This window comes from Somniosus microcephalus, chromosome 34, assembly GCF_052327205.1.
Source record: "Somniosus microcephalus isolate GS21.2 chromosome 34, FLI_Smic_1.0, whole genome shotgun sequence".
Classification (NCBI taxonomy): domain Eukaryota; kingdom Metazoa; phylum Chordata; class Chondrichthyes; order Squaliformes; family Somniosidae; genus Somniosus; species Somniosus microcephalus.
The window spans coordinates 28,428,076-28,499,808 of NC_141020.1; the positions used below are offsets into that span (position 1 = coordinate 28,428,076).

Below are 71,733 nucleotides of genomic sequence, written 5' to 3' on the forward strand. Positions count from 1 at the left end.
TATTGGGTCAAAAGATCAGGATAATGAAACAGTCTGGGTGGAGGTAAGGAATAATAAGGGGAAAAAAACACTAGTGGGCGTAGTCTATAGGCCTCCGAACAGTGGCAACTCTGTTGGACGGAATATCAATCAGGAAATAGTTGAGGCTTGTAATAAGGGAACATCTATAATTATGGGGGATTTTAACTATCATATTAATTGGACAAATCAAATTGGGCAGGGCTGCCTTGAGGATGAGTTCATTGAGTGTATTAGGGATGGGTTTCTTGAGCAGTATGTAACTGAACCGACCAGGGGGCAAGCAACCTTAGATCTGGTCCTGTGTAACGAGACAGGATTAATTAAAAATGTCCTAGTAAAGGATCCCCTTGGAATGAGTGACCATAACATGGTTGAATTCCATATTCAATTAGAGCGCGAGAAGGTTGGATCTCAAACAAGCGTGCTAAGCTTGAATAAAGGAGACTATGAAGGTATGAGAGCGGAATTGAGTATAGTGGATTGGGAAAATAGATTAAAGGGTAAGACGATACATGATCAGTGGTGTACATTTAAGGAGTTATTTTACAACTTCAAAAAAAAATATATTCCACTGAGAAGAAAAGGGTGTAAAAGAAAAGACAGCCATCCGTGGCTAAGTAAAGAAATTAAGGATAGTATTCGACTAAAAACAAGGGCATATAAGGTAGCCAAATCTAGTGGGAGGATAGAGGATTGGGAAAGCTTTAAAAGACAGCAAAAAAGAACAAAAAGATTGATTAAGAAAGGGAAGATAGGTTATGAAAGTAAATTAGCAAAAAATATAAAAACAGATAGTAAGAGTTTTTATAGTTATATAAAAAGAAAAAGGGTGGCTAAAGTAAATGTTGGTACCTTAGAGGATGAGACCAGGAAATTAATGGTGGGAAATATGGAGATGGCAAAAACACTGAATGAATATTTTATATTAGTCTTTACAGTAGAAGACACTAAGAATATCCCAACACTGGACAAACAGGGGGCTAAAGGGGGGGAGGAGCTAAACGCGATCAAAATCACTAAGGAAGTGGTACTCGGTAAAATAATAGGACTCAAGGCGGATAAATCACCTGGATCTGATGGCTTACATCCTAGGGTCTTGAAGGAAGTGACGGTAGGGATTGTGGATGCATTGGTAATAATTTTCCAAAACTCCCTGGACTCGGCAAAGGTCCCGGCAGACTGGAAAACTGCTAATGTAACACCCTTATTTAAAAAGGGCAGTAGACAGAAGGCTGGAAATTATAGACCAGTTAGCCTAACATCTGTGGTAGGTAAAATTTTGGAGTCCATTATTAAGGAGACAGTAACAGGACATTTGGATAATCATAATTTAATAGGACAAAGTCAACATGCTTTTATGAAGGGGAAGTCATGTTTGACAAATTTGCTGGAGTTCTTTGAGGAAGTAACATATAGGGTGGATAAAGGGGAACCAGTGGACGTAGTGTATTTAGACTTCCAAAAGGCATTTGACAAGGTGCCACACAAAAGATGATTGCTTAAGATAAAAAATCATGGGATTGGGGGTAATATTCTGGAATGGATAGAGGATTGGCTATCTAACAGAAGGCAGAGAGTTGGGATAAATGGTTCATTCTCAGACTGGCAATCAGTAACTAGTGGTGTTCCGCAGGGGTCAGTGCTGGGTCCCCAACTCTTTACAATCTATATTAACGATTTGGAGGAGGGGACCGAGTGTAACATATCAAAGTTTGCAGATGATACTAAGATGGGAGGGAAAGTAGTGAGTGAGGAGGACATAAAAATCCTGCAAGGGGACATAGACAGGCTAAGTAAGTGGGCAGAGATTTGGCAGATGGAATACAATACTGGAAAGTGTGAGGTTATGCACTTTGGCAGGAAAAATCATAGAGCAAGTTATTATCTTAATGGCAAGAAACTGGAAAGTACTGAAGTACAAAGGGATCTGGGGGTCCTGGTGCACGAAACTCAAAAGGTTAGTATGCAGGTGCAGCAAGTGATTAAGAAGGCCAATGGAATGTTGGCTTTCATTGCTAGGGGGATAGAATATAAAAATAGGGAGGTATTGCTTCAGTTGTACAAGGTATTGGTGAGACCGCACCTGGAATACTGCGTACAGTTTTGGTGTCCACACTTAAGAAAGAACATACTTGCTCTCGAGTCAGTACAAAGAAGGTTCACTCGGTTAATCCCGGGGATGAGGGGATGGACATATGAGGAGAGGTTGAGTAGATTGGGACTCTACTCATTGGAGTTCAGAAGAATGAGAGGCGATCTTATTGCAACATATAAGATTGTGAAGGGGTTGGATCGGGTGGATGCGGGGAGGATGTTCCCGATGATGGGTGAAACTAGAACTAGGGGGCATAGTCTTAGAATAAGGGGCTGCTCTTTCAAAACTGAGATGAGGAGGAACTACTTCACTCAGAGGGTGGTAGGTCCATGGAATATGCTGCCCCAAAAAGCTGTAGAAGCTACATCATTACATAAATTTAAAACAGAAATAGACAGTTTCCTAGAAGTAAAGGGAATTAAGGGTTACGGGGAGCGGGCAGGAATTTGGACATGAGTCTAGGTTCGGATCGGTCATGGCCCTGTGGGTAGCGGAGCGGGCCCAAGGGCCGTGTAGCCTGATCCTGCTCCTATTTTGTGTGTCTAATTCTGTTAGAGTCAGGAGATGGTTCTGTGATAGTGGATTGGCGGTTAGGATCAGATCAGCCATGATCTTATTGAATGGCGGAGCAGGCTCGAGGGGCCGATTGGCCTACTCCTGCTCCTATTTCTTATGTTCTTATGTAAAGTTAAGGCATATGGGATTGGGGGCAAGGTATTGACTTGGATAGAGAACTGGTTGGCAGACAGAAAGCAAAGAGTTGGAATAAACGGGTCTTTTTCCGAGTGGCAGGCAATGACTAGTGGGGTACCGCAGGGATCGGTCCTTGGACCCCAGCTATTCACAATATATATTAATGATCTAGACGAGGGAACTAGATGTAATATCTCCAAGTTTGCAGACGACATGAAGCTGGGTGGGCGTGTGTGCTGTGAGGAGGATGCCGAGAAACTCCAGTACGATTTGGACAGGTTGGGTGATTGGGCAGAAACATGGCAAATGCACTATAATGTGGATAAATGTGAGGTTATCCACTTTGGTGGCAAAAACAGGAAGGCAGATTATTATTTGAATGGCAATAGATTGGGAGAAGGGGAAGTGCAAAGAGACCTGGGTGTTCTTGTGCACCAGTCGCTGAAGGTAAGCATGCAGCTGCTCAGGCGGTTAAGAAGGCAAATGGTATGTTGGCCTTCGTAGCAAGAGGGTTCGAGTACAGGAACAAGGATGTCTTGCTACAGTTGTACAGGGCCTTGGTGAGACTGCACCTTGAGTATTGTGTGTAGTTTTGGTCGCCTTATCTGAGGAAGGACGTTCTTGCCATGGAAGGAGTGCAGCGAAGATTCACCAGGCTGATCCCTGGGATGGCAGGAATGATGTATGAGGAGAGATTGTGTCGATTGGGCTTATACTCACTGGAGTTTAGAAGATTGAGAGGGGATCTCATCGAAACCTATAAAATTCTGTCAGGCCTGGACAGACTAGATGCAGGAAGGATGTTTCTGATGGCGGGGGAGTCCAGAACCAGGGGTCATAGTCTAAGGATAAGGGGTAAGCCATTTAGGACTGAAATGAGGAGGAATTTCTTCACCCAGAGAGTGGTGAACCTGTGGAATTCTCTGCCACAGAGGGCGGTGGAGGCCAGGTCATTAAATATGTTCAAGACGGAGTTGGATATGTTTCTTAAGGCTAACGGGATCAAGGGCTATGGGGAGAAGGCAGGGACAGGGTACTGAATTTGGATGATCAGCCATGATCTCATTGAATGGCGGGGCGGGCTCGAAGGGCCGAATGGCCCACTCCTGCTCCTATCTTCTATGTTTCTATGTACCCCTCCAATACACAGATCGCTGTCTGTGGTTTTAATGGACTCATGGCCTCAGGGAATGGTTTTCAAGCTTCCTTCCAGGTTTGAAAGGTTTTTGATCTCATTTCGATCTTCCAGACGATTAACTTAACGAGTTCATCTTGACCAGAACGATGAGTCGTCAGCCTTGTTAATCAAGACTTGGGAGTGGGCCTCTCGGGCCATTGTTCATTTCCATACCAGTGAGTCATCTCCAGATTGAGTGGTTTTTCACTGCTTCCCCCCTCCCAAGCAGCCTGTCCAGTTTTTAATAGGGGTTAAAAATCCATGGAGTCTGTGCCGACTCCTACAATGGCCTTGTCCCTCCCTATCTCTGTAACCTCCTCCAGTCCTATACCCTTCTGAGATTTCTGCCCGCCTCTAATTCTGGCCTCTTGAGCATCCCTGATTTTAATCGCTCCACCATCGGTGGCCGTGCCTTCTGTTGCCAAAGCCCTAAGCTCTGGAATTCCCTGCCTAAACCTCTCCGTCTCGCTACCTCTCTTTCTTCCTTGAAGACTCTCCTTAATACCTACCTCTTTGACCAAGCTTTTGGTCACCTGCTCTAATATCTCCTTATGTGGCTCGGCGTCAAATTTTTTGTCTTGTAACGCTCCTGTGCAGCGCCTTGGGACGTTTTACTACATTAAAGGTGCTAAATATAAATACAAGTTGTTGTTGTAAAGCTCATGGACTTGAAGGCTAATTATTGACCTGGTTAGGAGATTGGTCAGGCGGGAGAAGGCAGAGAGTAGGGATAATTGGTACGTACTCAAATTGGAAGGAAGTGACTGGTGGTGTCCCACAAGGTTCTGTGCTGGGGCCTCAACTATTCATGATATTTATTAATGACTTAGATAACACAATAGCGAGCTATATATCCAAGTGTGCCGATAACACAAAGATCAGTGGCATAGTAAGCAGTGTACACTGGAGCATAAAATTACAAAGAGACATTGACAGATTAAGTGAGGGAAAAACTGTGGCAGATGGATTTCAACGTAAGGAAGCGTGAGGTCATCCATTTTTTGATCAAGAAAAGATCGATCCAAGTATTGTATAAATGGTGAAAAGCTGGGAACAGGTGAGGTCCAAAGAGATTTAGTGGTCCATATACACAGGTCACACTAAGTGGTCAGATACAAAAAATAATCAAACAGGCTAATGGAATGCCTTTATAACTAGAGGGCTAGAATATAAAGGGAGGTTTTGCTACAGCTGTACAAAGCCCTGGTTTGACCACATCTGGATACTGTGCACAGCTCTGGGCACCGCACCTTAGAGAGGATATATTGGCCTTGGAAGGAGTGCAGCGAAGATTCACCAGAATGATACCGGGGCTACAAGGGTTAGATTATGAGGAGAGATTACAGAAACTAGGCTTGTATTCCCTGGAATATAGAAGGGTAAGGGATGATTTGATTGAGATTTTTAGGATTTTAAAAGGAATAGAAACATAGAAACATAGAAGATAGGAACAGGAGTAGGCCATTCGGCCCTTCGAGCCTGCTCTGCCATTCAATGCGATCATGGCTGATCATCCAAATTCAGTACCCTGTCCCTGCCTTCTCCCCATATCCCTTGATCCCTTTAGCCTCAAGAAATATATCCAACTCTTTCTTGAATATATTTAATGAACTGGCCTCCACCGCCCTCTGTGGCAGAGAATTCCACAGGTTCACCACTCTCTGGGTGAAGAAGTTCCTCCTCATTTCAGTCCTAAATGGCTTACCCCTTATCCTTAGACTATGACCCCTGGTTCTGGACCCCCCGGCCATCCGAAACATCCTTCCTGCATCTAGTCTGTCCAGACCTGACAGAATTTTATAGGTTTCGATGAGATCCCCTCTCAATCTTCTAAACTCCAGTGAGTATAAGCCCAATCGACACAATCTCTCCTCATACGTCATTCCTGCCATCCCAGGTATCAGCCTGGTGAATCTTCGCTGCACTCCCTCCATGGCAAGAACGTCCTTCCTCAGGTAAGGTGACCAAAACTGCACACAATACTCAAGGTGCGGTCTCACCAAGGCCCTGTACAACTGTAGCAAGACATCCTTGTTCCTGTACTCGAACCCTCTTGCTACGAAGGCCAACATACCATTTGCCTTCTTAACCGCCTGCTGCACCTGCATGCTTACCTTCAGCGACTGGTGCACAATAACACCCAGGTCTCTTTGCACTTCTCCTTCTCCCAAGCTATTGCCATTCAAATAATAATCTGCCTTCCTGTTTTTGCCACCAAAGTGGATAACCTCACATTTATCCACATTATAGTGCATTTGCCATGTTTCTGCCCAATCACCCAACCTGTCCAAATCGTATTGGAGTTTCTCGACATCCTCCTCACAGCTTACCCTCCCGCCCAGCTTTGTGTCGTCTGCAAATTTGGAGATATTACATCCAATTCCCTCGTCCAGATCATTAATATATATGTTGTGAACAGCTGGGGTCCTAGGACCGATCCTTGCGGTACCCCACTAGTCACTGCCTGCCACTCGGAAAACGGAAAGAGCCTGGACTGTAATACAGACCAATCGTGCTTGGTGCAAATATGTTACAGCAGACTTAGCACACATGGACCATTTTGCACAAGTCCGCCCTCTCGCCTCTGTGCTAGAAGGTCGTGGGTTCAAACCAACACTCCAAAGACTTGAGCACTCCAGTGCAGTACTGAGGGAGTGCTGCACTGTCGGAGGCGCCGTCTTTTGGATGCAATGTCAAATTGACAGGGTAGATAGAGAGAAACTTTTTCCGCTCATGGGGGAGTCTAGGACAAGGGGACATCACCTTAAAATCTGAGCCAGGCCGTTCAGGAGAAAAGTTAGGAAACATTACTTCACACAAAGGGTGGTAGAAGTGTGGACCCCTCTCCCACAAAAAGCAGCAGACACCAACTCAATTAATAATTTTCAATCTGAGATTGGTAGATTTTTGCTAGCCATGGGTACTAAGGGATACGGAGCCAAGGCAGGTGGATGGAGTTAGGATACAGATCAGGCACGACCTCATGGAATGATGGAACAGGCTCGAGGGGATGAATGGCCTCCTCTTGTTCCTCTGTGTCCCACTCAGGACAAATTTCAGTTCACAGGAGAATCAATCTACCTGTGGAAAGTGCCAAGAGCACAAGTTATAAAGAAAGAACTTGCATGGGGAACTGATAGGGTGGATAGAGAGAAATTGTTTCCGCTGGTTGGGGATTCTAGGACTAGGGGGCATCGTCTAAAAATTAGAGCTAGACCTTTCAGGAGTGAAGTTAGGAAACACTTCGACACACAAAGGGTGGGAGAAGTTTGGAACTTTCTTCTGCAATTGATGCTGGATCAATTGTTAATTTAATTCGGAGACTGATAGCTTTCTGTTAACCAAAGCTATTTAGGGCTATGGGGCAAAGGCGGGCATATGGAGTTAGGTCACAGATCAGCCATGACCTCACTGAATGGCGGAACAGGCTCGAGGGGCTGAATGGCCTCCTCCTGTTCCTATGTTGCTATTTATATCACGTCTTTCAGATCCTCAGGACGTCCCAAAGCGCTCCACAGCCAATGAAGTACTTTTGAAGTGGAGTCACTGTTGTAATGTGGGAAACGCAGCAGCCAATTTGTGCACAGCAAGCTCCCATAAACAGCAATGAGATAATTGACCTATAATCTATTTTAGTGATGTTGGTTGAATGATAAATATTGGCCAGGACACTGGGGGAGTGTATAGATAACTGTAGCTGGAGTAAAGACAGCTGCTTTACGGTAGCTGTAGTAAAGACAGCTGCTTGATGGCAGTCGTATAAATAGGAAGCCATCTTGGCCATGTGGCAGTACTGCACGAGCTGGCACTGACTCAAGACCTAATAAAGAGTACTCAACGATATCTACTCGTAAGCCTCTTAATACTAAGATATAAGATAATATTACATGGTACCAGGATTTATAGAACGCACGATACGGGCATACCACAACAATGGAAGGGATAAAACCACCGACTAGCCTGCAACTTGAAGGAAATCTGGATGAAAATTGGCGCGAATTCAAACAACGCTTTCTTCTCTACCTCACAGCGATCGACGCCACGACTAGCTCTGGAACACGTAAGGTAGCTTTGTTGCTAACAGTGGCTGGCTCGCAGGCAATCGAGCTGTATAATACATTTACGTTTGCAGCTGAAGGTGACAAAAATGATCTGGACAAGGTGATAGATTTGTTCGATAAATACTGCACACCTAAAAAGAATGAAACGTTCGAGAGATTTGTTTTTCGCTCCCGCGTGCAAAAGCAAGGAGAATCCTTTGATGTTTTTCTGATGGACTTGAAAACAAAAGCACAAACATGTAACTTTGGAGACTTGAAGGAATCGATGATACGCGATCAGGTCGTTTTCGGAATACTTGACAAGAAGGTGAGGGAGAGAATGCTTAGGGACAATGACTTAACTTTGGATGCTGCAGTAAAAATATGTTATGCTAGTGAACTCTCAGCCATGCACACGCAAACATTCGATGGGAGAACTACAGCAACGGGCGTGAGAGCGCTGGGACTGGACAGCCTACCAGTGGATGTAGTACACAGAAGGGACACAAGAGGGTGCACAGAGTTCAAGACTATGACGCTATACAATTGCAGATGGTGCGGCAATAGACACGTGGCAAGACAATGTCCGGCTTATGGGAAGAACTGCGCAAAATGTAAAGGCAGGAATCACTTTGCTAAAATGTGCTTTTGGGAAGAGAAAACCGAAGGTAAAAAGACAGTGCATGCTATTGAGACTGAAGACATGGAATCGGAGACTTTGTATGTTGGAATGGTGCAAAATGACTTAAAACAGGGTAAAGATATGGAAAAGGAAGTACATTCCGTAGGACTAAAGACTGAAGTTTGGATAGCCTCCTTGCTGGTAAATGGCACCATTGTTCCCTTCAAGCTAGATACAGGTGCTAAGGCAAACCTCATAAGCTGGAGTGATGCACGGAATCTCAAAGTGAGACCAAAAATACTGAACAAGACAGTGGCTTTGAAGGTGTACAATGGACAAAGTATTGAAACAAAAGGAACGTGTAGGCTGAATGTTAAGGTAAAAAATCGCATTCACCCATTGACGTTTGTTATAGTGCCTGAAGGGCATGAGTCACTTTTGGGGGATAAGGCATGTGTGGATTTGGGCTTGGTAAAATGAGTCTATACTATTAATGAACTGAACTGTGTGCAGAGTGCCCCCCAAGACAGTACAAATATAAAGCATGATGCTATAACACACAAGTACGCAGATGTATTTCAGGGTTTCGGAGCACTGCCCTTTACATACTCCATCAAACTGAGAGATTTTTTTTTTTTTTTTTTTAATTCATTGATAGGATGTGGGCGTCGCTGCCTGGCTAGGCCTGCATTTAGTGCCCATCCCTAATTGCCCTTGAGAAGATGGTGGTGAGCTGCCTTCTTGAACCGCTGCAGTCCATATGGTGTAGGTACACCCACAATGCTGTTAGGAAGGGAGTTCCAGGATTTTGGCCCAGCGACAGTGAAGGAACGGCGATACAGGTCCAAGTCAGGATGGTGTATGGCTTGGAGGGGAACTTGTAGGTGGTGATGTTCCCATGCGTCTGCTGCCCTTGTCCTTCTAAGTGGTAGAGGTCGCGGATTTGGAAGGTGCTGTTGAAGGAGCTTTGGCGAGTTGCTGCAGTGCACCTTGTAGATGGTACACACTGCAGCCACAGTGCGCCGGTGGTGGAGGGAGTGAATGTTGAAGGTGGTGGATGGAGTGCCAATCAAGCGGGCTGCTTTATCCTGAATGGTGTCGAGCTTCTTGAGTGTTGTTGGAGCTGCACTCATCCAGGCAAGTGGAGAGTATTCCATCACACTCCTGACTTGTGCCTTGTAGATGGTGGAAAGGCTTTGGGGAGTCAGGAGGTGAGACACTCGCCGCAGAATTCCCAGCCTCTGGCCTGCTCTTGTAGCCACAGTATTTATATGGCTGGTCCAGTTCAGTTTCTGATCAATGGTAACCCCCAGGATGTTGATAGTGGGGGATTCAGCGATGGTAATGCCATTGAATGTCAAGGGGAGATGGTTAGAGTCTCGCTTGTTGGAGATGGTCATTGCCTGGCACTTGTGTGGTGCGAATGTTACTTGCCACTTGTCAGCCCAAGTCTGAATGTTGTCCAGGTCTTGCTACATATGGACACGGACTGCGTCAGTATCTGACGAGTCTCGAATGACGCACAGCCTGTGATTCACGCACCCAGGAGAGTTCCGGTGGCCCTCCATGAGAAACTGCGGAAAGAGCTAGACCGCATGGAGAGACTAGGTGTCATAAAGAAGACTGAGGAACCGACTGACTGGATAAATTCCATGGTTTGCGTCAATTCAAAAAAGACTGATAAATTGCGTGTCTGCATGGATCCCAAGGACCTTAACGCTAATATAAAAAGAGAGCACTATCAAATCCCTAAGAGAGAGGAAATAGTCAGCGAAATGACAGGAGCAAAATTCCTTTCCAAGATGGACGCCTCGCATGGATTCTGGCAGCTGAAACTTGATGAAGAGAGTATTAAGCTGTGCACCTTTAACACCCCGTTTGGTCGACACTCTTACCAGCACCTGCCCTTCGGCATTAGCTCCGCCCCAGAAATCTTCCACAGAGCAATGGAGCAAATCGTCGAGGGCCTGGATGGTGTGCGGGTGTACATGGGTGATCTGGTAGTATGGGGCTCCACTCAGGGAGAGCACGACACCAGACTGGAAAAAGCACTTCAGAGGATGCGACAGTATGGACTCAAACTAAATAAAGACAAATGTCAGTTCAGCGTCAATGAAATCACATTCCTCGGGGACAAGATTTCTGCAGAAGGGATTCAGCCAGACAAGTCAAAGGTAAAGGCCATACATGACATGGAAAAACCAAAGGACAAGAAAGGGGTTCAGCGGGCCCTTGGCATGGTTAATTACCTAGGGAAATTCATTCCAAATCTGGCAGTGAAAACCGCTCACTTGAGAAAACTGCTGCACCAAGAGACAGAGTTCCAATGGGGACATGAACATGAGAATGAATGGAAGGGGCTGCTACACATTCTAGCAAGTGAACCCCTACTGAAGTTCTTCTGCCCTGAAAAGAGGACAAAAGTGTCCACAGATGCCTCTAAGGATGGATTAGGGGCTGTCCTTCTGCAGGAAGATGAAGGAGAATGGCGACCAGTGGCGTATGCGTCACGCTCCATGACGGCTACAGAGTGCCAGTACACGCAGATCGAGAAGGAGTGCCTTGGCTTGGCATTTGGGTGTGAAATATGTCATACCTACATCTCACAGAAATCACAGAAACCCCACAGTGCAGATAGAGGCCATTTCGGCCCATTGAGCCTGTACCGACACATATCTCACCCTATCCCCGTAACCCCACGTATTTAATCCCCCTAACACTAAGGGTCAATTTAACATAGCCAATCAACCTAATCTATGGACTTCCCAAGGTTATCCTAGAAACTGACCATAAGCCACTGCTAGGGATCGCAAAAAAGAGTCTGTGTGACATGTCATCACGGATACAGCGCCTAATGATGAGACTACAATGTTATGATTTTGAGCTCACATATGTGCCAGGGACACAAATGTTCATAGCAGATACACTATCCAGGGCTGCGCCTCGTGCCACACAAAACAGTGAAACAGAAGAGGATGTGGCCCTTCATGTGGATATGGTCTATGCAGCATTGCCCGCCTCACAGGAACAACTATCAAAGATAGCCACAGAGACATCAAAGGACTCTGTTCTGAGGAAAGTGATGAGAAATCTTCAAGAGGGTTGGAAGAAAGGGTCATGTAAACAATATCATCATATTCAGTCTGAGCTTTCTGTGGTCAATGGAATACTGCTTAAGTGTGACAGGATTGTAGTGCCCATCTCTATGCGACGAGAAATGCTTCACAGGATACATGAAGGGCACCTGGGTGTGGAAAAGTCAAAAAGGAGAGCACGTGAGGCACTCTACTGGCCAAACATGAACTCTGATATTGACCAGATGATCAGTGAGTGTGCTACATGTCAGGAGTATCACTACAAGCAAACAAAAGAGCCCCTCATTACCACAGAGCTCCCATCACAACCTTGGGAAAAGGTAGGAACTGATATTTTTCACTACGAAGGAAAATACTATTTGTTAGTTATTGATTATTACTCTAATTATCCTGAGATTGCTCTCCTACCCAGCACCACGTCAAGAGCTGTGATAACTCACCTGAAGTCAATCTTTTCCAGGCAGGGCATCCCTCTAACTCTGGTCTCTGATAATGGCTCTCCCTGTGCCAGTCATGAGTTTCAGTCGTTTGCTACAGAGTATGAGTTTAAGCATGTAACCTCCAGCCCGCTCTACCCTCAAGCCAATGGAAAAGCGGAGAAGGGGGTACAGATTGTGAAAAGACTATTAAAGAAAGCAGCGCACAGCAACACTGACCCATATCTGGCCATGATGTCGTACAGGGCGGCCCCGCTGGAAAGTGGCAAGTCTCCAGCTGAGCTCTTACTGGGTCGCAAAATCCGTACTCGACTTCCCAGGCATGTCACACCTGATCACAGAGATGAGGTATGGGCAGACAAGGCCCAGAAACTTCAGCGGAAACAAAAAATGCTCCATGACCGCACAGCCACTGCACTAGTGCCTCTACAGGAGAAGGATGTAGTTCGCATTGAAGGGCCTGGGTCATGGAATCAAAGAGCCACCGTTCTACAACAGGTCGCCCCCAGGTCATACAATGTCATGACAGAAAATGGCAATGTGTATCGCAGAAACAGGAGGCACCTACTGAAAACCACCGAGACCTATCAGCCGCAGGAGGACAGAGAGGATGAGCTGATGATGGAAATCCGACAGAGTAACGAGGAGACGAGGGCAATGCCACAAAGTGATGAAGTACACAGGGGTGACAATGAGACAAGGGATCCGTGTGGTACAGACATGAACTTAATGGACACAACTGGGTTGGCCCAGCAAATACCCGCTCAGCTACGCAGGTCACAGCGCACCAGGAAGCCTGTCGTTAGACTCGACCTGTAGACAAGGGAAAGACTGTAAACAGCTAATGGACTTCTGGGTGTGGGTAGTGTTTATATGTACTGGCAGTTATTGCAAGGTATAGTTACACTGACAGTTTTTACATGTTGTTAATAGTAATTAATAGTAGTTACACTGACAGTTTTTATATGTTATTAATATGTGTTCTATGTGTTATGTTATGTTATGGTGTTTACTGTTTATGTCATCGTTGAGGGGGAAAGATGTACAGATAATTGTAGCTGTAGTAAAGACAGCTGCTTGACGGCAGTCGTATAAATAGGAAGCCATCTTGGCCATGCGGCAGTACTGCACGAGCTGGCACTGACTCAAGACCTAATAAAGAGTACTCAACGATATCTACTCGTAAGCCTCTTCATACTAAGATATAAGATAACATTACAGGGAGAACTCCCCTGCTCTTCTTCAAATAATGGGATCTTTTACATCTGCCTGAGAGGACAGACAGCGCCTCAGTTTAATGTGTCATCTGAAAGATGGCACCTCTGACAAGACAGCACTCCCTCAGTACTGCACTGGAGTGTTGGAAAGAGCCTGGACTGTAATACAGACCAATCACGCTTGTGCAAATATGTTACGGTGTGGCAGAACCACTGAATGACTCTGGCTAACTGTATATAATTCTCTTTAACGATGTTCTAACACCAGCCTAAACTTGTACCATTGTGTTAGACATTACTGTGTTTTGTATATAGAGTTTGCATGTACGGAGCGTGGCCCCTTTAAGAGCACGGGAAAACGCGGGCAAACGCGATGACGTCATGTCGCAAACCACGGGGCTGTCCAGCCAGCCCTCGTGGCATCTCCGTTGAGTAAAGACCTGTTTAACCGTTCTCTCGTGTCGATCTCAGTTATTCGTTGGAATTCGTTAATTCCTACATTGGTGACCCCGTTTTTGTGAACGTTTTCACAAAAGAAGAGCACAGCATGGAAGCGAACGCCATTTCGCTAAAGCTACCGCAGTTCTGGGAGCAGCAAGCGCCCTCGTGGTTTATTCAGGTCGAGGCCCAGTTCGCCCTGAGGAGCATCGATGCGGATCAGACCAAATACCTTTATGTGGTCTCCGCACTCGACAGCTCTACCGCCTCTCGGATCGTCAGCCTCCTCGAAAACCCCCCAACGGAGCGCAAGTATGAATCCCTCAAAGTGCGGTTACTGCAGGTTTTCAGGCTCACAAAATCGGAGCGCGCACGTCGATTACTCGCTATGCCCGGGCTCGGGGACTCCAAGCCTTCAGAGTTGATGAGCCAAATGCTCACACTCCTGGGCTCAGAACGGGAATGTTTCCTATTCCGCGAGATTTTCCTCAGCCAACTACCTGAACAGGTACAAGCCGCTCTGGCCAGATCCGAAGTTGAAGACGGCGCAACACTCGCTGCGGAGGCTGACAAAATTTTCGCTGTAACTCGGCAGTACTGCGCCGCCACGAGGCACCCATCCCCCGCAGACGCCACCCCAGCTCGTCAGCCTGCTGGGCTGTGTTTCTACCACGCGCAGTTCAGCGCGAAGGTGAAGCATTGCCGCCCTCCCTGCAGTTTTCCCCCCCAAAAATACATACGACAACTGACACTGCGACGACCGAGGAACGGGTCTAACGGGCACCCCGCGGCCGCGATGGCGATCGGCAACGCGGGAAAGTTGCTGTTCATCACCGATACTCTCTCCGGTCGTCATTTTCTGTGCGACACCGGAGCGCAGCATTTTACCCGCGTCCGCCCTCGATGTGCAGACGGGGAACCACGGCCCCATCCTTGAAGCGGCCAATGGCGGGACAATTCGGACCTTCGGCAGACGGCGAGTGGAGGTGTGCTTCGGGGGGCAATGTTTTCACTGGGAGTTTGTTACGGCCAAAGTTTCCCAGCCCCTCCTCGGTGCGGATTTCCTGTGCGCCAACAGCCTCCTGGTCGACGTTAGGAACCGGCGGCTGATCAACGCAGCAACTTTTCATTCTCTTCCGTGTTACCGCAGTAACACTACGTCACGCACCATCTCCTGTGCGTTCCCGACTCCTGATGAGTTCGCTCGCCTGCTCGGTGAATTCCCCGACCTGACAAGACCCACTTTCTCCTCCACAGCCACGAAACATGGTGTGGAACACCACATCACCACCAATGGCCCCCCGGTCTACACGCGGGCCCGGCGCCTGGAACCTGGCAAGCCGGCGGTCGCAAAGGCGGAGTTCGCAACCATGGAACGGTTAGGGATTATTCGCCGGTCGAATAGTCCCTGGTCTTCACCCCTCCATATCGTCCCAAAGCCTGGCGGTGGATGGCGGCCACGCGGCGACTATCGACACCTTAACAACGCCACCACTCCTGATCGGTACCCGATCCCCCACATTCAGGATTTCTCTGCCCATTTGGCAGGGAACACCGTGTTCTCAAAAGTCGACCTCGTCCGGGGCTACCACCAGGTCCCAGTTCATCCACAAGACGTCCAGAAGACCGCAGTCATCACCCCATTCGGCCTCTTCGAGTTTTTACGCATGACGTTTGGTTTAAAGAACGCCGCCTAGGCTTTCCAACGCCTGATGGACTCCGTGCTGCGGGACCTCAAGTTCCTCTTCGTCTACCTGGACGATACTCTAATTGCCAGTCCTACTAAGGAAGAACATACCTGTCACCTACGCACCCTTTTTCGGCGCCTCAGCCAACATGGCCTGATTATCAACCCAGCCAAGTGTCAGTTTGGCCTGCACCAAATTGACTTCCTGGGGCATCGCATCACCTCAGAGGGAGTGGTTCCTTTACCTTCGAAGGTAGAGGCGGTGACATCCTTTCCACGCCTGCAGAACATAAAGGCCTTGCAAGAATTCCTAGGCATGGTAAACTTTTACCACCGTTTCGTGCTTAAGGCGGCACTACTCATGCAGCCCCTGTACGAGGCCCTCAAGGGCAAGACTGGCAAGAACCCGGTAGACTGGACGGATGACATGGCCCAAGCGTTCGCCGACACCAAAAGCGCCTTAGCCAACGCGACTATGCTGGCGCACCCGCTGCCAGGAGCCACCATCGCCCTCACCACCGACGCGTCGGACTATGCAGTCGGTGCCGTGCAACAACAGTGGGTGAACCGTTGGCATTCTTCAGCCATCAACTATGGCAGAACGAGAGAGCATACAGCACGTTCGACCGGTAGTTGCTCGCCCTTTTTCTGGCCATCCGCCATTTTCGGTTCCTACTGGAAGGACGTCCTTTCACTGCCTTTGTGGACCATAAGCCGCTAACCTTTGCAATGGCCAAGACCGCCGAACCGTGGTCAGCGCGACAGCAGCGTCAACTGATCTACATATCCGAATTCACCACGGATATACAGCACGTGGCCGGTAAGGACAACCTGGTGGCAGACTGCCTCTCCCGCGCGCTCATCAATACGGTTCATTTGGGCATCGACTACGCCCTCATGGCTGCGGACCAAGCCTCAGACCCGGAAGTCCAAGCTTACAGAACGGCCATCACTGGCCTCCAGTTGGCCGACGTCAAGTTCCATTCGGCAGGTACCACGCTGTTGTGTGACGTCTCCGTACAGGATCCTCGCCCTGTCGTGCTGGTCGTTTGGCGCCACAAAGTGTTCGACGCCATACATGGGTTGTCACACCCAGGAATGAAGGCCTCTCAGAAACTGATGTCAGCGAAATTTGTATGGCATGGCATGCATAAGGATGTCCGCGACTGGGCCAACACCTGCGTGGTCTGCCAGAGGGCCAAGGTCCAGCGCCACATCAGAGCTCCGTTGGCCACCTTCACAGTTCCGGAGCGACGTTTTGACCATGTCAATGTGGACCTGGTAGGACCACTCCCACCCTCCCACGGTTTTTCACACATCCTGACCATGGTTGACCGCACCACCAGATGGCCGGAGGCGGTCCCCCTGTCCTCCACTACTTCGGCGGACGTGGCCAGGGCGTTCATTTCCTCCTGGATCGCCCATTTCGGAGTGCCCGCAGATATTTCGTCAGACAAGGGACCGCAGTTTTCCTCCGAACTCTGGAATGCGGCGGCCCAGGGGCTCGGTGTCAAATTACACCGCACCACAGCCTACCACCCACAGGCGAATGGCCTCTGCGAACGCTTCCACCTGTCAATGAAGGCCGCCCTGAGAGCCAGCCTCCAGGACGCTGGATGGGCAGACAAGCTGCCGTGGGTCCTGTTGGGCCTTCGCACGGCCCCCAAAGAAGACCTTCACTCTTCATCAGCGGAGCTGGTGTATGGTTAGCCGCTGCGAGTCCCAGGGGACTTCCTACCGACATCAACGGAGCCATGGTCCGCGTCTGCCCAGCTTGCTAGTCACCAAGAGGCGGCCAGATGTTTTGCACCGGTGCCCACTTCGCACCACGGACTGCAGAGGTCACACGTTCCCACGGAGCTTCACAAGGCTGAATACGTTTTTATTCGCCATGACGCACATAGGGATCCGCTCAAGGCCCCATATGCCGGTCCCTTCCGCGTGTTGGAAGCCGGGGACAAAACCTTCAAGGTAGATGTCGGTGGTAAACCGGACCATGTTTCGGTCGACCGCTTAAAGCCAGCGCATCTAGACCTCGACCGCCCCGTCGAGACAGCACAACCACCGAGACGGGGTCGGCCACCCATCGTCGTTACAGCAGACCAAGTGCGACCGCCCGCCAGACCGCCAGCCGCCCAGCAGCCTCCGCCTCGAGAGTACAGGAGTCGTTCTGACCGGCTCGTCAGACCCCCTCACCGTTTGACTTTGTCTGTTAAAGCGAATTCTGGGGGGGGCGCATGTGGCAGAACCACTGAATGACTCTGGCTAACTGTATATAATTCTCTTTAACGATGTTCTAACACCAGCCTAAACTTGTACCATTGTGTTAGACATTACTGTGTTTTGTATATAGAGTTTGCATGTATGGGGCGTGGCCTCTTTAAGAGCGCGGGAAAACGCAGGCAAACGCGATGACTTCACGTCGCAAACCACGGGACTGTCCAGTCAGTCCTCGTGGCATCTCCGTTGTGTAAAGACCTGTTTAACCGTTCTCTCGTGTCGATCTCCGTTATTCGTCGGAATTCGTTAACTCCTACAACGGCAGACTTAGCACACATGGACTCTGTGCTAGAAGGTCATGGGTTCAAGCCACAATCCAAAGACTTGAGCACTCCAGTGCAGTACTGAGGGAGTGCTGCACTGTCGGAGGCGCCGTCTTTTGGATGCAATGTCAAACTGAGACCTCGTCAGCCCTGTCAGGTTGATGCAAAATATCCCATGGCACTATTCTAAGAGGGGCAGTGGAGTTCTTTTGGCATCCTTACCAATATTTATCCCTCAACCTACATTACTACAACAGACATTTATCTAATTGCTGTTTGTGGGATCTTGCTGTGTGCACACTGCCACCATTACAACAATGACTGTACTTCCAGAATACTTAATTAGCTCTATAAAGTGCTATATAAATGCAAATTATTTATTTTCTTTCATTAGCCCAAGCAAATTAGAGCTTGTGATGCAGGGCCATTCCACTGTGTCTCCCTTGTTGTCCCCTGACAACTGAGACACTGTCCCTTTAAATGACAATAACATTAAATGGAGATACTTAAGCTGTGTAACTATCAGCTGCAGCAAATGATGAGCTGGAGTAAAAACCCAGGTCATTTCCCTACAGCCCCTAGTGCTGAGACAGGGCCTAGTCTGCTTCCAGCCGCCTTGTGGGAGTGTGGTCGTGCCATGGCGGGAATGGTGAGTTTCTGCACAATCCGGTTGAAATCCCTGCCATCCGAGAGGGCAGCTCACCGGGAGCCAGCTTGTCCTGTTCACTGCAGCCCCTGCTGTGGTTATTTGTGGATTTTGATGTGTCTTTCTACCTGTATTTACCCCTGTGAAGTTTGGCATTTTGGGTGTGTTGGTGGCTGCCATGGTTTCTGGGGCCTGGTTCCTGCCAACAGCCTGAGTTTGGAACCCAGCTCCAGTTGGCTTGGAGTTACATGCACAGAATTACTATTTTTGTATTTAAATTTATGCTGCTCTGGACTGGATTTGTTACTGTGGCATCACCAGTGGTATTTTATTTATTTTAATTTTATTTTAATTTATTTATTTTAAGTGTGGTTGGACCAGCTGGGACAGGCTAATGTACCAGAGGATGGGCTGAATGGCCTTTGCCTATCTTGTCTTGTGCTAAGAGGTTTATTATTGTTTCTCTTCCCCTGCCCCACCCCCTTCCCTGGCTGGCTTAGTGTTTGTACCTCTCCAGGCCCCCATGTGGAGGGAGGTGGAAGTCAGGTTGCCAACCCTTCAGGATTGCCCTGGAGTCTCCAGGAATTAAAGATTCATCTGCCGGACACCGCTGCAAGCAACACAGAAAACTCAGCGGGGGCATTAAACAAAACTATGTTTTCATTTTCTTTGAGCACTTTTATTAGTAGTTATTGGAGATTTGGGGGGGGTGGAATTGGCTGTTTGACTTGAGTATCAGCCAATCGAGTAACCAAGTCTGTTCACTTTTTTTTGTTTCTGGGATGTGGGCCTTGTTGGCGAGGCCAGCATTTATTGCCCATCCCTTGTTTCCCTCAAAGGTGGTGGTGGTGAGCCGCCGCCTTGAACCGCTGTGAAGGTGCTCCCACAGTGCTGTTGGGGAGGGAGTTCCAGGATTTTGACCCAGTGACGATGAAGGATCAGTGATATATTTCCAAGTCAGGATGGTGTATGACTTTGAGGGGAACTTGGAGGTGGTGTTCCCATGCGCCTGCTGCCATTGTCCTTCTAAGGTGGTAGAAGTCGCAGGTTTGGGAGGTGCTGCCAAAGAAGCCTTGGCGAGTTGCTGCAGTGGTGGAGCGAGTGAATGTTTAAGGTGGTGGATGGGGTGCCAATCAAGTGGGCTGCTTTGTCTTGGATGGTGTCGAGCTTCTTGAGTGTTGGAGCTGCACTCATCCAGGCAAGTGGAGAGTATGCTTGTGTGCTGCATGAGGATGGACATGTTGGGTGACCAATGATGGGAGTGTGGGGGCAGTTGGAGACAAGAGACCATGTGAGGAAATCTCCAGGAATATGTCCAATCAGAGTTGCCAACCATTGGGGCTTAACTTTCTCTATATACCTCTCTATAAATGATTTGATTCTGTGTAATGGCTTCTTGTCTTTCAGACTCTGTATACTCCCCCTGGTTTCTGGAGGTCCTACCCAATTCTGATTGCTGCTGAATACAGCGATGTGCCGCTCAGAGTCGTGTCCAAGGGTCCAGAGTTCTGCCCAGAGACTGGTCGTGCAACTCCCTACTTCCTGAACCGATTCCCCCAGGGAAAGGTCAGTGGGCTATTGTTACATGTGCTGAAAGTCTCCAGGAAGCCATCTTGAGGTGGACCTTCCTTAAAGAAAGGGTTTCCCATTTTACCTTTTTTTGTAAACTTGAGGTTATCCGAAACTCGGCTGCCCATGTCCTAACTCGCACCAAGTCCCGTTCACCCATCACCCCTGTGCTTACTGACCTACATTGGCTCCCGGTTGAGCAGCACCTCATTCTTAAAATTCTCATCCTTGTTTTCAAATCCGTCCAGGGCCTCGCCCCCCCCCCTCCCTATCTCTGTAACCTCCTCCAGCCCTGCAACCCTCCAATTCTGGCCTCTTGCGCATCCCCTGGTATTAATCGCTCCACCATTGGTGGCCACGCCTTCAGCTGCCAAGGCCCTAAGCTCTGGAATTCCAGATGTAAAAGATCCCATGGCACTATTTTGAAGAAGAGCAGGAGAGTTATCCTTGATGTCGTGGTCTATATTTATCACTGGCATAGACCTGTTGGGCCGAATGGCCTGTTTCTGTGCTGTAAATACTATGTATCTGGGAGTCCAGATCACTCAAGAACTTCCTGACATCAATTCTAAATTTGCCTTCCATTACTTTAATCCCATGTCCACCTAATGATAGAAGTGGGGAGGTAGCTTTTACAATGCTAATTTCCCAAGGCAATACTGCCTCCGAGGGGCCTGGTGGAAGTAGGAAGGTGATGCTTAGCAAATTAAAAATAGATTCATATGGATAAATTGTACAATACTAAATGGTGCAAACTGTGTGTCTTCACCTTGGCTTCTCCCATCCCACTGTTTGTCCTTTCTCAATGTAGAATGCAAGACCGTCCAGAAAGGAGACTTGGCTGAGATGGGAAATACTCCTTGGTGAACTGTAGGCCCAAGCTGTGGCCTGTGTTATGGCATGACCTCGTGCTGTCTCCTAGGGTGGTGGGAGCGCTGGCGTGTGATAGTTGAGGGCTCCCAATCCTGATTTGATGGGGGAAACAGGGAGTGGGGTAATTGGATACTGGGTGGTTCGCTAGCCTGACCACTGCAGTTTCAGCTCATGTGTGAATTGTCAATAGGGTGAGGTTACCTGGTACTTGTGGAGCTCCATCAAACCTGGAGGTGGCAAATTGGAAGGGTTATTGGAGTAATTGACATGGTTCTATATTTTTTTAACTCCTTGGGACTTGCTAATCGAGGCTGCCAATCGTGGACCTGGCTACAGGTGACAGTGGCTTTGCTAAAGTTTAGATGAACCAGTGCTCCTCTGCTCCTGGCCTCTTGGTGTGACTGCTGAGATGCCCAGTCAGAGGTAAGCGCAGGTGGGTTTTGGGGACATTCCCAGTCACTGCACACCCCCAGGCTGCGGTGTGGTCGTGGCACGTTAGTACTGCTCTCTGTGACTAGCTGGCTATCTCAATTTGAGTGGAAGGGAATCCTTGTATAACAAACTTTATTGACTGCTGAACATGCCCCAGTTCGACTGTCTGTGGAAACGATCTGTGCAGCTGAGTTATACCATAGAGCACATATACCGGAAACGCTGTTTACGGAGGTCACGGTCCATCATCAAAGACCCTACCCACCCCAGCCACAGTCTGTTCGCCCTCCTGCCATCTGGGAGACGCTACAGATGCATTCGCACCCGAACGACCAGATTTAGGAACAGCTTCTTTCCCAGGGCTGTCATCCTACTGAACTCCACAAATAAACTCTAAAGCCTGCACATCTGCCAATGCACTTTATTATGTTTGTTTATGTTAATGTATTACAAGCCAAATGTATGTTGAACGTTTAAATGTCTTAATCTAAATGTACACTCTCGGGAGCCGCAAGCCTACATTTCGTTGTACTGCACTTGTGCACTAACAATGACAATAAAGTTTATTATTATTATCTGGGACATGGCTTGGTTGAGCGCTACCTTCCCTGCCATCAGATGTCAGTGTGCTGTGACTGGGCTGGAAGAGCAGCCCGATCAGCCAGCCACGGGCTAATGGACCTGACGTTGGGTGCTGGCGGAAGGAGTGACTGAACCAGCGAAGCCCCTTTTGAGGATCTCTCTGCCAGTCAGTGTGGTGGGGCTGCCTCCCTTGCTCTTGGTGTCGGCCGGTAGCTTTATAGTATAAAAGTAGTCATGGACCTAGTTTAATGTGGATGTAACTGTCTAAACCTGTCTGTTGCCCCTGTAGGTGCCAGTGTTGGTGGCAAGCAGTGGCTTCTGTGTGCAGGAGAGTAATGCGGCTGCTTATTATGGTGAGTGAGCCTCCTTGTCTCTGTCTCTTCCCCTTCTCCCTGCTCTGACCTCCCACTGCTCCATTTTACATCAAGTCTACACAAACGAAACTGGCCATTCAGCCTGTGTTTGTGCTCCACACGAGCCTCCTCCCACACCCCTTTCATCCCACCCCATCAACATAACCCTCGATTCCTTTCTCCCTCCTGTGTTTATCCAGCTTCCCATTGAATGCATCTATGCTATTCCCCTTAACTACTCCCTGTGGGAAAGTTCCACTCTCTCTGGGCGAAGAAGTTTCTCCTAAACTCCCTATTGGATTTATTAGTGACTATCTTTTTTTAATTTATGGCACTTAGTTTTGGACTCTCATATTAAATAGAATTGCTTACAATTTACAACACAGGTCATTTGGCCCAACCAGTCTGCTGGTGTTTACACTTCACACGAGTCTCCCCCCCCCCCCCCCCCACACCCCCCATTCCATCTGCCTCGTCTCAGTCTTTCAGCCTCTCTTTTTTTCTCTCATGTACTCCTAGTTTCCTTTCGAAAGCACCTAAGCTATTCACCTCAACCACTTCTTGACAAAGGGTTTCGACCTGAAACATTGACTCTGTTTCTCTCTCCATGGATGTTGCCTGGCCTGCTGAGTTTTTCCAGCATTTTCTGTTAATTTTCCTCAACCACTTCCTGTGATAGCGAGTTCCACATTGAGTCAATTTCTCCTTTTCCCGATTGGGTTTATTAGTAACTATCTTGTATTTATGGCCCTTAGTTTTGGAGTCTCCCACAAGTGGAAACATTCTCTCCGCATCTACCCTGTCCAGACCATTCATAATTATCAGGTCCCCTCTAAGGGAAAAAAAAAATGCCCCCAACCTGTTCAATCTTTCCCGATAGTTGTAGCCACTCAGTTCTGGTACTATCCTTGTAAATCTTTTTTGCACTTTTCCCAGTGCTTCTATGTCCTTGTAGTATGGAGACCAGAACTGTGCACAGTACTCTTAATTGTGGCCTGACCAGGGTCCCATACAAGTTTAACACAACTTCACTACTTTTGAATTCTACACCCTAGAAATAAATCCCAGTGCTTTGTTAGCATTGTTGTTGCTTTGCTGACCTGCGATGTTGCTTTTAATGATTTTATTCACCTGTATCCCTCGATCCCTTTGCTCTACTACCCCATTGCTTATTTTCTGAGTGTAGGTGATGGTTTTTATTTTTTTGCTACTAAAGTGCATCACCTCACAACTATATGTTAAATGTTATCAGGTTTGTTAAGACATGAATTAGCCTTTGGAATCTCTGACCTTTTTAATTGTAGTTTCTGTCTCTAGTTGCTCTTTTAGTATCACTGCTTTTAGTACAGATTCCATTATCTTTCCTATCACTGGGTCTATAATTCATGACGCCCCAAAGCACTTTATAGCCAATGAAGTACTTTTGAAGTGGAGTCACTGTTGTAATGTAGGAAACGCGGCAGCCAATTTGCACACAGCAAGCTCCCATAAACAGCAATGTGATCATGACCAGATAATCTGTTAGTGATGTTGATTGAGGGATAAATATTGGCCAGGATACCAGGGCAAATGACCCTGCTCCTCTTCGCAATAGTGCCGTGGGATCTTTTACACCCACCTGAGAGAGCAGACGGGGCCTCGGTTTAATGTTTCATCTGAAAGACAGCACCTCTGACAGTGCAGCTGTCCCTCCGCACCGCACTGGCGTGCCAGCCTGGATTTTTATGCTCCAGTCTGTGGTGTGGCACTTGAACCCACGACCTTCTAGCAAGGGTGCTACCCACTGCGCCACAGCTGACCAGTGTGCAGGTGTGTCAATTAAGACACTAACATTTTTTGAAAGTGGACCCTTCAGAGCAAAAAGAGCAGCATGCTGCATTGGCCAGAAAATGAGGTTTTGTTAAATTCAGTCGGTGAAAATTGGTGGTTGTAGGAAGTGCATTATATACAGTATCACCGTTCCTGTCCTGTGTGGCTAATTAATTATTTCTGAAATTCAGTCACTGTTCCATAGGCATACGTGGTAACCAATAGCAATGCGACGAATGACCAGATAATCAGTTTCTGCTGTTGGGTTTAAAAAAACATTGAAGGAACAAAAGGTGTGAAATGGCAGAGGGCATGGCGAAAAATACATCGTAACCCTCCCCTTGCCCCTCCATGGCAATTGCTGTTCTCCCCCTCCCCTACCCAAGCAATGCTACAATTCCTAGAGATTAAAATGAATATTGCTGGGACTAACCTGAAGTCATAGAATGTTGCAGCACAGAATAGGGTCTGGAGAAAGGGTTGAAGGTTCTAGTGAGGGGATGGGAAGGGTGTGTGGGAGATTGGTGTATCATAGAATTCTAGAAATTTAAAGCACAGGAGGAGGCCATTTGGCCCATCGTGTCTGCCAGCCGACAAAGAGCTCTCCAGCCTAATCCCACTTTCTAGCTCTTGGTCTGTAGCCCTGTAGGTTATGGCACTTCAAGTACTTTTTAAATGTGATGAGGGTTTCTGCCTCGACCACCCTTTCAGGCAGTGAGTTCCAGACCCCGACCACCCTCTGGGTGAAAAAGCTCTCCTCAACTCCCCTCTAATCCTTCTACCAATTACTTTAAATCTCTGCCCCCTGGTTATTGACCTCTCTGCTAAGGGAAATAGGTCCTTCCTATCCACTCTCTCTAGGCCCCTCATAATTTTATACACCGCAATTAAATCTCCCCTCAGCCTCCTCCGTTCCAAAGAAAACAACCCCAGCCTATCCAAGCTTTCCTCATAGCTAAGGTTTGTTACTAATAATTTGATGGGGACCCTTTTCCCATTTGCATAAAATCCTTGGCACCTCTGGGTATTGACATGCTAAGTACAGGAGGCCTGATCTGCTTTATACTGTGGGTCAGATATTTAGACTTGAGGGAGGGAAGAGAGTGAACTGAACAGCTCCTCCTGAACCTGCTTCGACAACTGACAGCGGTGCAGTTTATCCAACAGGGGGCAGCATTGGCTCGGTTGGGAAATGAATGCATGGTTCTTTGCACCAGTGCTGATTTTAAACTGTTCATTACTGAGCAGGCGTGCCTGAGATGGTTGAAATGATGCTGATCACCTGGAATGAGCTTCCAGGTGGAGTAGGGGATTCTTGAGCTCTCCCTGGGCAGATGCACCGAATGGTCTTCCTCATCTAACTATCTTGTGAACTGGCTTGTCCAGTTCTTGCAGATGGTCCTGAGATTCAGATGTGTTTTTGATGTTTTGGCAAAAGCTTTCAGAGCTTCTTGAGCTAGAAACAAGCCTGACTTCTGATGAATAAGGAGGCTTGTGGGGTTAGAGTGCACGGATAATACGGCAAGTGTCGGACTGGCAATCCAAACACCTGGCAGCAGCTACTTAGTTTGACCTTTCCAGTACTGCTGTCCTCTTCTTAGGCAGTCCCTCGGAACAGAGGATGACTTGCTTCCACACTAAAAATGAGTTCTCGGGTGACTGAGTCCAATGCGGGACCTACAGTCTGTCACAGGTGGGGCAGACAGTGGTTGAACGGGTGGGTGGGGTGCTTGGGTTGATGTGCGCTCCTTGTGCTGCCTGCGCTTGACTTCTGCTTGCTCCCGGCGAAGAGGCTCGAGGTGTTCGACGCCTTCCCGGATGCTTCTCCTCCACTTCGTGTGGTCTTGGGCCAGGGATTCCCAGGTGTCGGTGGGGATGTTACTTTTTCAAGGAGGCTTTGAGGGTGTCCTTGAAGCGTTTCCTCTGCCCACCTGGGGCTCTCTTGCCGTGTCGGCGCTCCGAGTAGAGCGCTTGTTTTGGGAGTCTCGCATGCGGCAGAGTGTGGCCGTCCTCTTGGGAGGTGCCTTCTGACGGGCGGTGGAACGGTAACTGGCATAGAGCAGCAGGCTTCTGCTGACTGGCTCAGTACGTGCCCTAGACTGGATGTGGCATAAACCAGGATCGAGGCATATGTCGGCTAGGGATGAGGGAGGCACGGCCCACAGAAATCCTGTTGCTGCTCTCCGAACCCTGGCTAATGTCCAGTCCAGGCTGCCAGTTTTCCAAAACTTGTCCCACTTTTCCCCTAAATTGAACCTATAAACGGCACTCTCCTGGGTGTGATTACTTGTATTTCAGTTTGGTTAACTTGCATCTTAAAGCCTACACCTTTCAGGAGGGAGTCTTGCGGTCCTGGAAACGTGGTTACAGTGGAGCCGGTGAGTTTTGATGTCTAATGGAGGGAGTTGGAGGTGTTTGTACAGGGACAGCTTGCTGCCTGTAGGGGGAGCTCCTGGCTGATGAGCCAAGATGATGGCAGTGGTGAGGAGCTGATGAATGCTGGTTGGGTGGAGCCGGCAGTGTAACTGGGACAGTAAGCTGTGAGGAGGATACAGCCTGCAAAAGGATATAGACAGGTTAAGTAAATGGGCAAGAAGGTGGCAGATGGAATATAATTGTGGGTAAATGTTCACTTTGGTAGGAAGAATAGAAAAACAGTTTTTTAAATGGTGTGAAACTATTAAATGTTGTTCAGAGATTTGGGTGTCCTCCTACAGGAAACACCGTTGGTATACAGTACAGCAAGCAATTAGGAAGGCAAATGGCATGTTGGCCTTTATTGCAAGGGGGTTGGAGTATGAGTGAGGAAGTCTTGCTACAATTGTACAGGGCCTTGGTGAGACCACACCTGGAGTACTGTGCACAGTTCTGATCTCCTTATCTAAGGAAGGATATACTTGCCTTTGAGGCGGTGCAACGAAGGTTCACTAGATTGATTCCTGGGATGAGAGGGCTGTCCTGAGCAGAGATTGTGTAGAATGGGCCGATACTCTCTGGAGTTTAGAAGAATGTGAAGTAATCTCATTGAAACATATAAGATTCTGAAAGGGATTGACAGGGTAAATGCTGAGGTTGTTTCCCCTGGCTGGAGTGTCTAGAACCAGGGGGCATAGTCTCAGGATAAGGGGTCGGCCATTTAAGACTGAGATGAGGAGGAATTTCTTCTCCCAGAGGGTGGTGAATCTTTGGAATTCTCTGCCCCAGAGGGCTGTGGAGGCTGAGTCTGAGTATATTCAAGGCTGAGATCGAGAGATTTTTGGACTCTAATGGGATCAGGCAGGAAAGCGGAGTTGCGGTCGAAGATCAGCCATGTTCTTCTTGATGGCGGAGCAGGCTCGAGGGGTTAAGACGATGAAAGAACTTGCATTTCTAGAGCGCCTTTCAGGACATCCCAAAGCACTTCATAGCCATTGAAGTACTTTTGAAGTGGAGTCACTTGTGATGAAGGAAATGCAGCAGCCAATTTGCACACAGGAAGCTCCCACAAACAGCAATGAGATAAATGACCAGATAATGTGTTTGTGATGTTGGCTGAGGGCTAAGTATTGTCCAGGACACCAGGGAGAACTCCCCTGCTCTGTAATCTTTTATGTCCACGTGAGGGGGCAGACGGGGCCTCGGTTTAATGTCTCATCTGAAAGACGGCAACTCTGACAGTGCAGCACTCCCTCAGCACCGCACTGAGTCAGCCTGGAATTTGTGCTCAAGTCCCTGAAGTAGGACTTGAACCCACAACCTTCTGAATCTGAGGCGAGTACTGAGCCACAGCTGACAGTCTGATGGTACTGAGCAATACAGACCTGGTTCAGTCTCTTGTGTGGAGGGGGCACAACTGGCTTTTGTCCTAGTTAGTTGAGCAGCGAGAGAAAATGTACTAGGGTGTGTCCTTCTGACCATTGTCCCGTGATCATTGATGGGAGGTGTGTCTTGAGTCACAGTGGAATCGGACTCTGACTAGTTTACCAGCACTCGCTGACAAATGGGTGGAGGGTAGCTTGGGTCAGGGCCTTTGGGAGTAGCTTTCTCCCTCTGCAATTCTCAGATGAACCAGGGCCCTGTCTGCCTGATCGAGTGGATATAAAAGGTCCCATGGCAATATCTGAAGAATGGGCAGTTCCTCTAGTGTGATCTAAGGCACTCCACAGATGCCACCAAGACAGATTGTCTTGTTATCTGATTTACTGTTTCTGGGATCTTGCTGTGAAAATGGGTTGCCTTGACTCCACTCCTTGTATTTAATAAACAAATAAACACAACCTTGTTAGTGGTAAAGCCCTGGTGGAATATCCGGAGGAGACACGAGGTGCTTCATAAATGCAGGACCTTTTAACCCTCAGTGCCTCCTTTCTTGCCTGGCCAGTAGTAATCGCTGTGTTGCTGTCAGCTGGTGAAGGTGGACTTGTAACACTGCATCGAAAATGAGTTGTTTTCAGAGTGACCCTCTGATCACGTGAACTGCACCCAAGACACGAGCCTAGTTCTGCTCTCTGACTGACCTGCTGTCTCTTTGTAGCAGCTCTTGTTTTTGATTTTCAACATTTGCAGTTTTCGGTTTAGCTCTGCCCTTTAGCAGACACATGCCAGCACTTCATAGATCTGCAGAAACTGCAAATAACTTAAACTGCTTCAGTGCTGAGCTCTGCAACGGTGCCCATGGGCTCCCAAGTGCATCAGATCTAGTGTATTCTTGTTAAAATGAGGCAGTATTGAATCGCATCCTGGGTGCAGGTGCTTTATTACTGTAATATGTTGCAGTGCAGAGTGGCTGTGGTGGTTTGTTGACCATTGGCGATGAGCAGCTTGCGAGCATGGCCTGTCTGCGTGGCTGTCTCCTGAGATCAGTGACCTGAGGTTGAGGACCAAACTCTGACCGTGGTCCATCAGCAGCAATTCCTCTGCCATTAATGTGGGAATGTTGACTGGTTTAAGACTGTGTGGGCACCTTCTTTCCCCCCACCCCCCCCCCCCCCCCCCCAACCCAACCCCCCAATGCTTCAGACCTTTGCCTGATGTCTCCAACTAATGTGCTGGCAGCAGAGAAGCCAATGGCATGCTCCGTTGGGTCTGGCTATGGCTGGCCTTGCCCCTCAGCCAGCCATGTAGTTTGCACATCTCTGCCTTGTGTGGCCCTCCCACTGTCTTCAGTCAAATTCTTGGCCACATCCATAAAATTCTGAATGTAATATAAAAGGGGGCTTGATGACGACAGGCCCCAATATACACAGGAAAAGTCTCAATTAAGCTGATGCTCTTCTACAATGACTAAGTCAGCACCTGTGACTGACTAACCCAGTACTTCACCCAATAATCTCCAGACACAACCAGGTTTGTACTGCTGGGAGTTTTGCAGTTCATGTGGGCACCTTGCAAAAAAACTTTAAATTTACTGAAATCTTTGACTAAAGGTATTGACATTCAAAGAAACCAGGCTAGAATGATCTGGAAACTTTCATGCTGAAATATGTACAAAATAACTGGATCAAGGAAAGACAATTATCTTTAGCTTGGTTTAAAATCTACAACTTGTAAGGAGTTTTGTTGTAGCTGTGAGAAGCAAAGAAAGAAAGCCTTGCACTTTTCACAATCTCTGGATGTCCTTTACAGCCAATGAAGTGGAGTCACTTGTAATGTGGGAAACGCAGCAGCCAATTTGCACACCAAGATCCTGCAAACAGCATTGAGATGACCAGATCATCTGTTTTAGGGATTGGTTGAGGGATAAATATTGGCCCAGGACACTGGGGATATTACCCCTCCTTTTTAAAATAGTGCCATAGGATTTTTGCATCCACGGGGGGGGGCCTCTGTTTAATGTCTTAACCCAAAGGCGGCACCTCCAACAGTGCAGCGCTCCCACAGCACTGCACTGCCCTGGATTATACCTCCCTGGAGTGGGACCGTCTCGCTGTGGCAAGGAATGCTACCCAGCAAGCCATGGCTGGCTAATTTCGAGGCCCCAGCATCATTTTCATTGAAGATGACCAACAGATGTAGAAATAGGGGGCCAATTTGCTTCAATAACCTGCATTTATTTAGAGCGTGTCTCGTAACCACTTATTTTCCACCTCTGCACAGTTACAGTGGGAATGCCCCAAGCATCCATCCATTGCTAGCTCACTCTTCTCTACACGATGCCACTTTGCAACCTCCTCCACAGAGACGGCTAGTCTCCACGTACGCTAGACTCCCGGCTGTACCTTGGAACCTCGGCTTGTCACCCTGGTATGGCTCGGTCACCCTTGGTATGTTTCGATCTTCACTCACTGAAGTCAATGGGATGCAGACTGGATTATATTTGCCGCGCACAGTTTGGTCATCTGTTGCCACATGGCTGGACTACATCTGAGTGCCGAGGCTGCGCACTACACCAGGTTCATTCTGGAGAGCAAAGATAATCCCAGCTTCTCTCCACTGCCAACAGTCTCCTTGCCTCTCACCCCAAGTGTGAGCAGCTCCTGGATTTGATTGAGACCATTCTTTCCAATATCTGTTTCTGCTGCTCCCTTTTCCATGCCCAGCTAGCCCTAAACTCATTTTTCTCTCGTTTCTCCTATCTCCCCTCTTACCCTTTTTTTGAGCTCACCTTGTCCATAAGACCCATCTCCTGGCCACTGTTAGCTGACATTTTAAATCGTTTCCTCTCCTCTGGTACTATTCCTCTTGCTTTCAAAGCTGCCATCACCACCCCCTTAAAAAAAAAAAAAAAAAAAAAAAAAATCATCTTAGTAGCGATCCTTCTGAACTACCTCCATCTGCAACCTCCTTGTTCTTGAACATGTTTCCTCCCAAGTCTCTGCCAATCTCCTGAAACTTCATGTTTGAATCTCGTGCCTGGTTTCCAGACCTGCTACAACCCTGAAGTGGCCCTAGTCAGTCACCAATTACATGGTGTACCATCTCTACTTGTCCTTGATCTCTCTCTAGCCTTTGACCTGGTTAACTACACCATCTTGCTGCAACACCTTGTTGTCCAGCTCCGAGCGATTTCCCTCACTTGGTTCCACTTTTTCCCTAATAGTCGCAACCAGAGTATCTCCAGAAATGCCTTCCCTTCCCCCTTCCGCACCTCCAGGATCACCCAAGGATCTGCCCTCAGCGCCCCCCTCTTCCTCATCTACGAGCTGGTCCTCCGCAGCATCATCTATAGATGTAGGGTCAGCTGCCAATTGAATGGCGTCGCCCAATTATTAACGCTCGACTGCCTTTCTTGCCCCTTCTACTGTCTGACTGCTTGTCAGACTTCCAGCCTTGGTTGAGCTGCAATTTCATTCAGTTAAGTATTCGAAACCTAGCAGCCAAAGTCTTTGGCCCTTTCCCACCACCACCACCTCCGCCCCCAACAGAAACTCTCTCTACCTTTCACACGGATTCACCCCCCCCCCCCCCCCCCCCCCCCACACACACACACCCCACACCTGGGCCACTCTCTGGTATCCTATTCCGCAATCTCTATTCTATTCAGCCCTGAGCTGAGCTGCTGACCCATATCTTTGGAATCGCAAAGACCGCCTACGTAATATTGCCAGTCTCGCCCCTGCCTCAGTCCCATCTGCTGCTGAAACCCTTTGATGCTTTTGCTACCTCCAGTCTGGGCTATTCCAGTGTGCTCTAGGTGGTCTCCCGTTGGTAATCTTTAGCTCCTCCAAACCTCTGCCCCTATCCTAACCCACACCAAGCCCCGTTCACCCATCACCCCTGTGCTTACTGACCTGCATTGGCTGCTGGCCCTCCGCATTTCAAATTCTCATCCTTGTCTTTACATCCCTTTATGGCCTCTCCCCTCATTTCTGACTCTAGCCTCTTTCCTCGCCCACCCCACCACCACCCCCCCCCCCCCCCCACCCTTGCCAACTCGCCGCCAACTCACTTTTTGCCCCGTCACTAGCAACCATGCTTCCAGCTCTCTGGACCTTGTGCTTTGGAATTGCATCTCACTGCTCTGCCCCTCTACCTCCCTCCTTTTAAAATGCTTTGTCCATGTTTCCCTCTGTCACTGATGTGCCTCTGGATCCTTTTATTATTCTACATTTTTGATGGTGCTGGTGCCATTCGGTTCACGTACCCAGCCTGTGACCAGAACACAGCGGCTGCTTCAGGGAGTGGGGGTGAAAGAAATAAATAAAAGACCGGACTGGTTAATGTGTGTGCCTGTAAACTGGATTTAAATCCTGAGAATTGTTGCTGGCTCTGGGGGATTTGTGTTTTTTTTTAAAAAAGAGGCCACTCTCTGGTTGGTGGCCCTGCCTTACTCCAGTGATGTAAGGGGGTGGGGGGGGTGGTGAGACCCACTGAGTGGAGCTCCATCAGTTGTCTTGTTACGTGGCTCCTGCCAGGGTGGAGCTGCAGACTGCTCGTCTTTGCAGAAGAAGCTTTCTGTGTGATTAGGACATCCTGTTTATAGTGCTGTGTGCGTTTGTTCCTGAGCACTCCTCCCAATCTGCTGGGGTGGGGGCGAGAGCCCAGCCAGTGGTGTGAACGTGCCTCTGGTCTGCTGGGACGAGTGCAGTGAAGTTAGTGCAGCGGGGTCTGGTGGTTGGAGTTTCCTTTTGATCTTCACACGTGGGAGAATGCCTACACCACCCACATCTGATTCACTGGTGTTCCAGTGCGTGATGCAGAAAATGCGCCATTTTTCCTCCTCTTCCGTTGGATCCTCATTTAAAAGAAATTGAAATTCTCGAGTTTGGGAGAAAATGCCTTTTTTTGCATGGGGAGTTGGGTCTGCCCTGTGAATTGGGTCGGCCTTTTGCTTCATCTAAAGTCCTGCCATTCCCTCTGGTCTGGATTATCTCCTGCCCCCCCCCCCCCCCACATCATACGAACATATGGCAGGAGTCGGCCTCTCTAGCCTGCTCCGCCATTCAATAAGATCATGGCTGATCCGTTTACTCCACATTCCCGCCTAACCCCAATAACCTTTCACTTCCCCCCCCCCCCCCCCCTCTATCAAGAATCTATCTACCTCTGCCTTAAAAATATTCAAAGACTGCTTCCACTGCCCTCTGAGGAAGAGAGTTCCAAAGACTCATGACCCTCTGGAAAAAAAATTCTCCTCCTCTGTCTTAAATGGGCAACCCCTTTTTAAACAGTGACCCCTAGATCTAGATTCTCCCACAAGAGGAAACATCCTCTCCACATTCACCCTGTCACGACCCCTCAGGATCTTATGTTTCAATCAAGTCACCTCTTACTCTTCTGAACTCCAGCGGATACAAGCCTAGCCTGTCCAACCTTTCCTCGTAAGACAACCCGCCCATTCCAGGTCACCATGACCTCGGATGGTAGCTGTAAGCTCCATCAGGTATTGAGGGGATGGTGGGCTTAATACACAGGGTTAGTCCTTTTCCCTCCATGTGAGAATTGTATCTTGTGAATCTCCATTAACGGGGCCACAAATTGACCCGGCTGCACGTCAGACTAGACTTTGCTTATTCAGAGGTTCAAATGTAAAATGGACGGAGTCTGTTGCCACGGTTTGTGTTGCCCACAATACAGAGCGTACGTGAGCAGTTCCCTTTTCACTTCCACCACAACCCACCCCTGCTCTGCCAATTGTTCCTGTTGTTGGAAACCCCCAAGGCATTGGAGCTCTAAATCGCTGATGTCGAGCTGTTGGCTGCTTTGCTTGTTCCTGGCTTTTGTGGGAGGAGTTGCAGCAGATGTGCTCCAGCTGTGTTGTGCTTGTGCTAACTACTCCTGTGTATAGAGGATGCAGACTCGCCACCTTAAACAACCCAAGCTGTTCAGATTTGGATCAAAAAAGCTTTTATTTAAAGGCTTGAGACTTGGGGCTATTTAGGGCTGAGGGAATGCCCACTGAGGTGCTTGGAATTCACTGCTGCTCTATAGCAGGAGCAATTTACTGGGATCTGTTATAATCCCCTTCAGCGCTGACTGGCATTGCATCACCTTGCAGTCTCTTGCCACCAAAGCTCAACTTTCTAAACTTTTAACATTAACCACTTGATGGCAGAAGCTAATTTCTGGCTCACCGGTAACTTCCAGTCCAGCCTGATGCAGTGAGGTGTTTGTTTGGAGGAGAGGGGCCTGTGGCACAGGTCATGCACCTGGAAATGATCAATGCAAACTCTCGTGTCTCTACTGGGCAGTGCTGGCCTGCTGTGACCTCTGTGCAGGAGGGACTCTTCCTCGCTGGCGCGTGTCCCTCACACATTCGGGTCAAGAGTTTCATTTAGCTTGAAGAACGAACTTGCAGTTACAAAGCACCTTTCATTGCCAAGTACTTTGAGTGTAGTTACTGTTGTAATGTAGGAAAAGCGACAGCCCATTTACGCACAGCAAGCTCCCACAAACAGCAGTAAGATGATGACCAGGTCATTTGTTTTGGTGGTGAAGGGGAACATGTGTCTTCAATATTTTGAATATTAATGGTTGTGCTTCATGACATTCTGCATTTTGGTATTCTCTGCAGCCTTGCCCCTCCCTATCTCTAATCTCCTACAACCCTCTGCGCTCCTCCGATTCAGGCCTCTTGCGCACCCCTGATTTCCATCGCTCCACCATTGGTGGCCGTGCCGTCAGCTGCCGAGGTCCTAAGCTCTGGAATTCCCTCCCTAAACATCTCTGCCTCTCCGCCTCTCCCTTTTAAGACGCTCTTTAAAACCTACCCCTTTGACCAAGCTTTTGGCCACTTGTCCTGATATCTCCTTATGTGGCTCGGTGTCAAATTTTGTCTGATAATTGCCCCTGTGTTTTACTGTGTCAAAATAAATGCAAGTTGTTTTATTCCTGTGCAAACCGTTTTGGAGTAATGGCCTACGCTGGGTCCCAAACTGATTTGACAAAGCAATGGTGTGACTGGCCGCTTTTTTTTTTCTCTTCCTTCCAGTTAGTAGTGATGTGCTGCGAGGCTCTTCCACACAAGAATCTGTCCTCATTCAGCAGTGGATCAACTTTGCAGAAAGTGAGCTCATCCCTCCAGCTGCAGCCTGGGTCTTCCCAACGTTGGGCATCAGGAAGTCCAACAAGCTGGTAAGTTCCCTGGCTGGGAAGTGGCTTTAAAACTAGGCACCATTTGGCCAGCTCTATCAGCTTGCAACAACTTAAACCCAGATCACATATTGTCGCACTAACCAGGCCTCTCACCTTGGGTGCAGTATGTTGGTGGGAGGTTGATGTTGATAGCTGCCTCTGGTGTTATAGGCCACAATTACTGAGTGGATGCCAAACCTTTTTGTTTGCAATTCCCCAGTGTGAGTCCCACCTTTGAAGCTGGTGTGGTTTGGGTGTTGTTCCCACCTTGGCTGCAGTTGGTACTTGGTTGGTGGAGAAAGTAATTTGAAATGCTGTGACTCTCTGCCAAGCCCTGTTCCTCAGCCGAGGATTAATGGTCAGCCTCAAACCGGAACTGAGCTTTCCTGGAGCGTCACCACCATCTTTTAGCTGAAGTACCATGGCAAACCTGAAACATCTACCTGTCTGCCCTACTTTACAAGTACTGACGGGCCTGCTGTGTATTCCCAAGGTTTTGTTTTTCGGTACTTATTTGGGACTGTGATAGTGCTGGTACACACCCGTACGGTCCCTCCTATTCTCTTGCACTAATGTGATCAGGGAATGCTCGGTAAACGTGCTGCTTGTCCACCAGCACTGGGTGCTGAACGCTCTTGGGCTGCACTCGCGCTCTCTCTCTATAAATTGCCTTGATGTAATGCTCGCTCGCTCCCATAAGGCAGCCCACCCTTCCTGCCGCTTGTGGGAACATGAAGCTGTCCATGAAATTAGTGTTAAAGGGGCGGCTTTGACCTTTTCAGGAGTTACAAACTGCTGTTTAAATGACCCTCTTGCAGTGCAACAGGAAATGTAATCCTTTCATGTTGGACTCTCTGCTAATCCAGCTCCTTCCTTTGGCCGCCACAAGTTTTGATAAAAGCTTTAAAAATCTGGAGTGATTACTTTTTTTTTAAGAATTACTTTTGAAGGCTGGCTATTTCTCTTCTTTTTCAAGGTTGATTTGACTCTGGCTTATTTTTTTAAATATCAAACAATGTGTTTGAGTCACCGCAATGTATTTACAGTAAAGTAAATGTGCCAGACTACAGGCCTCTGGGTATTTCCGCATGGTCTCTACTGGCAGGAATGTGCACATCAAAACTTGGCACGTCTCCAGGTTGGTGCCCATCCCTTTCAAGACCACCTCAAATGGATGGTGATGGTCTTTTGAGGAGAGATTGGGTCGATTGGGCTTATACTCGCTGGAGTTTAGAAGAATGAGAGGGGATCTCATTGAAACTTATAAAATTCTAACAGGACTAGACAGACTAGATGCAGGAAGGATGTTCCCGACGGCGGGGGAGTCCAGAGCCAGGGGTCACAGTCTAAGGATAAGGGGTAAGACACTTAGGACAGAGATGAGGAGGAATTTCTTCACCCAGAGAGTGGTGAACCTGTGGCATTCTCTACCACAGAAGGCAGTTGAGGCCAATTCATTAAATATATTCAAGGAGTTAGCTATATTTCTTAAGGCTAAAGGGATATGGGGAGAAGACAGGGACAGGGTACTAAATTTGGATGATCAGCCATGATCTCATTGAATGGCAGAGCAGGCTCGAGGGGATGAATGGCCTGCTCCTGCTCCTATCTTCTGTTTACCCCCACCTCCAATTTTCTCCTTGACTTCCTTCCTGTCCAATAAAGCCTCCTGTTGCTGTGTAAATGCAGCCTATGCGATGTGAAGGATTGGGCACTCCAGTTTTCTAATCTTGCGATGTTTGATTTGTTGAAAGGAGTTGTGCAGGATTGCAGTGTAACCTTGTTCTGCAGGTGACCGAGTGTGCTAAAGAGCATGTGAAGAAAGCACTGTTGTTGCTGAATGATCACCTCCATACCCGGACGTACCTGGTGGGTGAGCACGTCACTCTGGCTGATATCGCGCTGGTGTGTGCCATGCTGGGGCTTTATACGCAGGTAAGGATTGTCTGGGATCTGTTGACCTGGTCTTATTTTCTCTTCTACCTATTGTTTTGTAATTGCATCCCTTGAAGTGCAGGAGTCCCTCACTGAGGGCGTCTTCCATGTATCCTCTCCCTCACTAACATTGTCTTTCGCAACCTCTAAATCGGTCACGGTTACAAATGTGCAGTTAATCAAATTGTACTTGAGTTTGCTTTCTCTGATCTTTCTTCAGGATATCTTGAGGTATGGGTGGGAGAGGGGGATGAAAGATGCTGGAGGGGCTTTGACTTTGCTCGCTTCCCACTCTGTTTAAACCTCTTTGGGTTAGTGTACATCTGTTACCATTGCAACCAAATTGGTGTCCATTTGCTGACTGAATGATGGACCTTTCTCTGTCTAGCTCACTATTGGGATGAGTTAGTTTTAATACCTAATAAATGGGCAACTAACTCTGGTGATTGGGGACAGAGGTAGTCACACACTCAGTCGTGATTTATCTGTTGGTTTTCTATTCCCGGGTGTAAGGGACATGGTTTTATTCTGGGCTCCAGAGCTGACGGCACTTTTAACTACCAGAATATTCCAGCTTCATTAAACTGGCGACAAGTGCGGACAGTGATGTGACTTTTCAGAGCTGTGCTACAGGTTGGAGCTGAGCTGGAATGTGGCTCTTCCTTGCGTTGGATACAATAAAGTCATTCAGACTCAAACGAGGAAGCTGATCAGTATTCAGTCTTTGTTTCAACAGCTTCCAAATCCATAGTTGCTGCCGGTGTGTTTTTTTTTGTGTGTGTGTGTGTGTGTGTGTGTGTGTGTGTGTGTGTGTGTGTGTGTGTGTGTGTGTGTGTGTGTGTGTGTGTGTGTGTGTGTGTGTGTGTGTGTGTGTGTGTGTGTGTGTGTGTGTGTGTGTGTGTGTGTGTGTGTGTGTGTGTGTGTGTGTGTGTGTGTGTGTGTGTGTGTGTGTGTGTGTGTGTGTGTGTGTGTGTGTGTGTGTGTGTGTGTGTGTGTGTGTGTGTGTGTGTGTGTGTGTGTGTGTGTGTGTGTGTGTGTGTGTGTGTGTGTGTGTGTGTGTGTGTGTGTGTGTGTGTGTGTGTGTGTGTGTGTGTGTGTGTGTGTGTGTGTGTGTGTGTGTGTGTGTGTGTGTGTGTGTGTGTGTGTGTGTGTGTGTGTGTGTGTGTGTGTGTGTGTGTGTGTGTGTGTGTGTGTGTGTGTGTGTGTGTGTGTGTGTGTGTGTGTGTGTGTGTGTGTGTGTGTGTGTGTGTGTGTGTGTGTGTGTGTGTGTGTGTGTGTGTGTGTGTGTGTGTGTGTGTGTGTGTGTGTGTGTGTGTGTGTGTGTGTGTGTGTGTGTGTGTGTGTGTGTGTGTGTGTGTGTGTGTGTGTGTGTGTGTGTGTGTGTGTGTGTGTGTGTGTGTGTGTGTGTGTGTGTGTGTGTGTGTGTGTGTGTGTGTGTGTGTGTGTGTGTGTGTGTGTGTGTGTGTGTGTGTGTGTGTGTGTGTGTGTGTGTGTGTGTGTGTGTGTGTGTGTGTGTGTGTGTGTGTGTGTGTGTGTGTGTGTGTGTGTGTGTGTGTGTGTGTGTGTGTGTGTGTGTGTGTGTGTGTGTGTGTGTGTGTGTGTGTGTGTGTGTGTGTGTGTGTGTGTGTGTGTGTGTGTGTGTGTGTGTGTGTGTGTGTGTGTGTGTGTGTGTGTGTGTGTGTGTGTGTGTGTGTGTGTGTGTGTGTGTGTGTGTGTGTGTGTGTGTGTGTGTGTGTGTGTGTGTGTGTGTGTGTGTGTGTGTGTGTGTGTGTGTGTGTGTGTGTGTGTGTGTGTGTGTGTGTGTGTGTGTGTGTGTGTGTGTGTGTGTGTGTGTGTGTGTGTGTGTGTGTGTGTGTGTGTGTGTGTGTGTGTGTGTGTGTGTGTGTGTGTGTGTGTGTGTGTGTGTGTGTGTGTGTGTGTGTGTGTGTGTGTGTGTGTGTGTGTGTGTGTGTGTGTGTGTGTGTGTGTGTGTGTGTGTGTGTGTGTGTGTGTGTGTGTGTGTGTGTGTGTGTGTGTGTGTGTGTGTGTGTGTGTGTGTGTGTGTGTGTGTGTGTGTGTGTGTGTGTGATGTTGTGGCTGACTTTCCAATCTATTCTGGGGAAAACATGCTTCCTGAATCCTAGTGCAGTCTTGACTCTGACCTTGATGGGTTGATTTGACTTGCTTAAGACTCGCTTAAGAAAACATTCATGGTCTTGTAGTGTGCAGTGTAGCCACTTGCACACCATGTTATATCTCTCTATGAAGTAGTACAAGTGAGGTCCCCTGGCATGCTCTCCTCCTTCCAGATAAGAGATGAGTTCATGAATTCGCGCCAGTCGTGCTTCTCCGCCATGCTTTAGTGCCTCGGCAGGGATGCCATCTGCTCCTGAGGCCTTGTTCTTCAGTTGTCGGATGGCCTTTTCAACCTCATGCCAGGCTTGGGTTGTGCTGAGATGGTGGCGGGTATCATGCTGTGGGATGGAGTTGAGGACACTCGCGTTGAAGACAGTCGCGGCTGAGGAGATATTCGAAGCGCTCCTTCTAGCGGCACTGACTGCCTCTGTCCTTGAGTACCTCTGTTTTTGGCCTGCAGAGGGGTAGGGCCTTGGGTGCTTGGGCTGTAGATGGTCTTGACCGCTAAAGAATCCACGCATGTCATGGTTGTCGGCTAGCTGCTGGATCTCCTGCGCTTTCTCCACCCACCATCTGTTCTTTAGGACACGAGTTTTTTGTTGGACCTCTGCCTTCAGGTGTCTATGGAGCTGCTTTCTTGCTCTCGAGTTCTGTTGCTATTTCCAGATCAGGAATGCCTTGCACTGTAATTGTGACCATCTTCAAGAAAGGTAACTCGTTTGATTGCGGTAATTAGAGGAGTTTCCCTGCTGTCTGCCACAAGGAAAGTCATCGCAAGAATCCTCCTCGATCGCCTTCTCCCAGTGGCCGAAGCGCTTGAGTCGCCATGCGGATTCTGCCCACTAAGGGGCACAATGGACATTATCTTCACTGCACATCAATTACAAGAGAAATGCAGGGAACAGCACCAACCGTTGTACATGGCTGCCTTTGATCTCGCAGGCCTTCAACATTGTCAACCGTGAGGGATTATGGAGTGACCTCCTCAAATTCGGCTGCTCTCAAGTTTGTCACCAGCCTCTGCCTGCTCCTCGATGGCATGCAAGCTGTGATCCTGTTCCACCACCAATCCAATTCACGTACGAACTGGTGTCAAGCAAGGCTGTGTTATCGCACCAACGCTCTTCTCGATCTTCCTTGCTGTAATGCTCCATCTTGCCCTCAGTAAGCTCCCCACTGGAGTGGAGCTAATTTACAGAACAAACAGGAAACTGTTCAACCTCCATAGCCTCAATCCAGATCCAAGGTCGTCCATCGTCTGTCTAATTACAGTATGCAGACGACACTTGTGTCTGCGCTCACTCGGAGGTCGAACTCCAAACCATCGTCAACACCTTCACCAAAGCGTACGAGAGCATGGGCCTTACACTAAACATCCGTAAGACAAAGGTCCTCTACCAACCTGCCCCCACCACAGTACTAACCCCCCACCCCCCCCCTGCCCGCCCGATTCATCAAAATCCACAACAAGGCCTTGGACAACGTGGACCACTTTCCATACCTCTGGAGCCTACTGTCAAGAGCAGATGTCGCCGACTAAGTCCAACACTGCCTTCAGTGTGCCAGCGCAGCCTTTGGTCACCTGAGGGAAGAGTGTTTGAAGACCAGGACCTCAAACCTGGCACTAAGCTCATGGTCTACAGAGCAGCAGTGATACCCACCCTGCTGTATGCCTCAGGCATGGACTGTGTACAGCAGGCACCTCAAAGCACTGGAGGTACCACCAATGCTGCCTCCAAGATCCTGCAAATCCATTGGCAGGATGGGCGCACCAACGTCTGTTCTTGCTCAGGCCAACATCCCCAGCATCAAAGCTTTGACCACGCTCAATCAGCTTCGATGGCTGGGTTACATTGTCCGCATGCCCGATAAGAGACTCCCGCAACAAGCGCTCTGCTCTGAGCGCCGGCACTGCAAGAGAGCCCCAGGTGGGCAGAGGAAATGCTTCAAGGACACCCTCCAAGCCTCCTTGGAAAAAGTGCAACATTCCCACCGACACCTGGGAATCCCTGGCCCAAGACAGCGCAAAGTGGAGGAGAAGCATCCAGGAAGGCGCCAAATACCTCGAGTCTCTTCGCTGGGAGCAATTGGCAGCCAAGCGCAGGCAGTGCAAGGAGCGCACGTCAACCCAAGCACCCTACCCACCCGCCCCTTCAACCACCGTCTGCCCCACCTCTGACCGAGACTGTAGGTCCTGCATTGGACTCATCAGTCACCTGAGAACTCATTTTTAATGTGGAAGCAAGTCATCCTCGGTTCTGAGGGACTGCCCAAGAAGAGTGCAAGTGAACCTTGTTGCAGGAGAGACCTGGTGTCCTATGCCATAGTCTTTAGGATTAATTTTTCATCCTTCTCCTTTCATTTTCCCCACCCACCACCTTCCAGTCCCTTTTTGAGCTAGCCTACAGGTTATGCAAGAATCCCTGACACTTTTGAACTGCCTCCCTTGGTAGAGTACAGTAGATATTTCCTCTCTGGCTCTCTGCTGCTGATCAATGGGCTGCATACCTGACATGTGATGTGCCTGTCAAAGGACAGGTGCTCTTGAGTTTCCTGGCCTGTCCACCCCACCCCAGTCCAAACAAGAGCCTGGTCATAGAGAATAGTACTTAAGGCCTGATGCTCCTAGAGTATTGAAGAGTACCTGTGTTTTCCCAATCCATCTTTGGGCTTTCCCAGGACTTCTGCAGACCCTGCGGTTCATGGGTCCCAACACCAGCCTTGATGCCTACAGCGTCTTCAGGCACCCCTCTGCTGGGGTGTCGATGGTCAGATCCTCAGGAAAGTATAGTGGGAGGTCGGGGATATATCTGTCTCTCTTGAATCCTTGTTCTGTGCCTAATTCAAGAACATTGAGGAAATCCCGAGCTGTATAGTGGGAGCGCAGACCTGGACGTCTTTTTTTTTTTTACACCCCCCACCCCCCCCCCCCCCCCCACCACCTCCTCCAAGTTTCTGATCGCAATTAGTTTTTGTGCATGTTAGCATGAACATCTATTTTTAAAGTTCCTTCTTCCTTGAAGCAATTGGCCATTAAATCTTTCTCTCTTCACAGGCCCTTGTACATAGCACATATCCTGTGTCCTCTGGAGTTTAGAAGAAAGAGAAGTGATGTCATTGAAACATCCTGAGGGGGATTGACAGGGTAGATGCTGAGAAGTTGTTTCCCCCTGGCTGGAGTCTAGAACTAGGTCATAGTCTCTGGATAAAGGGGTTGCCTATTTAAGACGGACAAGGAGGAACCTGAGGGTTGTGAATTTTTGAAATTCTCTACCCCAGAGGGCTGTGGATGTGGAGTCATTGAGTAAATTCAAGGCTGAGATTTTTGGACTCTAGGGGAATCGAGGGATATGGGGATAGTGCAGGAAGGTGGAGTTGAGGTCAAAGATCAGCCATAATCTCAATGGTGGAGCGTAATCTCATTGAATGGTGGAGCAGTCTCGGAGCTGTGGTCATCTGCTCCTAATTCTTGTGTTCTTAAGTGACTATTTCCCCATTTAACCTCTCGGGGAAACATTATTTCCTTTTAGTCGTCCAAGAGTCAACTTGTAGCTAAATGTAAATTGTAGCTGGCACCTGACCTAAACATAAAGCTGTAAGTTAATGGACTCCACCTTTTCGTTAACTGCTTGAATATTCCTCTACTTTCAGCTGCTGTTCAGGGTTTTTTTTTTCTCATTTGTTCACTTAAGCTGGCTCTGGTACTTGCATCTTTATCTCTCCGACTATTCAACCCTGGCCTGACCAACGGCGGAGTTGTGTCCTGCAGAGTTTCTTGATCCGCAGTCGGTGTGGGGAAGTGGTGGTGTCGCGCTGCTGCTCTGTGCAGACACCAGTTTGCGGCAGACCTGCTAAAGTGAAGCAGCCTCGTGCGTTGGCTAATTGCTTCCAGAGAGCGTCTGCTTTACGTGGCCTGCGCTGAATTGGCTGTGTTTGGGTGCTACAGTCGATGTCGCTAGGCTTCCTTCCTGAAGTGCTTGGGGAAATTGGGGTGAAGAGAAGATGGGGTTTGGGTTGTGGGTGGCACCCTCCTGGTCAAACAGCAGTTCCATTTTGTCTAATGAATGAGGACAGCTAGTGCCAGCGGGAGGGATCCAACAACTGGATACTTGACTAATTTAGCCGCATCTGAGAACAATGGGCTGTACACCAACTATTACCCAAGAGGGCAGAGCTGCTTCCTGTTATTCACCAAACTGCAGAGGACAACTCTTCCCAGCCACACTAGTGCAAGGATCAGTAGTGTGGTGAGCAGATTAAACTTGGTTCTTGCAGCCTTTAGTGCTGTGTAACTCATTCCTGTCCCTCGTGCTCAAAACCCAGCTCTTTACATTTAGATCATTAAGAACTTTCTGTGTAAACATTAGCTTGGTGTGGATTAGCTGTTGTGGTTTTTTTTTTAAATTACTGACGATACAGAACGAGTGAATCCTGCACTGGCAATGCCTTGTGTAAACAGGAACTCCCTATTCCGCCCTTCGCTTCAGTAAATGACTTTGCTGCAGCTAGTTTTCCAAGGAAGTTACTATTCAAAGGCTCTGCCACATTGTACAATGTAGAGCTGGAGCTTCAGCTCCTCCTTCACGCTACACACTCTGTCTACGAGGGATGCTACTGATTTAACTATTTCCAGCCATCATTCTCCTGCAACATGCACAGAACGGTCTACTTGCTCATCTTGCCCTGAATGTGTCTGTGTCTGGTTTAAGTCACATTGTGTGCTGCCCCATGATATTGTCTTGCTGCACAAGCTTCAAGTGTCTTACTTTCTGCCCCCCCCCCCCCCCCCCCCCCCCCCCCACCCCTTCAAAAAAAAACTTGCTCTCGTCTGTCTCACTATCTCTGTCCTTGTGGCTGACTGGTGGTGGGAATGGACTTTGCGGCTGCAAGCTCCCGGTGAGGACACTGCCGGATGTTTACTTTCAGCAGTGATCAGGAGGTGTTACTCTTGCCCAGGACTGGCCTTGTGCCAGTGACTCCCATCCCGCAGGGTGTGGGGACCTCGTGCTTCCTGTAGCGCCACTGTGGGGAAGGAGGAATGCTGTTGGGTTCTGGCTGTGTGAACTCCAGTCTCTTGTCCAGGCACAAGCCGACATTGTCATCTCGCGAATTATAATGAACTCTGGGAATGGAAGTAACTCAGATTTTAATACGGCTGAATCCTTTAAATGAATAGATGAGTCCTTGGGAGAGCTGTGGATACAGTTTTCTAAAACTGGACTAAAGTTGCTTTTGCACTGAGCCAAGCTGAAATAAGCAGAGGTAATTGTGCGCCAGCTGATCTTTTCAAATGGAGCCAGGGAAAGCTATCTGAACTTTGATTTACCTCCTTTCTTGTTGGACACATTGGGCATTAACGAATATTGGAGACCACTTTCCCTCCTAGTAAAGCCTGGTTTCTATGACCTGTGCCACACTGACCCATTGTGACCTGATGTCTTGCTGCCTGAACTGAACAATCCACTTCTCCAAGTGCAGATAATAAACTACATGTTCCATTGACTGGTGGTAATCTATACACGCCATTGACTGGTAGTAACCTTTAAGAACATAAATAGGAGCAGGTGTAGGCCATTCGGCCCCTCGAGCCTGCTCTGCCATTCAATGAGATCATGGCTGATCATCTACATCAACTCCACTATCCCTTGATTCCCTTAGTTTCTGAAAATCTATCGATCTCTCAATCATTGTCTTGAATACGCTCAATGAGCATCCACAGCTCTCTGGGGTAGAGTTCCAAAGATTCACAACCCTTTTTTGAGTGAAGAAATTTGTCATTCCTTCTCTTGTGAATGGGCTCCGTTGCTGAGCTGCTGCAGCATAGCCAAGAGCTACCCATGGGCATTAAATGGTTCCTTTGACATTAATTTCTTTTATAGATGTAATGGTAACACTGCTGGTAGTGCTAGTCCTGGTAAGTTTGCCATGGGCCTTCTAGCACGTCGACATGGCTGGGGTAGCGGTTACGGCACTGCAGCTTATCTCCTGGTGTTGGGGGGGGTGGGGAGAGGAGAATCCCCATTTACCCCCCCTTCATGGTGGGATGTGGAGGAGGAGGGAAAATTGGCCAGGGATCTCCGCTGGGAAGCGCATGGGTTTGGACGTCTGGTGAAGACGAGATCAAACTCCATTGAGACCCTCGTGTACAGCCTTCATTAAGAGGGTGGAGTTATGCAAATACAATGCTAATTTGCCTGATTTTAAATTGAATAGCCATTGATTTAGAATGGGGGCTCCACTGGTTATTTATATAAACTTGCAAGGACTATGACTGGGTAATTGCAGCTAACTAGTGTAGCTGTGTCTGGCAAGGACATGTGAGTAAATGTTGTTTTTTCTCTAGGTCCTGGAGCCCTCTCTCCGGGAGCTGTATGCTGATGTAAACCGTTGGTTCATGACATGTGTTAATCAGCCTCCATTCCAGAGAGTACTGGGAGAGGTGAAGTTCTGTGAGCCAGCTGCCCAGTGTCCAGGTAAGCAGTGATTGGCAAGGGGGGGGGGATAAATTTGGGCTGATAAGTGGCAGGTAACATTCGTGCCACAGAAGTGCCAGGCAATGACTATCTCCAACAAACGAGGGTCTAATCACGTCCCCTTGACATTCAATGGCATTACCATTGCCGAATCCCCCACCATCAACATCCTGGGGGTCACCATTGACCAGAAACTTAACTGGACCAGCCACATAAATACTGTGGCAACAAGAGCCGGTCAGAGGCTGGGTATTCTGCAGTGAGTGTCTCACCTCTTGACTCCTCAAAGCCTTGCCACCATCTGCAAGGCACAAGTCAGGAGTGTGATGGAATACTCTCCACTTGCCTGGATGAGTGGAGCTCCAACGAAGCTCGACACCATCCAGGACAAAGCAGCCTGCTTGATTGGCACCCCATCCACCACCTTAAACATTCACTCCCTCCCTCCACCACCGGCGTACCGTGGCTGCAGTGTGCCCCATCTAGAAGATGCACTGCAGCAACTCGCCAAGGCTTCTTTGGCAGCACCTCCCAAACCCACTACTTTTACCACCCACAAGGGCAAGGGCAGCAGGCGCATGGGAACACCACTTCCAAGTTCCCTTCCAAGTCACACACCATCCTGACTTAGAAATATATCGTCGCTGGGTCAAAATCCTGGAACTCCCTCCCTAACAGCACTGTGGGAGTACCTTCACCACACGGACTGCAGCGGTTCAAGAAGGCGGCTCACCACCACCTTCTCGAGGGCAACTAGGGATGGGCAATAAATGCCGGCCTTGCCAGAAACGCCCACGTCCCAGGAATGAATTTAATAAAAAAAAAAAAAAAAAGCCACCCCTTGTGCTGTTGTGACTATGGGACAGTACTCTCCCAAAGACATTCTCAGGTTTTTCAGGAGACTGTACATAGCATGATTCCTGACCTGGGCAAATCTTTTTCCCTTAAAGATAGTTACAAAACCCCTCTTCATATGCAATCTTTTTAATTGATTTTTTTTTCCTGCATTAAATTTCTAGCAATAAATTCCCACTTAGAATTCAAATTGCTTGAATTAAGCAATGTAAACAATGTAGTGGACTAGAGTGGGCACTCAAGTGGAGGAGTTAACATTAATTTGAGTGGTTGAATGGCCTCTTGTATCACTTTCCTTCATGTGTCATGGATTTGGGCAAATTCCTTTTTTACTTGGAAAAACTTCCCCAATTATTACCTCTCCTGTATTCGGCTCCTCCTCCTCAGATTCTCTTTCTTGACTGCCATTTTTGCCAGTCTCCTATTCTTGTATTTTCATTAGAAGATATTCTGAAGACATGCCCAAGTGCCTTGAATCTTTCCCACTTTTCCACTGTCTTTATTTGATTTTTTTTTTCCCAATTCTTTTCACGCTCCCTCCCAGCCCTTTACACCCTCTTGAGCATTTCAAATCTCTGATCACTGGAATCTTCATCCTTAGCCAGGCCATATCTAGCTTGCCTCCCAAGAGTAGGCTTGGGAAGAACTGATTGAGCTGGCTGGTAACTGTACAGATACAACCCCTGTAGGGAAGAATACCTGTTTTGTTTACCCACTTTTTAAAAATCCCTGTAACAACTGGGTAACTTCCTCACCCTTGTCTCCAAGAAATTCCTAATCTAGCATGGGTGTATAAACTAAGTGTACCAGATTGCTGATGACTCCAATGGGGACCTAGGATGTAATGTATGGGAGTATTACAGTATGTCTTGTTCCAAAGCCTAACCAGTTGCCTGCAGATGCCACTGCAGTAGATCTGATCTCTTCTTGCGCTTTGGACTCCAGTGTGGTTTCTGATGGAGTCTGTCTGAAGCTAATACATTAGCTCCTTGGGCAGGGTGCTTCTGACTGAACAGTGGATCCTGCAGGCAGCACTTGCTGTCAGCTCCTCATCTCCATTTTGGCCACAGGCAGGTGGACCTCTGTCCTTTACCCTTTTTGGCCTGTGTGGTATCTTCTCGAGAATTGATCATGGGAGCAGCTTGTTTGGCTTCTGGACATAGAATGTCTTATTGCCTCATCTGCCAGTGGAAGCCTTTCTATAACTAGGGGCCAGGGATCTTTCAACATGATCGAAGGCTCTTGGAGTGGAATCATGACTTGCTGAGTTCCTGGTACTGCTCAATCCTGAGTTGTATTGAAGCCAAGAGTTTAATGTCAATAAGTAGCTATCTTCTTTAGCTTTTTAAAATCTATTGTGTGCTTAGCTATTACTCAGTAAATTGGAGACATCTTGTACTGGAGTAAATCCCCTGCAGGCATTTTGATTGAGATTAAATATCTTGCACACAAGTTAGTTATAGCTGTTTGCATTCTTTTCAGACTCTAAGGCTTTTGAGACTGAATGATGGCGAAGCATTTAATCTTGTATAGTGAAGCCTTGGTAAACTTGGCTTATCTTTTGCATAAACTAAAATGTACTTCACCATTTAAAAATTATTATTTTTTGACTCTCTGGTTTGCGATCCAGCAGATGAGTTGGTTCACCTGGATTTCCAGAAGCTGGTACAATTTGCTATCGGTGCAGCTGATGTTTAGCTTTGGGTTCAGTAGGGAACGGCAGGTGGTTGGCTGGAAGGGAGGGAGGTATTTTTGGAGGTGGGGGTGCAGGCAATGGTGTAACTTTCAACAGTGCAAGATTCAAGCTGCATTTATTTCCAAACAGCCAGCAAACCATTGGAAGCACGAGCTGATCAAGACACTGCCAGAGAAGCTGCTGGAGTTGAGACCTGCTTGGTGGCTGCTCCCAAAGATGCTGGATCCAGAGAAGAGGAAGTTGGCCCAGTAGAGGCAGGAATGTGTAAAGACATGGCCGCAGTGGAGGTCCATGTGGTAGCATCTTCAGTTGAGGATGGACCAGCTGGTGAAGCTGCTGGTGATGTTGGTGTTGTAGATCCTCCTCCGAAGGAGCGACCAGCCAAAATTGCGTGTTTGATAGATGCATCACAGGAAGAACTCTCTATCGTATGTGCCTCAGTGGAGGATCGAACAGATGAAGTGAAGTTGGTACTGGCTTCTACAACGGATAGGACCACACAAGGCGACAGAAGCTGTGCATTCATAGAGGCTATATCTCTCAGTCTGGTAGATCTTTCTGAAGAGGCAGTCTGCATGACTGGTGCATCCAAAGAGCATGGAGCAGCTAAGGAAGAGGCTGTAGTTGGCATCCAAGTGAAGGGAGTTTCTGAAGAAACTAAGTCAGTTGAAGCATTTAACAAGCTTGCACCTACAGTGGATGATTCTACAGTGCAAGGTACAGCTGCAGTCAGTGTAATGTCCTCTTTGGGGGAGGATAGACCAAGTCAACTTGAAGTGAGCTTGGGAGATGACTTGAAAGAAGGATATGTGGCTGAAATCTGCAAGGCAGGAGCTTCTGAAGAGGAGAGAATGACCAATGTGCCTAAATGGTGCAGAGGCACTGAAGGGGCAGCCACAGTTGAGGTCAGGATGATGGGTGCTTCTGGGAAGGGAGTGAATGCTTTTAAACCTGAAGCACCATCTGATGAGGAAGTTACCATAATGGGTCCATCTGAAGATCTTCTGGCTACAGAAGAGGCCATGGGTGAAGTTTGTGTGGCAAGATCATTGAAGGAGGCCAGAGCAGTTGCATTGAGCACATTAGATCCTTCCGAAAACAATCTGGCAAGTAAACCGAAAGCTACCAGTGCAGTAGGTGCTTCTACGGAGGATAGACCCACTACTACTGTTGAGGTGGGCCTGCTAGAAACTTCGAAAGAGGAAATTCACATAGTTGATGCCTCTCTAGAGCATCGATCGGTTGTAGCGAGTGTGGTCGATGCTGCCAAAGGAGACCAGACAACTAACTGTGGTACAGTGGATGCAGCCCAAGGTGAAGTGGCTGCAGAGGAAACCATGGGGGCTTCCAGAGAGAGTGGTGATGATGATTGGGACCTCACCAAATCAGCTGACCCATTAAAAGCCAAGGATCCTTTCGCTCACTTGCCAAAAAGGTAAGTCGGTGTGTTGTATGGAGCCAGTTTTCCATTTTGTGCTGGTTATGTTTGATTGCAGAGTTTTTTTTTTTAATAAAACATGAACATTTATCCTGTACTTGCTAATTTGTGTAGCAAGCTGTAACTATATGTTGCTGTCCAGTTTCTGTCCTCACTGTCTTGTGATGGACTGTCAACGTACCACAACCTTTTGTAACTGGTTTTTGCGGTGGCCAATTTCCTATGGCCCCTGCTGTAATCGGCAATTATTGTAAGTGGTTTCGCCCTGCCCGTAGCGAGCACACAAAACCCCCTTACTACAAGTTCTGGACGATGGGGATTATTGAGGACAGATTGGAACACGGACAGCGTTTTCAGGCTCACCCATACAATGTTTATTAAGGTTGACAAAAACCACTCCTACAGTACGAGCAGTGTGAACACAACAGTACAGTTTAAAACGGTACAACCCTGACTTGTCCAACAAGCCCCTGCCATGCTGACTTACCACAGCCTAAAAACACTCCTGTGAACTAAACTATCACCAGACCCTTCCAACGCTAAACCCCCTCTGGTTTGGTAGGAACATATAGGTGCCCCCTCACAGCTTAGTGATCTTGTGGGTGTGTAGGCTTGGCAATGCTCACCTAGATTGCCCTTTTTGATCTTGCTTGCAGCTGCTCTTGCTTGCAGCTTCCTCCCGTATGTCTCGGCTACCTGGTTCCGTACCGGCCTTGCGGCATGCGAGTCCCAGTCTTGAGTCGAAGTCCGTCTCGGTTGGAAGAGCAAGGCTCAGCTCCTCTTGACGTTCAGTTGTGGGGAGAGAGCTATCCAAAACGGCTCTGATATACCCCTCCAATACACAGACCGCTGTCTGGTTTTAATGGACATATGGCCTCGGGGGAAATGGTTTCCAGGCCTCCTCCCAGGTTTGGATGGTTTAGATCTCGTTTTGATCTCCCAGCCGATTTAACTTAACAAGATCATCATTAACAAGCTCATCTTCAGAAACAATGAGTCGCCAGCCTTGTTATTCATGACTTGGGAGTGGGCCTCTGTGGGCATTGTTCCCAAGGACAGCCCATTACCATACGAATGCAACCTGGTTACGTCGGCCACCTTCAGCTTGTGTTTTTCCACTGCCCCCCCCCCCCCACCCACCAACCACAGCCTGTCCAGTTTTTAATAAAGGTATATGTTCATAAACTAAAAATCCATGGAGTCTGCACCAACTGCTACACTTTCGAATTGCTAATTATCCTCACAATGGCCAGTGTAACTGCCCTTCAGAAGCTGTCTCTGGTCCATAGCACCATCTGCATGGAATGAAACCATTGTGTCTGTCAACTTCTGTACTACTCTCCTCAGAGTTGTCTTCCTTTGCTTGAAATTTAATCTAATCTTGCCGTGTAACTTTCTCTTCTCCCCCATCACCCCCTGCTGCTCCTTCTGGCAAAACAGTCCCCACACTCCGCTGCATCAAATAAGTTTTCCCCTAATCTCATTTAGTTGAAGCCCCCTTGTCATTGGCTGCCATCTAGAGGAGGTAGTCTCATTGTACCCTATCAAAACTGTCAATCTTATTAAATCTGCCCTTGGATTATTTCCATCTGAACACAGAAAGCCTAGTCTCTCCTAACCATGTAGAGTCTTCAGGATGGAGAAACTAGATTCTCCAATCTTTTGTGCCTTTTAATGCCCTTTCGATAACACCCTACCCAAGACCACACAGTACTCTTGCAAAAGTCCAATGTATTTGAACCTCTCTTCTTGTACTTCATGCTCTTGGATCTAACGTGCTGTAAAGCCCTCAAAAGGATGTACTGTGCAAACAGGAAGTTACCATTGAATTCTGTGCAGTAGGTTCTTCTAAGGAGGATAGACCCACTAATGAGCCTAGTAGATACTTTGAAAGAGGAAGTACGTACTTTGCAAGAGCACTCTACTTTTGTGTTGGTAGCAAATTGTGGTTTCTTATGGTACACCACTGCCAACACTTCCCCAATCTAAACACCCATTAACCCCAATCCTCTTTCCTGGCCATCAACCAACTTTCAATCAGTACTCTTGTATTTCTTTGAAACATAGAAACAGGAGTAGGCCATTTGGCCCCTCAAGCCCACTCTGCCATTCAATGAGATCATGGCTGATCATCCAAACTCGGTACCCTGTCCCTGCCTTCTCCCCCATATCCCTTGATCCCTTTAGCCTTAAGAAATATATCTAACTCCTTGAATATATTTAATGAATTGGCCTCCACTGCCTTCTGTGGTAGAATTCCACAGGTTCACCACTCTGGGTGAAGAAATTCCTCCTCCTTTCTGTCCTAAATGGCTTACCCCTTATCCTTAGACTGTGACCCCCTGGTTCTGGACTCCCCCGCCATCAGGAACATCCTTCCTGCATCTAGTCTGTCTAGTCCTGTCAGAATTTTATAAGTTTCAATGAGATCCACTCTCATTCTTCTAAACTCTAGCGAATATAAGCCTAATCGACCCAATCGCTCCTCTGAGGCTGAATTTGTAATCGGACACCTTACTAAGGTGGGTTCTGAAAATCTGCGCTTTGCATCTGTACTCCAATTGGTGGGATGTGACCAGTGGTGTCTGCCAGGGATCTCTACTGGGGTCTCAGCTTTTCACTATATTTATCAATGACTTGGATGAAGGAACAGAGAGCCGTGTATCCAAGTTTGCTGACAGCACTAAGTTAGGTGACAGTGAGTAGTGTAGCTGGGAGCAGAAAGTTGCAAAGGGACATTGATCGATTCAGTGAGTGAGGGGAAAAACTGGCAGATGGAGTTTAATGTGGGGAAGGGTGAGGTCATCCACTTTGGACCTAAAAGTTAGATCAGTATTTTCTAAATGGCGAAGCTAGGAAGAGGGGAGCAGCAGAGAGATTTAGGGGACCACGTACAGAAATCGCTAAAAACTAGTGGACAGATACAAAATATAATTAGGCCAACATTTCATTAGCCTTTTCTCAAGTGGGTGGAAGTTATGTTAGTTGTGTAAAGCTCTAGTTCGACCCCATTTAGAGTACTGTGTTCAGTCCTGGGCATTGCACTGCAGGAAGGATATATTGGCCATGGAGGGTGTGCAGTGCAAATTCACCAGACTTGTACCAAAGTTAAATTGAGGACAGGTTGCATAGACCAGGCTTTTATTCCCTTGAGTATAGAAGATTAAGGGGTGATATAATTGAGATGCTGAAGATGATTAAAGGAATTGATGGAGAAACTCTTTCCTCTAGTGGGCGGAGTCCAGAACAAGGACATAATCTTAAAATTAGAGCCAGGCTGTTCAGGGGTGATGTCAGGAAACACTTCACATGAAGGGTAGTGGAAATCTGGAACTTTCTCCCCAAAAAAGCTTTTGTGGCTGGGGGTCAATTTGAAAATTTCAGAACTGAGTGATAGATTTTTGTTGGGTAAGGGTATTGAGGGTTACAGAACTGAGGTGGGTAAATGGAGTTGGGATGCATGATCTACTTAACTGGAGCACGCTGAATGGCTCCTGTCCCTGTCTACTGCATCCCTCTCATCAATTGGTCACACCTTCCAAAAAAAAAATTCATCCAGCACCGCTTAACTTTATTAAATCCATGATTACCCCATGCATCTCAATCCTTACTAGTTTCATTGAGTTTACAGATTTTTAAACGTTTGCCCATAAAGATCATTGGACGGACTGGAATATAGTTACCTGGTTTAACCATATAACTACTTGAGGTGCTACATGAGGATTTCAATCACATGCCTGGACTCTGACTCTGATCCCAAAAGTGAAAGGTCACTGCATTGAGTCACTGAACCCCCCAGTTCCCAGTGTATTAATTCTGTTCTGTCTGGATGTTGTGTGGGCTGTCTATTGTCTGTCCTCAAGTTGTTCAATGTATTTAACAGCATGAGAACCTCAGATTATCTCACACTTTTATTTTTCAGTGTCTTCGTTTTGGACGAGTTCAAGCGGAAATACTCCAATGAGGACATCAGTTCTGTGGCACTTCCTTATTTCTGGGACCACTTTGACCCGGAGGGCTGGTCAGTTTGGTACATGGAGTACAAATACCCCCGAGAGCTCCGCTTGGTCGTCTTGAGCTCCAACCTCCTAACTGGTCAGTAAAACAATAACTAGTGTAAACCTACCACAATCCATTAATGTCTGGGGTATTGCCAACTGACACACATCCTCTCTGGTCAAATGGCTGTGTCAGTAACCCTGTGACTCTGGCTATTCTGCCCCTCTAGGGTTTGGGTAATGCAACTTCCACACTGAATTTATCTCTTGCTGTTGACATGACCCTCCTGACTGCCTTGTAGATGGTGGAAAGGCTTTGGGGAGTCAGCAGGTGAGACACTCATCGCAGAATACCTAGCCTCTGACCACCTCTTGTTGCCACAGTATTTGTGGCTGGTCAATGGTGACCCCCAATATGTTGATGGTGAGGGATTCGGTGATGGTAATGCCATTAAATGTCAAGGGTGGTGGTTAGACTCTCGCTTGTTGGAGATGGTCATTGCCTGGCACTTAAGTGGCATAACATTCGTGCCACACATCAGTCCAAGCCTGAATGTCATCCAGGTCTCGTTGCATGCAGGCATTATCTGGAGTTGTGAATGGCACTGAACACTGTGCAGTCATCAGCGAACATCCCCACTTCTGACTATGTTGGAGGAAGGTCATGGATGAAGCAGCTGCAGATGGTTGGGCCTAGGACACTGCCGTAAGGAACTCCTGCAGTGATGTCCTGGGGCTGTGATGATTGACCTTCAACCACCACAACCATCTTCTTCTGTGCTAGGTATGACTCCAGCCAGTGGAGAATTTTCCCCCCGATTCACATTGACTTCTTCAGTTTTATTAGGGCTCCTTGATGCCACACCTGGTCAAATACTGCCTTGATGTCAAGGGTAGTCACTCACCTCTGGAATTCAGCTCCTTTGTCCATGTTTGGACCAAGGCCATAATGAGGTTGGGAGCTGAGTGGTCTTGGCAGAACCCAAACTGGGCATCAGTGAGCAGGTTATTGGTGAGTAAATGCCGCTTGATAGCACTGTCGACGACACCTTCCATCACTTTGCTGATTGAGAGTAGACTGATGGGGTGGTAATTGGTCGGGTGGGATTTGTCCTGCTTTTTGTGGACGGGACATACCTGGGCAGTTTTCCACATTGTCAGGTAGATGCCAGTGTTATAGCTGTACTGGAACAGCCTGGCTAGAAGCGCGGCTAGTTCTGGAGCACAAGTCTTCAGCACGATAGCCGGGATGTTGTCGGGGCCCACAGCCTTTGCTGTATCCAGTGCGCTGAGCCGTTTCTTGATGTCACGTGGAGTGAATCGAATTGGTTGGAGACTGGCTTCTGTGATGGTGGGGACCTCGGGAGGAGGTTGACCTTTGCTAACCGCTGGGTTTCTGACCTGTCTATGCCACACTAGGTAATGAGCCTAATCAATTATCAAGGCTGGATGAGGAGTACTTGCTGCTGCCAGGATAGCATGGTGCATTGTGAAGCATGCTTCTGGTTTACCTCCCAATATCTTCCATTCCAATGCAGGGATGTTCCAGCGTTTGGATGGGCTGCGGCGGCATGGCTTTGCTAGTGTGATCCTCTTTGGGACTGATGGTGAGAGCTCGATCTCGGGGATTTGGATCCTGCGCGGGCAGCAGCTTCCTTCTGAGGTAAGAACTTGACCAGTTTTGAGGGTTTTAAGGGCCTGACTGGGAAAGAAGGAACTGTGCGAACAGGAGGTATAGTTCTCTTTGCTGATTTTTACACCCTCTCCTGAAGGTGCTGACGGGGTGGGGTGCCGATCCTCTCGTGCCAACAGCCCTCCTTGCTGGAGTGCTTGTTCGGAATAGCACCTTACTACAGCTGTACAAGGTGCTGGTGAGACCGCATCTGGAGTATTGTGTACAGTTTTGGTCGCCCCATCTGCGGAAGGATGTTCTTGCCATGGAAAGAGTGCAGCGGCGATTCACCAGGCTGATACCTGGAATGGCGGGAATGACCTACGAGGAGAGATTGAATAGTTTGGGCTTGTACTCACTGGAGTTTAGAAGATTGAGAGGGGATCTCATCGAAACATATAAAATTATGGCAGGCCTGGACAGGCTGAATTCAGAGAGAATGTTTCCAATGGCAGGGGAGCACAGAACCAGGGGCCACAGTCTAAAAATAGCGGGCAAATCATTTAAAACAGAGATGAGGAAGAATTTCTTCACTCAGTGGTGAGCCTGTGGAATTCCCTGCCACAGAGGGCTGTGAAGGCTAATTCAATAAATATTTTCAAGAGAGAATTGGATATATTTCTGAAGGCTAAGGGGATTAAGGGTTACGGAGAAAAGGCGGGGACGGGGTACTGAACTGGTAAGATCAGCTAAGATCTCGGACGAAGATCAGCCATGATCTCATTGAATGGCGGAGCAGGCTTGAAGGGCCGAATGGCCTACTCCTGTTCCTATCTCTATGTTTCTATGTTTCTATGTTATCTATCTAAAACTTGCAGCTTGAAGTCCTCGCAATCAAGTGCAACCCTACTTCTAGCCTAATGTCCACACGTGCCTGCTCAGGTAGGAGTGAGTGGAGAGCAGGCACCTCTCACCCCCCCCCCCCCCCCCTGCCCTCCCCACTTCTAGTATAAGAAAGACTCTTACTACAATTATATAGGGCCCTGGTGAGACCACATCTGGAGTATTGTGGACAGCTTTGGTTTCCTTACCGAAGGAAGGATATACTTGCCATAGAGGGAGTGCAATGAAGGTTCACTAGACTGATTCCTGGGATGGGGGGGGGAAGTTGCCCTAATGAGGGGAGATTGAGTAGATTAGGCCCATATTCTCGAGTTTAGAAGAATGAGAGGTGATCTCATTGAAACATATAAAATTATTACAGGGCTTGACCGAGTAGATGCAGGGAGGATGTTTCCCCTGGCTGAGAAGTCTCGAACCAGGGGTCGCAGTCTCAGAATAAGGGGTCAGCCATTTAGGACTGATGAGAAGAAATGTCTTCACTCAGAGGGTGGTGAATCTTTGGAGTTCTCTACCAAAGAGGGCTGTGGAGGCTGTCGTTGAGTATATTCAAGAGAGATCAATAGATTTTTTAAATATTTATGGGGATAGTACAGGAAAGTGGAGTTGATGATCAGCCATGATCTTAATGAATGGGGGAGCAGGTTTGAAGGGTCAAATGGCCTACTCCTGCTCCTAATTCTTATGTTCTTGCCCCAGGGCACTGAAGCCCATTCTGGATGAACAGAGACCCACTGTTTCAGTAAAGGTCAAACTTGTGACCTTTTTTAGTTGGGCTTGTTTTGCCTGGGGCTGTAACTTTTTTTTTTTTTTTTTTTTTTTAATCCTTTTTGGTTAAGCAATCAAGTGGTTTGAAGAGATTTGTGGTAAGATGTTCACAGGTGAAATGAGCAGTCCCTCCTTCTCACGAGATCCCTCAATCCATCTTTGTCTCATCGCTTATCTAATCTCTTGAATGTACAGTGTCCCTTTTTTGTATTTGACTCCTTCACCATAATGAAGTTTAATTCCCCTCCTTTATTTTGAACATTGCAGCTTCCTCATTCCTCGCTGCCCCCCACACCCAAAAGAAAAGTTTCCATCTTTTGAAGGATTGAGATTAGTGGCTGTCATTCTACAACTTGTTTACCTTTGCCACATCTGATCACATGACTCCACTGACTTCCCCTGATGTGCTCTTGGGGCTGTATCTGTGCCACTTGAGTTCACCAGGACATGAGCATGGCCGACGATTGATCTTGTGCATTGCCAGAGGACGGTCTGCTCCTTATGGTCCAGCTGCAGTCCTGAGGTTTCAGTCCATGGGGTGAAGTGTCCTCTGCACTCTACCCTGGTGCAATTGTGCACTTGCTCCCTCACTACCCAAGCGCCCACAGTTGTGAAGCTGTCTTGCCCCAGTTCTAATTGTACTCTCTTTCCCTTTCTAGCTGAGTGAAGACTGGCGGGTAGTCTGCGAGACGTATTCCTGGAAGAAGTTGGATGTAGACACTGATGAATGCAAGGCTATGGTTAATGAATACTTCGCCATGGAAGGAACATTTACACATGTAGGAAAACCCTTCAATCAGGGAAAAATATTTAAGTGAACGGATGTGGGATGACTACACGTCTGTGAACCAACTGATCTCCTGCACTACCTCGTTAGATATTGCACTGTGTAAACCTGTGGCTGAGCTACAGGAAAATATTTGAAGACATTTTTTCCATAGATATACAAATGAAGAATAAAGCATTTGAAAACTAACAATTTCTTTACAACATTAATTGTCAAAGCCTCACTAAGCTAGGACAACTCCTCTTGCTCATTAAGGGAAAATAACATTACATTCCCAAAGTTGTAATGTAGGCAATCTGGCAGCCAATTTGTGCACAGCAAGCTCCCACAAACAGCAATGTGATAATTACCCAATAATCTTGTTTGTGATTGAGCAATAAATATTAGCCAGGACAGCGGGGCGAAACATGGAAACATGCCATTCGGCCCTTTTTGAGCCTGCTCCGCCATTCAACAAGATCATGGCTGATCATCCAAACCCTAGCACCCGGTCCCTACACCGACAACCATCCCACACAAGCCCTATCCCCGTAACCCCACGTATTTAATCCCCCCCTAATACTAGGGGCCAATTTTTTTTTATCATGGCCAATCAACCTAACCCGCACATCTTTGGACTGTGGGAGGAAAACGGAGGAAACCCACGCAAACACGGGGAGAATGTCTGTGCGGAGTTTGCACAGTCACCTGAGGCTGGATTTGAACCCGGGTCCCTGGCGCTGTGAGGCAACAGTGCTAACCACTGTCACCGTGCTGCCCTCCCCAGAACTCCCCAGCTCTTTGAAATAGTGTCACAGGATCTCTTGCATTCACCTGAGAGCAGATGGGACCTCTGTTTGACGGCCCCTCTGACAGTGCAGCACTCCCTCGGCACTGCACTGGAGTGTCGGCCTAGGTTTTTTTTTGGTGCTCTAGTTGTTGGAGTGGGACTAGAACTCTCAAACCTTCTGAGCTGAGGTTAGAATGGCTACCAACAGAGCCACAACTGGCACAAAATGAAGGGATGAAAGGTTTCCTATGACTAGAGTTGAGTTGTGTGCATATCAGAAGGAGAACGGAGGCACTAACTGGGGACTTTAAGGCTGGAATTTTGCCTACCTGGGTGGGGCCGGTGTCCCTGTCGGGTCACGACCCCACTGCTGGCTCTGTCCTGCTGTACAAAATGAACATACCCTAATGGGGCCTTTTAAACCCACCCACTGCATTACTCAGCCCAATGAGAGGGAACGGGTCTGCTGATGTCATTCATGATGAGTTTTTAGCCGAGATCTATAAAGGGACCATGGCCACATTGGATTTGAAGTTTAATCTAACAGTGCTGTCAGTGCACCACAGCATTGAGGTGCTGCAAACACTGACTGCACACAGGCAGAGGGCTGCACCCAGGTTCTCCGATGACTCCCTCCATATGCTGATGGAGGGAGCCAGAGCACGCAGGGAGGTCCTCTTCCCTTCCGATGGGCAGAAGAGTCCTTCCCCAGGAGACCAAGACAGCCTGATTGCAGAGGAGGTCACAAGCAGGGATGTGTTCAGGAGGACCTGGGTGCAGTGCTGCAAATGTTTCAATGATCTCATTAGATCAGGAAACGTTAGTAAAAAGCCACTCAATTGGATCCTGCTGTGCCTATCATCACATCCCCATCACTCTGCCTTCCCTATCCTACTCCTGCATACACCAACATACCTTACCCCTCTCATCCCCCATCTCACTTGCCACTGCTCACACTCCTCCTTCCCCCCACCCCCCTCCTCTCATCCTAGTGCAATCATATCAACTAACAAAACACAAGGGTAGCCACTTAAGTGTTTTATCCAATGTTTATGTAAAGTTTCTGTTAATGTGCTGGCAAACATAAAAATCTTTATTTTCAACACTTTCTGTTCTTGGACAGATCGGTGTGCACCTTTTGGAAGTGGCTTAGTGAGTTGCAGTGAATAGTGAGACATAATGGTACCCCCCCCCCCCACCCCCCGGATGAGTGTGAAAGCAATGGCTTGGTCATTTATAGGGCTGCTTTATGGTGTTGGTGTGGGGCGGTGCCAACCTGGCACATGTGGCAGCCATATGGGTGTACAGCATCAAGTTAACTAAATCTGGCCATGATGAGATCATCACTGGCCTCCTGGGCAGCAATGTGGCCAGGTGCTGATGTACTGTGCAGTGTCGGGTGATTGCAGAGAAAGTTGGTGTGGGTGCTGCTGGTGTTGGGGCTGATCGTGGTCCGTTTCTGAGGACCAAGGTGAGCTGGTATTAACGGCACCCATGTTGATGGAATAGATGGCAGGCGAAGTACAGATGACCGAAGCAGGTGACTCTGGAGGGAGACTTTGCTGGAAACACTTGCAGCCTGCAGCATCTGTGCTGGAAATGGACTGAGCAACAGCTTCTACCTGAGGAAAGTGATCAGCTGTCGGGCGGGAGCTTTTACTGTACACTTCATGTCAAGCAATCAGCTGGAGCAATGGCCACAGAACCCCTGCCTCAGGGTGACAGGCGTGGCTCCTGCGCTGTGTGAATTTCATGTAGGGAAATTTAAAATGTAGGGGGGAGAAAGGCTCTTAAGTGCCTGTAAACTACCTGGTAATTACATAGAAACATAGAAGATAGGAGTAGGCCATTCGAGCCTGCTCCGCCATTCAACGAGATCATGGCTGATCATCCAAACCCTAGCACCCGGTCCCTACACCGACAGCCATCCCACCCAAGCCGTAACCCCACGTATTTAATCCCCTAACACTAAGGGTCAATTTTTATCATGGCCAATCAACCTAACCCGCACATTATTGCAATTGGGTTGCCCGCCGCTGCCGGTCAGGTCGGGTCAGCTCTGCCATGATATGCACCTGGAGGGAAGGCGCGTGGGGGAGGGTTGACAGCGGATTCCTGACCCACTGTCAAAAATAACAACTTTCCCACTCGACCCTGCCACCCCTGAAAATTCCAGCCCAAATCTTCTCCTATCTGCACAGTTTGTATGCACAGTGTGACAAATGACGATCGGCTTGGGCCTGTAAAGGGGTGGAATTGGAAGGATCTGGTTTTAATCTCTAGCCAGAGCAGCCCTGCTCTGTTCCTTGTTGCAGAAGCTTGTAGATTGCCGGGCGAGCAAGCTCCCAATTAAACTTATTTTTGGTAACAGAAGGGAGCCTGTTGCGTATCCCCTCTGGTACAATAAACTAATTCAGAGACGGAGGGAGTTGCAGCCAGAAAGCAGTCCTTTTTATAGCTTGCTTTAGTATTTTTCTTTTCAAAGGAAGTGCATGGGTTTTTGGAGATAGTTGGATGTTTGGGTGGGGCTCATTGCCCTTTAACCGGCTGAGAGTTTGACAATGGGGGATGGAACTGCCAGAGAAGAATTCAGCTGGAGCGCTGAGAGATAATTTCAGTACGACTGTGATCGATCTTCTGTTTTTGCAGGACTACACCTTCCCAGGGCCCCTCGCTTAACTTCCGGTTGGAGCCGTCCACCATTTTCCTTTGCACAATGTACATACCCCAGGACATGAAGGAATTTGACTCTTCTTTCATTCTTGGGATGTGGGTGTCGCCGGCAAGGCTAGCATTTATTACCAATCCAAAGTTACCCTCCAAGATGTTGGTGGGCTGCCGCCTTGAATCGCTGCAGTTTTGTTGAAGGTACTCCTACAATGCTGTCCTGTAGGGAGTTGCAAGCTTTTGACCCAGCGACAATGAAGGAACGGCCGATATATTTCCAAGTCGGGATGGTGTGTGACTTGGAGGGGAACGTGGAGGTGGTGGTGTTCCCATGCCCCTGCTGCCCTTGTCCTTCTAGGTGGTGGAGATTGCAGGTTTGGGAGGTGCTGCAGTGCATCCTGTAGATGGTAGGCATTGCCTGGCACTTGTGGGGTGCGAATGTTACCTGCCACTTATCAGCCCAAGCTTGAATGTTGTCCAGGTCTTGCTGCATGTGGGCACGAACTGCTTCATTATCTGAAGATTTGCGAATGGAACTGAACACTGCAGTCATCAGTGAACATCCCCACTTCTGACCTTATGATGGAGGGAAGGTCATTGATGAAGCAGCTGAAGATGGTTGGGCCTAGGACACTGCCCTGAGATGTCCTGGGGTTGAAATGATTGGCCTCCAACCACCACCGCCATCTTCCTTTGTGCTAGGTATGACTCCAGCCAGTGGAGAGTTTTCCCCCCTGATTCCCATGGACTTCAGTTTTACTAGGGCTCCTTGATGCCACACTCTGTCAAATGCTGCCTTGAGGTGAAGGGCAGTCACTCTCACCTCACCTCTGGAATCCAGCTGTTTTGTCCATGTTTGGATCAATGCGGGCTGGAGCCGAGTGGGCCTAACGGAACCCAAACTGAGCATTGGTGAGTCTAGAGACACCTTGGGGTCTCGGACCCTCTTTGAAAGCCTATACCTAAAGATCTAATGCCTCTTGTCTCCTACCTGTCTCTGTTTTAGTGCAATAACTGCACTGTCCCAGCACATGGGCGATGCAATGTACAAAGCTTTGGCCATTTGTTTAACTCGGGTTTCTCTGTACTCTCTGTAATTTAGAATCTTCCACCTACACATGAATTGGAGACCAGTACTGACGGACCATAATTCAACAAATGGCCTTTGGAGAACATCTGATAGAATGTTCACATTCGACAGTTTTCGCCCCACACTGAAGATTTTCCTGATCTCTCCTAAGTTTACTATCTTGAATCTGTATCCTGCTGCCCTCCTCTCACAATTTGACTTAAATTAATATTCTGGATTCACTGTTTCCGTTCTCAAACTCCAAAAGGGGCTCCTCCACAGGCCCAAAGCCCCACGTGGGTATTTTAACTCTGGGCCGAGAGCAGCCGCGCGAGGCCCAGGCCCAGGCCCAGGCCTCGGCCTCGTTAGCAGGCTGCTGGCCGACTCCATGACCAGTCTGGGAGGGAGGTGGAGACTGCCTGCAGGGCCCGAGGTAAGTGTGGGGACGGAGATCTGAGGTGGCTGGCTGGTCATGGGGAGAGGGGGGGGGGTTAGATTTACCCTGGGGTGGGAGGGGGGCTGTGATCCTCCTGGCCCCATGAAGGAGAGTATTAAGTTACCTGGAACGGTCTCGCCATCTTCACACCTGGCCTTAGCGCTTGAAACATAGAAACATAGAAGATAGGAGCAGGAGTCGGCCATTCGGCCCCTCGAGCATGCTCCGCCATTTAATGAGATCATGGCTGATCATCCAAATTCAGTACCCTGTCCCTGCCTTCTCCCCATATCCCTTGATCCCTTTAGCCTTAAGAAATATATCTAACACCTTCTTGAATATATTTAATGAATTGGCCTCAACTGCCTTCTGTGGTAGAGAATTCCACAGGTTCACCACTCTCTGGGTGAAGAAATTCCTCCTCATCTCAGTCCTAAATGGCTTACCCCTTATCCTTAGACTGTGACCCCTGGTTCTGGACTCCCCCGACCATCGGGAACATCCTTCCTGCATCTAGTCTGTCTAGTCTTGTTAGAATTTTATAAGTTTCAATGAGATCCCCTCTCATTCTTCTAAACTCCAGCGAGTATAAGCCCAATCTCTCCTCGTACGTCATTTCTGCCATCCCAGGTATCAGCCTGGTGAATCTTTGCTGAACTCCCTCCATGGCAAGAACATCCTTCCTCAGATAAGGTGACCAAAACTGCACACAATACTCAAGGTGTGGTCTCACCAAAGCCCTGTACAACTGCAGCAAGACATCCTTGTTCTTGTACTCAAACCCTCTCGCTATGAAGGCCAACATACCATTTGCCTTCTTAAGCGCCTGCATGCTTACCTTCAGCGACTGGTGCACAAGGACACCCAGGTCTCGTTGCACTTCCCCTTCTCCCAATCTATTGCCGTTCAGATAATCTGCCTTCCTGTTTTTGCCACCAAAGTGGATAACCTCGCATTTATCCACATTATACTGCATCTGCCATGCTTCTGCCCAATCACCTAACCTGTCCAAATCATACTGGAGTTTCTTGGCATCCTCCTCACAGCACACACCCCCACCCAGCCTCTGATGGGCATCAATAGGACCCCAATTTGCATAATTGCCAGTGGCTCCCACCTGACTCGGGCAGGCTCCTCATCCACCTGAACAACTGGGCATCTTAAAATCAGAATGGTGGGTATTTCACCCGCTCGATTTTAACTGCCTGCCTGGCTTCAGCAGGGCAGGGAAGCTAAAATTCCCCTCCAAGTCTTTCCTTGTAGTTCATCCCTTTTGACACCAGGGATCAGTCTTGGGTCTTTTCCCTGCCCTTGCTTTCGACCTCGCGTGTGGCCTTTTGTTCTTGCAGACTGAGTAATTTAGGGTTTTGCTTTTTGTTTAAGAAACCCAAGATTGCAATCGGCAGGTTCCGGGTCCAAACGCTGCCACAGCCTCTGCTGGGAAAGAGGCGGCTCTTTGCAGATCACCCTCCCGCTAATGTAACGAGACACGTTCTCTAATGGCTCGTTAGCTGTGATTCCCGCAAGATGAAAGAGATGGGAGCTAGACATGCATGGCTGAGGCACTCGCTATCGTGACCAGCAGTCACAATAAACTTGAACAAGTCTCGTCTTTCGGAGGAGACGTTAAACCAAGGCCCCGTCTGCTCTCTCGGGTGGATGTAAAAGATCCCATGGCACTATTTTGCAGGAGAGCAGGGGGAGTTCTCCCTGGTGTCCTTGGGCCAATATTTATCCCTCAACCAACATCACTAAAAACAGATGATCTGGTAATTATCACATTGCTGTTTGTGGGAGCTTGCTGTGCGCAAATTGGCTGCTGCGTTTCCCACATTAAAACAGTGACTACACTCCAAAAAGTACTTCATTGACTGTAAAGCACTTTGTGGTGTTATGAGGCTGTGAAAGGCGCTATAGAAATGCAAGTCTTTTATTCTTTTCTTTCACTATCTTTTTTGTATAGGGACCAAACTAGCCAATGAACATTCTAGGAGAAATCTAGCTGGTACCTGGTACTAAAAATGGCATAGAATATACAGCCAGCACCCCGAGCATCCCCACTCCACACGCATTGCCTATCTGAGAACAGGGCCGTCTCCTGCCCGTACTGGAGTAGGAGGTACACTGCAGTGCAGGCTGAGCCATCATCCTGGGGCTCGCTGTCACATGGAACATGATGGGAAACTTGTCTTTTTGTACTCTTCTATCCTCCGGAAGCACAGTGTCAGAGGTGCCAGCATTGGTCATTCTTCAGGTATGACTCCTGGTCGTTTATGGGCTGTGGGCGTCGCTGGCGAGGCCAGCATTTATTACCCATCCCTAATTGCCCTTGAGAAGGTGGTGGTGAGCTGCCGCCTTGAACCGCTGCAGTCCGTGTGGTGAAGATGCACCCACACTGCTGTTAGGAAGGGAGTTCCAGGATTTTGACCCAGTGACAATGAAGGAATGGCGATGTATTTCCAAGTCACAGATCACAGAAATCACAGAAACCCCACAATGAAGATAGAGGCCATTTCAGCCCATCGAGCCTGCACCGACACATATCCCACCCGATCACCATAACCCCTACACCAACACATATCCCACCCTATCCCCGTAACCCCACTAACACTAAGGGTCAATTTATCATAGCCAATCAACCTAACCCGCACATCTTTGGACTGTGGGAGGAAACCGAAGCACCCGGAGGAAACCCACGCAAACACGGGGAGAATGTGCAAACTCCACACAGACAGTCACCCGAGGCCGGATTCGAACCCGGGTCCCTGGCGCTGTGAGGCAACAGTGCTAACCACTATGCCACCGTGCCAGTCAGGATGGTGTGTGACTTGGAGGGGAACTGGGAGGTGATGGTGTTCCCATGCTCCTGCTGCCCTTGTCCTTCTAGGTGGTAGAGGTTGCGGGTTTGGAAGGTGTTGCCGAAGAAGCCTTGGCGAGTTGACTATTTGACTATGGAGGTCTCCCCCTCCCCCTCTCCTGTTCTTATTTGAATGTCCACCCACGTGTAATTTACAGCAGAGTTCACTGGCCAGGAGCAGTGCCCGCCGGCCGCTTTTTACATAACATAAGAAATCGGAGCAGGAATAGGCCATTTGGCCTCTCGAGCCTGCTCTGCCATTCAATAAGATCATGGCTGATCTGGGGCGCAAAGCCACTTCCCCGCCCACTCCCCATAACCCTTCACTCCCTTATCTTGCAAAAAATGATCTATCTCCACCTTAAATGTATTTAATGACCCAGCCTCCACGGCTCTCTGCGGCAGAGAATTCCACAGATTTACAACCCTCTAAGAGAAGAAATTCCTCCTCATCTCAGTTCTGAAAGGGCGACCCTTTATTCTGAGGCTGTGCCCCCGCGTTCTAGATTTCCCCATGAGGGGAAACATCCTCTCTGCATCTACCTTGTCGAGCCCCCTCAGTATCTTATATGTTTCAATAAGATCACCTTTCACTCTTTTAAATTCCAATGAGTATAGGCCCAGCCTGCTCAACCTTTCCTCATAAGTCAACCCCCTCATCTCTGGAATTAACCTCGTGAATCGTCTCTGAACTGCCTCCAATGCAAGTATATCCTTCCTTAAATAAGGAGACCAAAACTGTACGTGGTACTCCAGGTGTGGTCTCACCAATACCCTGTACAGTTGCAGCAGAACTTCCCTGCTTTTATACTCCAGCCCCTTTGAAATAAAGGCCAACATTCCATCTGCCTTTTTGATTACTTGCTCTCGCTAGTCCAGGGTGCTCAGGAAAGTATCTGTGACCCAACTCCCGCTCCAGCTGAATTTAGCACTGACCAGAATGCGGACCTGGTCTGTGTGGCTCATTACCACACCAGGGAGCTCGGTTACCCACTGAGTCATAGAGTTATACAGCACAGAAAGAGGCCCTTCGGCCCATCGTGTCCGCACCGGCCATCAAGCCCTGTCTATTCTAATCCCATTTTCCAGCACTTGGTCCGTAGCCTTGTATGCTATGGTGCTTCAAGTGCTCATCTAAATGCTTCTTGAACATCTGGGGAAGTGTGCAGTGCAAAAATAAGGGGCAGAGTTCAACGAATCTTACAGCACAGAAGGAGGCCATTCGGCCCATCGTGCCTGTGCCGGCTCTTTGGTCGAGCTCTCCAATTAATCCCACTCCCCTGCTCTTTCCCCACAGCCCTGCAAATTTCAAATATTTATCCAAATCCCTTTTGAAAGTTTCTATTGAATCTGCCTCCACCACCCTTTCAGGCAGTGCATTCCAGATCACAACAACTCGCCGTGTAAAAACATTCTCCTCATCTCCCCTCTGGTTCTTTTACCAATCACCTTCACTCTGTGTCCTCGGGTCACCGACCCTCCTGCCACTGGAAACAGTTTCTCCCGATCTACTCTATCAACACCCTTTATAATTTTGAACACCTCTATCAAATCTCCCCTTAACCTTCTCTAAGGGGAACAACCCCAGCTTCTCCAGTCTCTCCACGGAACTGAAGTCCCTCATTTAATTTAAAGAAAAGAACGTGACAAAAACACAGAGGACGATAGCAAAATACTGCAGATGTTGGAAATCCGAAATAACAACAGAAAATGCTGGAAAAACTCAGCAGGCCAGGCAACATCGGTGGAGAGAAATTAGAGTCGACGTTTCGGGTCGAAACCCTTTTTCAAACTGAAAAGGAAATAAAATAGATCGAAGGCAAGGCTGCGATAGAACAAAAGAAGTAAAAGAGACATTAAGAGGTATTCAAAACCAGACGAGATGGTAATAGGACAGTGGAGACAAAAGATGGCTGAGATTAGGTGTGAAGTGTACTGGCAGGATGAGAGACAGCTGCCGTGTGGGGGAGAGAGAAAAAAAAGGAAAGGGGGGGAAGGGAAGACCCAAAACAAATGGGTGGAAAAAAATATAAGTAAAAATGTAATAGGGGCCGAGGTTATGATCTGAAATTGTTGAACTGGATATTGAGTCCGGAAGGCTGTAAAGTGCCTAATCGGAAGCTGAGGTGCTGTTCCTCGAAGCTTCCGTGGAACAATGCAAGAGGCAAGAGGCCAACACACAGAGAGTTGTTTGTGGTGACATCATTCACCCCTAACGCTGGGTAAACAAGTCAGCACCCATCCACTGCTCTGATCAGATAATGAGCTGGAATTTATTGACCGCTTCACGCTGATCATGTGGCCCGGGATCACTTGTGGCCAAATCTCCTTCAGCTGTGGCACTTGTCTAACCTACTTTGTTTGTTGCAGTTCCCCATCACCGTGGTGGGACATTGATGGAGCTGGGATAGTGCTGTCCCTGTCCGTCTCTCTCTCGCTCCCTGTCTCTCTCTCTCTCTCACTTCTTCTGTCTGTCTCTCCTTCCATCTCTCCCCTACTCATTCTCTGACTCTCTCTCTCTCTTTCTCTCCCACTCTATCAGTTTGTCTCTCTCTCCATCTCTGCCTCTCTCACGCCTTCTCTGTCTCTGTCTCTTTCTGTCTTTCTCCCCCTCTCTGCTGGTCTGTCTCTCTCTCCCTCTCTCAATCCTTCTCTGTCTCTCTCTCTGTGTCTTTTTCTCTCTCTCTCTCTCTTTCTCTGTCTGTCTCTTTCTCTCTCCCCACATCTTCTCTGTATCTGTCTCTCTCTCTGCCTCTATCTCTCTCCCTTCCTCCTTCTTTAACTCTCTCTCTCTCTCCCCCTCTCTGTCATTCTGTCTCTCTCCATCTCTCTCACTCCTTCTCTCTCTCTCTGTCTCTCTCCCTCTGTCTACCTCCCCCCTTCTGTCGGTCTGTCTTTCTCTCCGATTGCCTGGGGTTACACAGCACAGATGTGTACAAGATACCGATCTGGTGACACATCGCTGAGTGACTCTAATCCTCAGCTTACAAATCATTCTGGAAACAATGGAACGCTCGCGGGCGGCAGCTGGCAGGAATGTCGGGGGCACGGAATGGGTCACGTGCCCAGATGGAATCTCTGGGGGCAGCAGGCATGTTGGTACCAGAACAGCGAGACAGGGACACTGTTAGAAAGTGACTGTGGCAAAACTGGAGCAAGACATACCACGGCAACTGGGCAGGTAGCTCTTGAGCATCACCCGATCAGTGGGTGACGGCACTGTCCGGAGTGGCACTGTCCGGAGTGGCACTGTCTGGAGTGGCACTGTCCAGAGCCAGGCACTGTCCGGAGTGGCAGCGTCCAGGGTGGCACTGTCCGGAGTGGCACTGTCCAGAGCCAGGCACTGTCTGGAGTGGCACTGTCTGGAGTGGCACTGGCCAGAGCCGGGCACTGGCCGGAGAGGCAGTGTCCGGAGAGGCAGTGTCCGGAGTGGCAGTGTCCGGAGTGGCAGTGTCCGGAGTGGCAGTGTCCGGAGCCAGGCACTGTCCGGAGAGGCAGTGTCCGGAGTGGCAGTGTCCGGAGTGGCAGTGTCCGGAGTGGCAGTGTCCGGAGCCAGGCACTGTCCGGAGAGGCAGTGTCCGGAGAGGCAGTGTCCGGAGAGGCAGTGTCCGGAGTGGCAGTGTCCGGAGTGGCAGTGTCCGGAGCCAGGCACTGTCCGGAGTGGCAGAGTCCAGAGAGGCACTGTCCAGCGCCTGGCACTGGCCAGAGTGGCAGTGTCCGGAGAAGCAGTGTCTGGAGAGGCAGTGTCCGGAGAGGCAGTGTCCAGTGTGGCACTGTCCGGAGTGGCACTGTTCGGAGGAGCAGTACTGAGGGAGCGTTGCACTGTCGGAGGGGCAGTACTGAGGGAGCGCCGCACTGTCGGAGGGGCAGTACTGAGGGAGCGCCGCACTGTCGGAGGGGCAGTACTGAGGGAGCGCCGCACTGTCGGAGGGGCATTACTGAGGGAGTGCTGCACTGTCGGAGGAGAAGTACTGAGGGAGTGCTGCACTGTCGTGGGTGCCGTCTTTTGGATGGGACGTTAAATCAAGGCCCTGTCTGCTCTCTCAGGTGGATGTAAAAGATCCCATGGCATTATTTCGAAGAAGAGCAGGGGAGTTCTCCCCGGTGTCCTGGGGCCAATATTTATCCCTCAATCAACATCACTAAAACAGATTATCTGGTTATTATCACATTGCCGTTTGTGGGAGCTTGCTGTGCACAAATTGTCTGTCTCTCTTTCTTTCTCTCTTTGTGTGAAGCCACAGTTGTCGTATAAATGCGCCCTCAGTGTGAAGCAGGACTTGCTGCCTTCAGCTTGAAGTTTGCCCGTTGCGAGTTTGAATCTGGGGCCCCCGTCCCAATGTCACACATCGATCTGATGTGACCTCCGGGATTTTCTAAGTTCATTACCTTACGTACCCCGGTGAGGTTCCTCAAACAGTGACTATCTCTGAGAATTTACCCTCACAGAATGCCGCGGAGCCGTCGACTGTCGCTCTGGCATTGGGCACGGCGGTGTGGTGGTTTTGTTACTGGACAAATAATCCAGAGGCCTTGTGTTCAAATCCCACTGCAGGCAATTTGAGAATTTGAATTCGATTTAAATCTGAAAATAAAAAGCTGGCATCAGTAAAAGTGATCATGAAACTGTCGGATTGTCATAAAAACCCGTCTGGTTTACTAATATCCTTAAGGAAAGGAAGCCTGCCGTCCTTAGCTGGCCTGGCCTATACGTGACTCCAGTCCCACACCTACGTGGTTGACTGAAACAGCTGAACAAGCCACTCAGTTGGTACAGAGCAATAAATGCCAGCCTTGCCAGTGGTGCCCACATCCAATTAAAAGTAATCATTTGAGATTTCTTGGATTACGTATGATGTATGACACAGAAATAGGCCATTCGGCCCAACTGGTCCGTGCCGGTGTTTATGCTCCACACAAGTCTCTTCTCACCCCTCTTCATCTCACCCTATCAGCATCAACAGCCTTGAAGCCCTAGTTTGGCTGGAGAGCTGTCAGCTCTGTATGCAATGGATAGAGGGCTTTGTTTTCGGATGGCTGTACGTGTCTGATCCCACGTACGTTGTACCCGAAGGATCCAGCGAGCGGCAATCACTTCCTCGTCCCGTGGCCGTTTGTTGTGAACCAGTAACAGGTCAAAGGTGAACGCCAGTTGATCCGAAGTCTCCAATGTTCGGAATGCTGCACCAATTCTCCGAAACTTCCGACTGTTCCCTGTGCCAACGTTCCCTCAGCGATCTTGGCTGAGGGTGAGGCTGCAGCTCATCAAGGACTGCACCTTCCCCGTATATTCCCACTGGTCAAACACGCTTCCCATTCCCTTACAGCCAACAACTGCACTACAACAAACACCGATTAACTGGGCGCCGAGTTGCAACATCGAAGCTGAAAATTAAATGTCCTGATAGACGACAGGAATGGACCAAATTTCCTGGCACACTTTGAAAAGTGGGATTGACTCCTGGGAGGCTTGAGCTGTGTCCTGATCCCGAGCTTAGAATTACATCGGATATATGGCACAGAAACAGGCCATTCGGCCCAACCAGTCCATGCCGTCGTTTATGCTCCACTCGAGCCTCTTACCAATCCTTCCTCATCTAATCCTATCAGCATAACCCTCTATTCCCTTCTCCCTCATGTGCTTGTCTAGCCTCCCCGTAAATGCATCTATACTATTCACCTCAACCACTCCCTGTGGTAGCGAGTTCCACATTCTCACCACTCTCTGGGTAAAGAAGTTTTTTCTGAATTCCCGATTAGATTTCTTGGTGACTATCTTATATTGATGGCCTCTAGTTATGCTCTTCCCCACAAGTGGAAACATTCTCTCTGTATCCACTCTATTAAAACCTTTAAAGACCTCTATTAGGTCACCTGTTATGTCTGACATTGGTGGTAGGTACTCGATTGCCTTGGCCTGAGCACATGGAGTTTGATAGTGCTGTTATCATTGTATTGTGTATAGGTATTCGATTGCTTTTGCCTGGGAGTGTGTGTGTGGAGCAGCCATTAAAAAGCAACATGAACTGAACTCTGC

The 71,733-nt window shown here is 48.4% G+C and overlaps 1 protein-coding gene across 1 annotated transcript; it reads left to right on the top strand.

Annotated features, from left to right (window-relative positions):
• Window positions 1–18,605: 18,605 nt before the first annotated feature.
• Window positions 18,606–58,090, top strand: LOC147096907 (elongation factor 1-gamma-like). Its single transcript, XM_085973624.1, has 10 exons — window positions 18,606–18,714; window positions 20,119–20,277; window positions 22,457–22,520; window positions 35,179–35,321; window positions 37,113–37,256; window positions 45,715–45,844; window positions 48,525–49,830; window positions 53,756–53,928; window positions 55,370–55,494; window positions 57,771–58,090. The coding sequence occupies exons 1-10, from the start codon at window positions 18,703–18,705 to the stop codon at window positions 57,927–57,929; spliced, it is 2,415 nt and encodes an 804-aa protein (XP_085829750.1). The 5' UTR covers window positions 18,606–18,702; the 3' UTR covers window positions 57,930–58,090.
• Window positions 58,091–71,733: the final 13,643 nt, after the last annotated feature.

Bases quoted from the DNA above. Each gene is read 5' to 3' on its own strand.
- LOC147096907 (XM_085973624.1), top strand. The intron at 49,831-53,755 runs GTAAGTCGGTGT...TTTATTTTTCAG, and splicing joins TTCGCTCACTTGCCAAAAAG to TGTCTTCGTTTTGGACGAGT. The intron at 53,929-55,369 runs GTCAGTAAAACA...ATTCCAATGCAG, and splicing joins GAGCTCCAACCTCCTAACTG to GGATGTTCCAGCGTTTGGAT.